General features: G+C 37.4%; 2 protein-coding genes and 1 long non-coding RNA gene across 5 annotated transcripts in view; 2 read left to right on the top strand and 1 right to left on the bottom strand.

Moving 5' to 3' along the window:
- Positions 1-376: 376 nt before the first annotated feature.
- On the top strand, positions 377-41,620 carry LOC100915525 (sodium-coupled monocarboxylate transporter 1). The gene is made up of 15 exons (XM_031940135.1): positions 377-727; positions 5,150-5,215; positions 9,016-9,067; positions 9,511-9,578; positions 10,397-10,551; positions 11,550-11,690; positions 14,730-14,859; positions 15,573-15,661; positions 18,968-19,080; positions 23,981-24,048; positions 28,067-28,153; positions 34,349-34,554; positions 35,247-35,350; positions 39,891-39,970; positions 41,498-41,620. Exons 1-15 carry the CDS (start codon positions 377-379, stop codon positions 41,618-41,620), a joined length of 1,833 nt encoding a protein of 610 aa, XP_031795995.1.
- Positions 41,621-48,821: 7,201 nt separating this feature from the next.
- On the top strand, positions 48,822-58,876 carry LOC116419636. The gene is made up of 4 exons (XR_004229897.1): positions 48,822-49,238; positions 55,785-56,068; positions 57,223-57,280; positions 58,815-58,876. It is a non-coding gene; the product is annotated as an uncharacterized LOC116419636 (long non-coding RNA).
- ANO4 (anoctamin 4) overlaps positions 58,803-72,089 on the bottom strand; it is a 313,523-nt gene continuing 300,236 nt past the window's right edge. For all 3 annotated transcript variants that reach the window (XM_031940726.1, XM_031940727.1, XM_031940728.1), the window contains 4 exons: positions 67,534-67,653; positions 62,939-63,044; positions 60,493-60,687; positions 58,803-58,887 (listed from right to left, as the gene is read on the bottom strand). In XM_031940726.1, the coding sequence (XP_031796586.1) occupies positions 60,496-60,687; positions 62,939-63,044; positions 67,534-67,653 (418 nt within the window). In that variant the 3' untranslated portion in view covers positions 58,803-58,887; positions 60,493-60,495. The remainder of the gene's footprint in view (positions 58,888-60,492; positions 60,688-62,938; positions 63,045-67,533; positions 67,654-72,089) is intronic.

Raw genomic sequence — 72,089 nt, forward strand, 5'->3', positions numbered from 1 at the left:
TGCAGGTCTCCCAAAAGCAGCCACCAGCCCATTACCAGGCATTTAAGCCTCCAGGCTCCCTCAATGTCACTTTCGTCGATTGATGTCCAGAAAATCGGGGAGACCTCTCGATCTCAGTCTCCTTCCATACTCGTCTCTCTAACTCGATCAAGCACCCTCTCAAGTGGACAGCTCCCTGCCTTGATTTGGAAGGAATCATTGCACTCTCGGGACGTTACCCTCTTAGGGCACAGAGGCACCGAGCCCCAGTGCCCCTGCTGACAGAAACCGACAGCAGGCGCTCAGCTCGCCAGCCTCGCCTGGCACGGAGAACCCCACTCTCCGGAGCCAAGCAGCCACCGCGACGTGGCTTCTGCTTATTCTAAGAAAGTTTGCCATGGGCATCCGTCAAGAAACGGGGACTTTTGGCGTGTGGGACTATTTGGTGTTTGCCGGGATGCTGCTCATCTCCGCAGCCATAGGCGTTTACTATGCCTTCTCCAGGGGCGGCCAGCAGACCCCGAAGGACTTCATGATGGGTGGGAGGCAAATGACAGCAATCCCGGTGGCGCTGTCCCTCACAGCCAGCTTCATTTCGGCCATCACCGTCCTGGGGACGCCCTCGGAGGTCTATCGCTTTGGGGCCATTTTCAGCATTTGGGCTTTCAGCCACATCATAGTGGTACTCATCACCGGTGAGATTTTCCTCCCAGTTTTTTACAGGTTGGAAATTACCAGCACCTATGAGGTAAGGCAACATCTCTTCATGTTGCCCTTCTTTTGAGGGCTTAATGAATGTAGAAGAACGCTCATCACACTGTTTTTTTATTTTGTTTTGTTTGTTTGTTTTTTTGTTGTTGTTTTTGTTTTTAGCTGGCAAGGATTTTCAATACACACACTGAGAAAGTTCTAGCCCAAATGTCTGCCCAATGTCACACAAATAGCAAGTGTCTTCTCACTATAAATGGAGAGCTTGTTATGGCCCCTCTCCTACTTTCCCATATAGCAAGTCATCTCCTTTGCTTCTCAACCATTTCTTGGGGAGGTGGGGCTCTAAAGAGATAGATTCTTTTCCCCTCAATCTTGTTGGTTCAGAAAGAAGATTGTTTTGATTGTTTTAAGGAGTTATGCAAACCCTCTGAAATGTGAGCCTTTGCTCCAGAGTCACCATACTCTAATTAGAGTTAGAGTGGACTGTGCAAATAAAATTATTAACCCAAATTAGTAAGAAGGAGGAGAGAATTGGGTTGGGAGCGAAGGGAAGTGGGCTTTGACCTAAATTTCCTCATTTTTGGCTTACACAAGACAATGAAGCACCAGTGCCTATCTCAACACAATCTATATACCCTCCCTGTGAAGCTACATTAAATACCTTCCTTGCTTCTCCTTTCCCCGTCTGTGAAAAGAGGAACAAGATAAACTAGCCTGCTCTTCTATTATCGCAACATAAAGATATTATAGCTCATCGGATAACGAGTCAGGAAGATGGGGATTTAAGCCTTGCTTCTAATCATGAACTCCTTCATTAGACTGTGAGCTACTTGAGAGTAGAGACCATCTTTTTCTTTTCTTTTCTTTTGGTATTAACTGAATTTAGCACAGAAACTGGCTTATTGTAGTACTTAAGGGATTTCTGACTGACTAAAATAATACTGTGCAATTTTGAGTAAGTCACTTAATATGCCCCCAAGTAGCTCTCTAAGATATTAAGTTGCAGAGTTTTGAACTTCATCAATGAAAGGAGTTTCCACAATTCTATCTCCCTTTTAATGAAATCATAGGTCTGGACATATACACCTATATACTCCAAATCTAGAAAGTAGTTTAGAAAAAAAAATGCCAAGTTTTGTAAATTTCCTATTATGATCATTTTTGTCTGTGCTATATTCCTGTCCTGCAAGGATTAGGGCTGTGTTTTCTCTATTTTTAAAAATCTTCTCCAATGCCTAGTAAAGTGCTCTGCACATATTTACCACAGAATTTTTGAGCTGAAAGGTACCTCAGTGATTTAAGAATTAAGCACTTAACAGTTTACTGTGTTCCAGCACACCATTGATGCATAGATACTTGTTTGTTGGATTGAGATAAAACAGAGGAATTGGAGAGAGAAAAAGGAAAAGGACATTTGAAAGTGATTTCAGGAAGTTCAAATTTTCTTAATTATGGGGTAAAACATACTTTGAAGTTTTAGGGAGTGCCATCTATCAATCAAGTATTTATTAAGGGTTTCTTTGGTGCAAGCCATTCTTTATAACCTAAATTCTATTAGCCTATGACACACATAGAAAGCGATGTGTTTCTAGTTCCCATTTCAGAATGGCCAGGGCTTTATTTAGGAAGTGCATGGTTCTTCATAGAGATGGATGGTGGGTTAGGAGTTCTCTGAAATTAATCTTTCCCTTGAGATAGTTACCTTTTCAAAATGGGAAAACTGTTGAGGACAGATAGGAAGCTGTATAGAGCAACCATCAGCACTAGAGACTGATTTACAAGCTTGAGTAGTTGCTTCCCATATCACTTAACACAGCAATTATCTCAAATCTTTTTAGCTCTCTTGAAGCCTCTCATGACTCCTCCTCCTTCCACTCTCTCATCTGAGAACCTTGCCTCACATTATACTGAAAAAATTGAGGTCATTCTCCCTCCCCCTTCATCTCACATCACCCAGACATTTTCTGTCACTATCTTCTCTCTTTCATTCTTATCTCACATGAAGAGGTGATCCTTCTCTTTACCAAGGAAAACCCCTCTACATGAATAAGTGATCCCATTCCATCCCATCATTCCCAATACATTGTACCTTCTGTCATACCTACTTTCTCATTTATCTTCAATCTGTTGCTGTCTATTGGTTGATCACCTCTACCTATAAATATGCCAGTATCTCTTCCATTCTCAAAACTTCTTCATTTGATCCATTCATCTGTGCTAGCTATCATCCTATATCTCTTCTCTTTTAATGGTTAATCTCCTCCTTAAAGTTGTCTACAGTAATGTGTCCTTTTCCTTTCTTTCATTGTCTTATCATTTACAATTTAATCTCCAATCTCATTTAAACAAAATTTCTCCAAAATTACCAACAATCTCATAATTGCCAAATTCAGCAATATTTTCTCAAATTCATCTTTCTTGACTTCTTTGCAAACTTTGACATTATCAATCATTCTCTCCTCTTTGATACTTTTCCTTCTAGGTTTTAATGACACTATTCTCTCGTGGTTCCCCTCTTATCTATCTGACCATTCCTTATTCTCCAGGGTCTTCTTATCTCTTCTCTCTACTATTTTATTTAATGATCTTATCAACCCTCATGAATTCAGTTATCTCTATGATGAAGATTCTTCAAATGTGCTTATCTAGCACTAAGTGCTCTGCTGGTTTCACATCTTCAACTACTTTTGGACATTTGAGACCATTTGGTCTCAACGGGGGTCATTTAATGATCTCATCAACCCTCATGAATTCAGTTATCTCTATGATGAAGATTCTCAAATGTGCTTATCTAGCACTAAGTGCTCTGCTGGTTTCACATCTTCAACTACTTTTGGACATTTGAGACCATTTGGTCTCAACGGGGGTGTTGGTGGGGAGAGATGGAGACAGCATTTGCAAATGCGTAGAGGCAGAGATCAGGCAATGGAGAATAACCCAGGGAATAGTGGGGAAAATACTGTAAAGATATATTGGAGCCACATGGTAGAAAAGCCATGTTTTATTTTGATAGACAATAAGGACAGGAGTTTGTAGAGTAGGGAAGTGATATTATTGAATTTGGCCTTTGGGAAGATTTTTTTGGCAATTATGTAAAAGATTAAATGGAAAGAAATGGGAGAGAGGCTTCAGGACAAAAGGATAAATTAGAAAACCATTACAGGTTAAGATAATAAAGGTAGTGGCAGTAGGAATTGGACTGGAAAGGGGGCATGGGATGTTTGAGCTAGTCTGGAAATAGAAATGAAAGGATTTGGCTAAGGATTAGAGTGAGAAAAGGAGAGGGAAATTGGAGAAGGTTTTGAACTTGAGTAACTGAGTTTGACAAAAATAAGGAAGTAAGGACTTTTTTTTAGCTTAGTGAGCTTCTAGCACTATTGGTCTATGGGTCTGATATTAGGCAAATCTCACCTTTGTTTAGAGCAGGGGTTCGTAATCTGGGATTTATGAATTGATATTGTTTTAAAGAGACATTTGTATACATGTATTTTAATATAATTGGTTTTCTTTTTAAACTCACGCATTTTTTTTTTTTTTTTTTTTTTTTTTTTGCTGCATTTAAGAATTGTATTCTGAGAAAGGGGTCCCTAGATTTCACCAGACTGTTACAGAGGTATCCATGGCACAAAGAAAGGTTAAAAACTCCTGGTCTAGAGTTATTACAGCTTTCAAAACTCTTTCCTATAAAGGATCTCTCATTTGATCCTCACAGCAAATGTGTAAGGAAGGTGAGGCTCATCATCGTTCCTGGAAACTTGCCTAGGGCTAGTAAAGTGACAGAGCCAGATTTTGAACCTTGATCCTCTGGCCCCAAATCCTTTCTCTCTTGATCCAAATCACATGTGTAGTGTGAGTTACAAAAAATGTACTGATTTGAGATTTGAATCCAGGTCCCTAAAATTCTGTATTTTTCCCATAGATATATTCTGACAGAGAATTGTGATATGCACACACACACACACATAGAGGGAGACATAGACAGAGAGAAATAGAAAGAGAGAGACCAAAGGACAGAAGAAGAGACAGAAAGATGGACAGAGAGAGATAGAGACAGAGAGATAGAGACAGACGCAGAGTGAGACAGAAAGACACAGAGACACACACATACACACAGAAAAGAGATACTGAGAGAGACAGAGAGAGATATTGCGAGAGGGAGAGAAAGAAAAAGAGAGAAAGACACACACACAAACAGAGACACACAAACAGAGACAGAAAGACAGAGAGAGACAGAGAGATTGAAAGTCCATGTGCTGATGGAAAGTGGACTTGATGTTTGAAGACCTAGGTTCCAATTCTGCCTTTGCCATTTACTATCAGTTATAACTTTTGAGGTCAGACATAATCTTTGAGGTCCTTTCTAGCTTGAAATGTATGATACTATGATAGTGTGGGACACTGCTATGTGAAACTATTGATTATGCATATTAACGATTTTACCCTTTGAATTTTTTTTAAGTATTTAGAGCTTCGTTTCAATAAACACATTCGTCTCTGTGGAACAATATTCTTCATCTTTCAAACGGTTAGTATTTCTCCAGAATCCTTTTTATTTTTTAATAACACAAAGTATTTGGGGAAACAAAGCACTTTGAGGTTTTTTTGTTTGATGCTTTGTCATTTGGTCATCTGTTTTAAGGAGTTGCTAAGTGGATTTATGGAATGTTTAAATGAAAAATGAAAAGAAAAAAGAATTGGAAATAGGAAACCTCTTAATTCAGAGCACTGACCATTAAGATCCTTAAATAGCTTTTTTCCCTAAACCAAGAGGTTCCAAGAAAAATCTAATTTAAAGGACAAAAAATATTTTCATTGAAATTTCTCTGGAGTTACTAGTAACTCCCAGACCTATGGGACCATAAAGTTTGTAAGGACTTTTCATACAAATTTCTACAGTTATTTGGAGTGGAATATAAAGGATTTATGTGGTAGCTCAGCATGGAGGTGGGAGACTCCCTGTTGTGGAAACCGTTCAGCACTGAATATCCAGTTCCAAAGTTTTCCACAAGAGTTAGGTTTCTGAGAAGCCAAGGCTGTTAATTATCATCTGAAGTGCTTGGGGTTACCTATGTGGCCAAGTGCTATCACAGAGTTTCTCCCTGACTTAGCTGGTTCGGCATTTTTTCCATTATGAATGAAGGTTTTGATGAGGTGTGCTGAAGTCTGACATAGTGAAGAAGGGTCTCTTAACTGTTAACCTTTTTCCTCTTGGCAACTGAAAGCCATATAGAGAGCTCTCATGTTGACTTAAATGGTACCTAGTTCAAATTTGCACCCCAATTCTCCAGAATGTGGGACAAGAATACTTAAAAAGAAGAGGTGGAAAAAAGACCAATCTCGGTACTTGGCCTGAACCACTGAGCCCATGAATGTGTGTATGTTGCTGGTGGTGTCCATGTGCACTGCCAGTTGGGTCATCCCCACATCACTATCAGAAGTATTCAGAGAAGTTATGGGCTACCATTTCCCCCATTGTCTTCCCACCCATGCCTATGGCTTGCTCATGAAGTTTTGTCTTAAAGAATAGTGCCCTGCTAGGTAGCTCAATGGATAGAGCACCAACCATGAAGTCAGGAGGACCTGAGTTCAAATTTGGTCTCAGACACTTGACACTTCCTCGCTGTGTGACCTTGGGAAAGTCCCAATTGCCTCAGCAAAAAAAAAAAGAAAAAAGAATAGTACCCCCTCCATCAAACTAATAAAGAAGCTGTAGGGAAGTAATCCCATTAAAAGAAAATAAAGGACCTGTGATTTACTTTATTCTTTTTTTAAAAAAAAATTAATTTATGGTATAAAGCAAGCATTTCCTTAACATAGTATAATTTTAGAAGATGACTCCATTATGTACAACTTGCGATTTCCCTTAAATATACAACAATTATAATTTAAATGTCTTTTCCCCTCTCTCCCTTCTCCACTCACTAAAGATAGCTACTATTAGTGGAAAATGGCTAAGCAGATTGTGCTATATTAGTGAATATAATATGCTCCCCTAAAGACAAAAATAAAGTCTAGAAATTTGAAGACCTGCTAAATGAAAAAAAAAAATAGCAATAGGAGCCCAGGAGCACAGAATGCCAGAGTGAAAGTGATCTTAGTGATTACTGAGTCCATCCTTTACCTGAGTAGATATCCCTTCTGCACTATTTCTCAATAAGTGGTTATCCAGTCTCCCCACAGAGATCTCCAATGACAGTAATCTCACTATCTTTTTTTGTGATTTATTATTCTGCTGGGCGCAGCTAAGTGGTGCAATAGATAGAACTCTATGCCTGGAGTTAGGAAAACTCATCCTTCTGGGTTCAAATGCAGCCTTACTAGTTGTGTGATCCTACGCAAGTCACTCGACACTGTTTGCCTCAGTTTCCTCATCTATAAAATGAGCTGTAAATGGCAAACTCCTTCAGTATCTCTGCCAAGAAAACCCCAAATAGGGTCATGAAGAGTTGGATAACAAAATTTCCAATTATGGAAGTTTTACCTTTGGTAAAGTCTGGTCTCCTGCCTTCTTCCATACTTTTTTTGGACTCTGCCTTCTGGAATGGGAGCAAAACAAATCAAATTTTTCTTCCATTTCTCAGCCCTTCAGCTACTTGAATTCAGCTATCACTCCTCTCCATTGCCATTACTGGCAATTTTTCTTCTCCAGGCTAAATATCCCTAGTTCTTTTGATCCCCTAATGATATGAAACATGATGCCCTGAAATGGTTACAATTCTTCAGATGTGTTCTGTCTTCAGAAGCTCTTGAAGAAATAATGTTTATTATAAAAAATATGTATTCAGTACCTACAATGTATGGAGCACTGTAGTAAATGCAAAGAAGAACAAGACATGAAGATTACTTTTATGGAACTCCCATGTATAAAAAATTAAAATAATACTTCAAAAGAAAATGTAACATTCAAAATTGGGAGAGTTTTACTGCAACATCATAAAAAGTATCTGTGTAATGACTAGCAGCTATTTTAAACAAATTTAAATATTTACTACAACACATTTGCAAATATGATAGAAAGGAACAGAAAGAAGTTAGAAAAGTGATGCATAAAATCACCATGAAGGGAGGAGGAATGCAGCAGAACCTTACTAAATGGACCTTGGGGTCCAAAATAAGAAAAAATTCTAAACTCTGGGAGATGACTAAAAACCATTACATTGAATTCCCAATCCCTATATTTATGCACACCTGCATTTTTGATTTCCTTCACAAGCTAATTGTACAATAATTCAGAGTCTGATTCTTTTTGTACAGCAAAATAATGTTTTGGTCATGTATACTTATTGTGTATCTAAGTTATATTTTAATATATTTAACATCTACTGGTCATCCTGCCATTTAGGGGAGGGGGTGGGGGGGGTAAGAGGTGAAAAATTGGAACAAGAGGTTTGGCAATTGTTAATGCTGTAAAGTTACCCATGTATATATCCTGTAAATAAAAGGCTATTAAATAAAAAAAAAAAAGAAAAAATTCTAAAGTTCTAAGGGACCCAAATAGGGGTGAGGTGGGGAAAGGCAGTCAGCCAGGAGGAAAATATAAAATGTATTTGTAAAGCACTTTGCAATCCTTAAAGCAGTATGTAAATGTTAGATGTTATTATTATTATTATTAAAATTAGAATTGGATGAAGCTACAGCATATTTTGATGATCAATTTGTCAGTGATGAATGAATGAAAAAAAGCACTTACTATGTTGTGGATATTATACTGACTGCAGGAGATGCAAGCTGGACTAATCAATTGCTGGACAGCTCCAAGTTCTGAAAGTTTCATTTTGGGCAAAGTCTGCCCCTCTGGAACTGATTGCTTTGAGCAGACAAAAAAACTTTCAGGAAATTTACATTCCAATAAGAGAAAACCATCTACCCATTTAAGGGACTAGAAGAGAAAGGGCAGGGGGATGTGGAGGTTGCACTTCAGTTATCATTGTTTGAAAATGGCTGAGGTGATAAGATGAAAGCTTGACAAGGTCCAGGGTGTTGAGTTCTTGTAGGAGAAGGATGTGGTGAGTGTGTGGTTTGGAGATGATTGTATGTATAACTTTATCTTGGGCTTTGATTAAGCATCAAATCAACAAAACATACAAATTAATCAGTGTTTCACATAGTGAAAATGCTTGTTCTAAACAGATGAAACTCAATGACGTATAATAGGGAACTAGGTGTGTTCATGAGAAGCTTTTCCTTCTATCTATACCCCCAAAAAGAAATGCAATTATAGGAAGAGGGAGAAAAATAAATGTGAACACTAAAAAGTCTGTAATATAAATGTCTTTATATATTTAATTTTTTATCCACAATTCATACTCTAGCTTTCTTTTTTAGATTTTGTATACTGGAATTGTTATTTACGCTCCAGCTCTGGCTTTGAATCAAGGTAAAGTTTTGCACAATTTTGGACCTACACATGGTTAATTTTGAATAAATGTCTCTGGAGAGAAGAAAGAGTTCCAGGAGCAGGAGGTATTGAGGAGCTGTGAATTTCAGAGATGAAGTGATGCTGCAGAAAGAAGTGTTTCTACAGACAATGGTGTACTATAGGGGAGCATCCAGGTGTGAAAGGATGACGTGGTACTTCCTCATCAAAGAAGGATCTGGGAGGAGCTTTGACAGATCACACCAAAACTTGCTGCAAAGCCAGGCTATGACATCAGATATGCTTTCTCCAAATCCAACCCTATTTCAACAGTAGATGTATCTGTTTTGTTAACTCTTATGAAAGAAAAAAAATCTTACGGAAATTTTGGGATGTGGTTCTTGAGAATCAGTTGAAATATATATATTTCATGGGGATTACTTTTCTCCCTCTTTTTTCTTCAGTTACAGGATTTGATCTTTGGGGTGCAATCATTGTCACAGGAGTGGTCTGCACTTTCTATTGCACAATGGTATGTCTGCCATTTATTTCTATTGGGACATGTCTTGTGAAAATTCTAGGACTCAGGCTGTCCCTCTTACTGTCAGAAAATGGGTTGTCCATACTTTTTTAATTACACAAGGAAGATGGGAATATTCAGAGGGGAAAAATTTGTATTTCCTCATAGTATTTGATGATTTCTTTGTTACAGTGGTAGTGGTGAGAGTGGGGTGAGAATATTCAGGTTGATGTGGAGGGAGTTAGGGTCTTGATACAGTGCTATGTATTGATCTAATAAGAAGGATAAAATACTTAGGAAGCTTTTATATTTTTGTTGGGAACCCTTGAGAAGCAGAACCAAGATGGTGGAGAAAAGGCAAAGATTCATCTGACTTTTCCCAAATTCTCCTTTAAATATTTTAAAAATAATGTCTTTAAACAAATTCTGGAGCAGTAGAACCCATAAAAGGATAGGTTAAAACAATTTTCCAGCCCAACACAACTTAGAAGCTCAGCAGGAAAGGTCTGTTGCACCTGGGTGAGGATGAAGACAGTCTACTGGAGTAGTAGATTGAGCCAACTGAGCCCAAGCTATCTAGTAGGTCAATTCTTCTTTCTCCTTTGCCCCTGTTGGATATGGAGCCAGAAGACTGGCTGTTATTCCCTGGCTATGACCCATACTGCAGTATTAATAACATACTATGTTAATTTGGAAAAGTTATTTAATCTCTCTGGCCCAAGTCTCATTTGTAAATTTAAGATTTTGGATTAAGTAATTTCAAAGATTCCTTCCATGTCCTCTGAGCCAATGGTCAAAATGGTAATATTTTAAATGTTTCCCCAACAAAGGGTGGTTTCAAAGCTGTCATCTGGACAGATGTTTTCCAAGTTGGAATTATGGTGGCAGGACTTTTGTCTGTGATAATAAAGGCTGCTGAGATTCAAGGTGGGATCGACAATATTCTAAATGATTCTTATCATGGAGGAAGATTAAACTTCTGGGAGTAAGTTTTCTTTTGTCTGTGCCTATGCATATGTATGTATACGTGTGTGTGGTATTTTGATATTTAATTAACTAATTAATTATTATTTAGTTTAATTTACTTAAATAAGTTTTCACTTATTTAGTTTTGTGAATTTTGAAAAATACATTTAAAATTGTAATTTTAACAAGAAAGGGCATCTTCTATTAAGCACTGGGATTATGCCAATTTCTGGGTGACATTTTCTCAGATCAATAGATAAGTAGAGGAGCTCTAGTGATTGGTCACATCAGCTAATCTTAATTTATCTCTATTAGACATTAGTTAATTTAACTCCATTAGCCTTTTCCACATAAAAGATGTTGTGTATGCTTCAGTGCCTTAAGTTTGGGATAATTTTAAGGCTGGGATTACAAATGCAATATTTTCAGTCCCTGAAAGCAGTCAAAGAAAGTTTTACAAAGTTCAAAAATCAACTAGAGTGGTGGCTATATTGAAAAATCAACACAAAACGATGCACAAGATGATAGTTCTATTGAATTTTTACAAGAAATATCAGTATTTTAAAAATTTAAATAATTAACCTTATAAGTTTTTGTTTGTTGGTAGCATTTATGTTCCTGAAGTTATTAAATCTTAGCACTATCTTAGAACTTTTAGGACACCCTATTTATCTTGTTTGATCCTCACTACAAGCCTCCCAGTTGAGGCTTATACAGTTGAGGAAACTTAGGCAGTCAGAGATAAAGCAACTTGCCTTAAATCATAAAGCTAGCAAGTTTCTGAGGCTAGCTTTCGACTCAAACCTTCCTAACTCCAGATTCAGTATTCTGGCTACTGTGCCATCCAACTGCCCAGGAACAGGACCTTGTGTTTCTTTCATTTTTTTAGGGCTTTATATGTCAAACTCCTAAGGGATGACTTTTCACTTCATTTGAATTAAATGTGAAAAGTTTCTACAGGATTACACTCTGTGAAATAGTCTGATATTTTGTCTCCTTTCCCTCCTTTTCATTTAGCTTCAATCCAAATCCTTTACAAAGGTATAGCTTCTGGACAATCACCATCGGGGGGACCTTCACATCAACCAGTATCTATGGCATCAATCAATCCCAGGTTCAGAGGTACATCGCTTGTAAAAGCAGGTTCCAAGCAAAAATGTAAGAGACTTCGGTATAACAGTCTTTAAATATCCTTCAGTTTTTATAAAAATCTGTTTCACTCTTTGCATAATGATAAATAAGGCAACTAAGTGGCAAAGTGGATAGAGTACCAGGTCTGGAGTCAGGAAGATTCATCTTCCTTAGTTCAAATCTGTCCTCAGATACTTACTAGCCATGTGACTCTGAGTAAGGTAATTAACCCAATTTGCCTCAGTTTCCTCATCTTTAAAATGAGCTAGAGAAGGAATGGTAAATGAGGCAGCTAGGTATCAAAGTGGATAGAGTACCAGGTCTGGAGGCAGGGAGACTCCTCTTCCTTAGTTCAAATTTGGCTTCAGACACTTCCTATGTGATTCTGGGCAAGTTAATAAATCTAGTTTGCCTCAGTTTCCTCAGCTGTAAAATGAGCTAGAGAAGGAAATGGAAAACCACTTTAGTATTTTTGCCAAGAAAACCCCAAATGGAGTCACAAAGAGTCAGACACAAGTGGAAAACAATTGAAATAATAAATAATATAACAACATAATAATATAACAATACAGTAACATAATGGTAAGTGATGATGTTGAGGATGATAGACATGATGGTGATAATGGTGATTATGATGATGATGATGGTGGAAGTAGTGATGATGATAGTGGTGATGATAGGAGGCAGTGTGATAAGGTGTATAACATGTTGGTAATGAAGTCATTTCTGAATTTAGAGCTTTACTCTGATACCTACCAATTATGAGATGACAGACAAGTTTCATTTCACTGCTCAAGGCTCTGTTCATTTATATTCATTCAATCAACATTTACAGATAAATTTTTCCTCTGTACCACTGGCTTTTATTCAATGATAAAATCACAGATCTGTACAAAAATGATGATGATAAGTTGATTTTCATAAAGCATTTTAATTTTAGCAAAGTGCTTTACATATTATCTCTCTCTTGAGTTTCAAAACAACATTAGCAAGTACTAGAGGTTTTGCCCATTTTACAGATGAAAGAAATGAGGCTGAGAAAGTTTAAGATTTAAGCTAATAAAGGTTAGAGGTAAAATTTGGATCCAACCCTTTGTGACATCAAGGCTTTATTTATTTTTAAATTTCAATAGTATTTTATTTTTTTTAATTACATGTAAATTACAATTACATTCATTTTGACACCGAAGCTTTAGAGAGACAATGTGATACAACAGTCAGAGCCCAGGGTTTGGATTCGGATCTTACTTCTGTCACTACAGGTGTTGGACAACTTACCTCTCTGGACTTGTTTCCTCATCTGTGATTTGAATAGTTTGAACAGATGACCCTTAGATTGCTTTTAATTGTAAAGGAGGAAGAAGGAAACGACTTCACTATCTTCAGCTAGTTGTCACAGTGAATGGAGTGCCAGATCTGGAGTTAAGAACATCTGAGTTCAAACCTCCCTCAGATACTTAGTGCTTCTTTGCAGGAGCAAACAACTTTCTTTTTGAGGACTTCAGTGAATCATTTGAAAAAGGTAGAATCACTGGACCAAGGATTGACATCTTACCTTGTTTTCGGACATTAATGGCTCGGATAGGGTGAACCATTTTGATCTAAAGAATCCATCTAGGGATTATAGTTGATTACCATAGCAACATCTCAAACTATTTTGTGCAGGTGGCTCTACTTGAATGGCACTGTGGTCAATTATAGTAATCACAATATGACTCTGAATGTGAATGTGACTATGGTAAGTGTAGGTGTGTGGATCTGAATAGAAGAGCACCATAAATACCTGCACTTATTTCCTTATAAAATGGAAGTGAATGCTCTTCTCCATCTTCCACTGTGTCTTCTGAATTCCAAAGTATCCAAGTATCTACTTAACCAAATGAGAAAATTAGAGGAGACTTTTTTTGGAACTATATATGAAAGTACAATCTTTGGAATAACCAAATATTTTATTAAAAACCTGGTTGTTTCATTATTATGTGATGTGACAACGCTCTTTGTAATGTAGAATTATTTTAATTATACTTTTAATTACATGTAATAATAATCTTTAATATTCATTTAAAAATTTAGTTTGTAAAATTCTCAAAAATTCTTCAAAAATTTTCAAACTCTCTCCCTCTCATTCCCTTCCCTCTTTCCTTTTTGAGAAGGCAAGTTGAAATGAATCATACATGTGCCACATGCAAAATATATTTTCATATTAGTCATGTTATGAAAGAAAACACAAACAAAAAAAAAACGCATAAAAACCCAGAGACAAGAAAAGTAAAGAAAAGATTATACTTCAATCTACATTAAGATTCCATCAATTCTTTCTCTGGAGTTGGATATAATTTTTTATTATGAGTCCTTTGGAATTGTCTTGAATAGCTAAGAATAGCTAGTTCATTCATAGTTGAATATTGTATAATGTTGCTGTTACAGTGTACAATGTTCTCCTAGTTCAACTCACTTCACTTTGCATCAGCTGATATGTCTTCCCATGTTTTTCTGGAACCATCCTGATTGTTATTCCTTATAGCACAATAGTATTCTATCACAGTCATATACTGCAACTTGTTCAACCATTCCCCAATTAATGGACATGCCTTCCATTTTTACTTCTTTGTCACCACAAAAAGAGTGGCTATAAATATTTTTGTACAAAAGGTCATTGTTTTCCTTTTCCTTTTTTTTTTTTAAATCTCTTTTGGATGCAGACCTAATGATGGTACAGCTGTATCAAAGGAAATGTATGTACAATTTTACTGGGTATAGTTCCAAATTGCTCTCCAGAATGATTGTATCTAAAGAAAGCAGGTAGTGTAGAATGAAAGAAGAAAGATCTTGAATCTTGGTTCTCAGGCTCCAAGTTTAATGGCCATAATGTGATCTACATTTCTGATGTCATAAAGATTGTTAAATCAGAGTAAAACCCATTTTTTGGGTCCAACTAAATGATAATGTGTATTTACTTTATGTAACTATGGAAACAAAAATGGTAATGCTTTGCTTTTTTTTTTTTTTTTACCCTTATATGATGCTACCTTTTAGGTTCAAATGATTGAATTTTATTTGTTTTAGGTCTCTTTATATAAATCTTGTAGGACAATGGATCATTCTTGCCTGTACTGTTTTCTGTGGGCTTGCCATTTATTCAAGGTACCATAACTGTGATCCTTGGACTTCAAAGAAAATATCAGCACCAGACCAGGTTCAGTAGTGTTGCTCTTTTGTGAATGCGTTTTTCAGATTAATCAAGCATATTATGAAATGACCATGCTTATTCAGAAAAATCCTACACATTAAGCAAAAAACATGGGGAAAAACTAGAAACTCATTGTTAAAAGTTGGTTTTACATATATTGGATTACTTGCCATCTAGGGAAGGGGGTGAGGGGAAAGAGGGGAAAATTTGGAACATAAGGTTTTGCAGGGGTCAATGTTGAAAAATTATCCATGCATATGTTTTGAAAATAAAAAGCTGTAATAAAAAAGAGTTGGTTTTTAAAGATTTAGCAAATTTGCACTTTCAAAGTTATTGCTAAATGAGGAAGGAATCTTGGGTTAAAAATTAAAACATGGAGACGAATTTTAAGAGCATGTGTTAATAATATATTTGACAATAATTAGACTAGATGAATCTCAGTTGTTTTTTAGAAATTAGTTTAATTACAAATACAAAGATTGTTGCAGAGCAATGAGGAAATCATACAGTCATAAAGAAATATTGAAGTTTTTTTAATCAATCAACAAACAGAAATAAAGTTTTGTTATAGAGCCAAACGATTATCTCAAACATTTATTTATGTGAAATAATTCATTCTCTGACAATGCTTAGATAACTGAGAAATTGATCTATCTCCTTCATCAGTTGAAAAAACAAAGAATTCTATTTTCTGATAAGTAAATCTGGGACTTTTTCAGCTCATGCCCTATTTAGTGATGGATATTCTACAAGATCATCCGGGACTCCCTGGACTCTTTGTGGCATGTGTATATGGTGGAACACTGAGGTATGGAGTTTATGCAATTCATGGAGTGTGATTTTTGGAGTGCTTTGCAATGACCTTCATATTTTTACAAATTAAGTTGGATTTAAAATATAAGAACAATAAAAATGCAACTCATATATATATATTCTATTGTATTCTTCAAAGAATTGTGATATCATCAATGTCCATAGGATAAATGAGATAAAAATTTTAAAGTGCTTAACATAGTGCCTGGCACATAGGGAACACTATATAATACTAATTATTATTATCATCATCATTTTTTATCTAACATGTTATCATATTCTCTTTGAAGTTTTAATAATAATGAATAAATGTCATCATTATTCACTTTCAAAAAGTTTCGATATTTATCAAAAATAGGTAGCCTAATAATTTTTCATTCATGTACATATACACATGCACATATATACAGATGTACACATGTATTTTTTCACAAATGACATTTTTATTTCAAGGAATCCCTTTTCCATGTGACAGTACTTCAAAAACTGGACAACAAAATCATATCTGCTGATAAAGCACATCTTCTACCTCTTGAGAAAGAGATAGAAATGTAGAATGAGATATACATGTCCATACTTGGCCAATATGTTGAAATATTTTCCTTGCCTATGAATATTTCTTTTTTTATTAAAGCTTTTTATTTACAAAGCATATGCATGGGTAATTTTTCAGCATTGATCCTTGTAAAACCTTCTGTTCCAACTTTTCCCCTCCTTACCCCCACCCTCTCCCCTAGCTGGCAGGTAGTCCAATACATGTTAAATATGTTGAAATACATGTTAGATCCAATATGTGTATACATATTTATATAGTTGTTTGGTTGTGCAAGAAAAATCAGATCAAGAAGGAAGAAAAAGGAAAAACTGAGAAAGAAAACACAAAGTAAAGAGAGTGAGAATGCTATGTTGTGGTCCACACTCAGTTCCCACAGGCCTCTCTCTGGATGTAGATGGCTCTCTTCATCACTGCACAAGTGGAACTGGTTTGAATCATCTCATTGTTGAAGAGGACCACATCCATCAGAATTGATCCTCATAGAGTCTTGTTATTGGTACACATGTATTTTTGTACATACCTATACATATATGTGCATGTGTGTATGTGTCTCTACATATATACACACATACAGAGGGAGAAAGAAACAAACATACTAGAATTAAGAGAGGTTAGAAAAGGTTTCCTGCAGAAGAGTGGATTTTAGTTGGGTCTTGAAGGAATCCAGGGAAGCTGGGAGGCAGAGAGGAGGAGTGAGAGTTTCCAGGTCTGAGGGACAGTGAGAAAGAGTTTTCAGAGCAGGGAAGTAGAATGGTTTGTTTGTGGAATAAGCATGAGACCAGAGGCATTGGCTCAAAGAGTCCGTGATAGGGAGTAAGGTATAAGTAAGTTCCAGGTAATAAAAGGCTTTGAATGTCAACAGGGGATATTATATTTGATCATGGAAATGATAGAGAACCAGTGGAGTTTATTGAGTAGGGGGACAACATGGTTCAATTCCTGCATTTGAAATATATTAGCAATCCTAGTTTGTGCATATTACTTGGGCTACTTTTCAACAACTTGTGCTCCAAAAGCACTGATTAAATCAAACAGTGCTTACATAATCAATGCTTTTCACAGTATATATGCTAAGAAGCTTTCTCTACTAGTAATATCATAAATTGCCCTTTTCTCCACCTTTACTCTTCAAATAAAATTATAGCATATTTTAAGAAATTGGACTACTAGTTCTTTCATTATAAAGATGAAAAAAACCTCCCAATATTTTTGCCTTCATCATGTTTATTTCTTTTCGGCCAGAAGAGAGAGAATTCAGCATATAGAAAGAGAATTGACTTGAAATCAGAAGATTTAAAAAACCCCAAGTCTGTCTCTTGTTACATGTACTCCTCTCTCTCTCTAAAATGAAAGAGGTGGGGAGCAGGTTTGGACTGGATGATCTCTAAGAGTCCCTGATACTCTATAGTCTTCCAGTAAGACAAGGGTAGCATTAGCAAAGTCACAGTAGAATATAAACTCCCTGAAGGTAAGAACTATTTTCCATTTCTGTTTTTTCTTCATTAATGTCAAGCTGCCTTGCTTGTGGAAGGAACTCAATGAGTGCTTGTGGAATTAGATTGAATTCAATCAGGTACTACAATACTTTAAAAAATAAAACAGCATTGTAATAATAAGGAAGCCTGAGTTTAAATTTTTGTTCTTCAGTTTATTTCCCATAGGACCTCGGTCAAGTTATTTGCTTTTTCTAGAACGTGATTTCCTTATTTGTAAATTAGACAGTATGATCTCTTCCAACTCTATATTGATGATCTCATATGTGGAGTCAAGAGCCTAGGTTTGTCTTTTACTGCTTGGTATTGTTCTTCCTCATTTGTCAAATGAGCTGGAAAAGGAAATGTCAGATCACTTTATCATCTTTGCCAAAAAAAAACCCAAAACAAAACCCAAATGGGGTCACAGATAGTTGAACACACCTGAAAAACGATTGAATAACAACAATTGTAGGTAGATTAGATATTATTATGTTGAAAGATTATGGGGAAATGCTTTACAACGAGAAACATGTCTGTCTGTAGGCAGAAAAATAGAGCACATCTACCCTTTTTGCTATAACCATAGCTCATTAAGGTATGGTTCTTTGCCAGGATATTCTAACTTTTACTTGATCATGGTGCCCCACTAACTAAACTGTGTATATTTCTGTTATTCCCCAATTTTCTATGTCTCCATTGTTGAGTCTATTTTGGACTCCTTTCACTTGATTTTTTATTTCTCCAAAGATGATAAAAATGTTAGGAAGATTTTGCCAATGATACTCTTTCGCAGCTCTATGGCCTAATCATTGCTTTGTGCCCAAAAGACATAAGAAATATTTTGGGCAAAAAAGAAAAATGCAAAGGATTAAAGAAATTCATTAATATATGAACTGAATTACATATAATGATTACTACCAATTTTTGTTTTCCAACTTCTTCTTTATTTCTTTGTTCTTCATAATGTGCAGCTAGATGACACAGTGGAGAGAATACCAGCTTTGGAGTTAGGAAGACCTGAGTTCAAATAAGTCCTTAGCAACTTATTAACTGAGAAACTTACTTACTGAGCAAGTTACTTAACCCTGCTTGCCTTGGTTTCCACATTCCACACTGATAAAATGAGGTGGAGAGAAAATGCAAACCACTCTAGCATCTTTGCCAAGACAACTCTAAAAGGGGTCAAAAAGAGTTTGATATGACTAAATAATAACAACAAAGTCTTCTTAAAATGCTTGAAAGTAATTAGGTTTTTACTTGTTTCCTTCAGCACAGTTTCCTCCAGTATCAATGCTTTAGCTTTAGTAACAACTGAAGACCTCATCAAACCTCACTTTCAGTCACTCTCAGAAAAGACTCTATCTTGGCTTTTGAAAGGAACAAGTAAGTGACCACTGAATTTTTACAATTTTATATATAAAAGCTTTTTATTCATTTATTAAAAATATGGATGAATGTTTGCTATATCAAAAATCTTTATTCTTACATTCAGTCTGGCTGAATTGAGGATGGTCAACTATTTTTGTATTAAGAAGAGATCATAGATTTAGAAATAAAAGTTGCTGTAGATATCAAAGAATTGTAGCTTCTCAGATTAGAAGAGATCTCATTGGACAGAGGGTCCTACTTGTAACTAAATAAGAATACCCTCTGTAGCTTACCTAGTAAGTGGTAAGCCAGTATTTATTTGAAGACTTTAAATGAGGGGGAACCTATTACTTTCTCCCCCAATAACTCTAATTATTAGAGCAGCAAGACTCTGTTTCCATTTTTAAGAATTCCCATTGATCTTTCCTGGTTTTGCCCTCTGTACTTAAAGAAATTCTAATCCTTCTTCCATTTACAAACTCTCAAGTAATTAAGTAGAGTCACCATGAACTCCTTAAATCTTCTCTTCTCTGTGCTAAACATCTCCAGTCATTTGGTCCAACTGCCTCCTCCCTATATTCCCCCTTTTTTTTAACAGATGGGAAAACTAAGGCTCAGAGAGACTAAGGGAATTCAGTCACATTCATTCACACAAATATTACATAGCAAGGCAAAAAGCTGAATTCATATCTTCCAAGCCAACTTTTCCCACTATTCTATGCCAAATTATAGCAATATCACAGAGAACGGGTGACATCTGAGCTAGCTTTAAAGGATGAAAAGTTAGAAATGAGGAGCAAGTGCATTCTAATATGGAGAATAGTCCCTATAAGTGTGCAGAGGCTAGAAGTTGAATTTTTAGCTTAGGAAATAGCCATGTCAGTTTCCTTGAAAGAGTCCTAGCTGTTCCATGAACAAGACACTGCCTTTTGACTCTGGACTTTTTCCTTTGATTGTTTCTCATGCTTAGAATAATTTCCCTTATCAACTCATCTTCTGACTTTCCAAACTCATCTTCTAAAGAAAGCCTTTTCCAGCTCTTATTAACTCTAATACTTTCCTTCTTTTAATTATTTCCCACTTATTCTGTACATAGCTTGTTTGTAGAAGCCTTTTCCAGCCCTATAAATCCAGTGGCTTCCTTCTCTTAATTATTTTCTTATCCTGTACATAGCTCGTTTGTATTTGTTTGCATGTTGTCTCTTCCTTAAGACTGTTATCTTTTTAAGTTCACTCACTGTCTTTTGCCTCTTTTTGTACCCCCATTGTTTAATACAGTATCTGGCCCATAGCAGACAATCAATAAATATTGATTGATTGATTGATTGCTAAGGTTAGACTAGATATTAGACAGAGAGAATGTGAAAATGAGGAATTTGAAATGAAGTTAGAAAGATAGTCAGATCCCACCCACAGTGTCTTTAATACCAGGCTAAGGGTTTTTATTTTATTTTGGAGGTAATAGGGACTCATTGAAAGTTTTTGAATGGCGTAGTACACACAGTGAAGTTAATATCTTTGGATGCTTTTGATGGGGGGGGCAGCTATACAAGGATCTATTATTTAGGGGAGACACTGAAAGTTGAAATCCCAATGTCTTGGGCAGGTACATGTAGGTTCCCAATATGGACAGATTGAATCAGTGAGGCAGATAATTTTATTATTATTATTTGCTAAATATAAATACTAAGAAAGGATATAAAAATAATGTTCAGGAAGAATAGAGATGTATAGTGTTCCAGCTTCCTGCCTATGGGGATCAGTGACAACAATCTGGGTGAGGACAAACCATTCATCTATCAAATGTGGAGAGTTACTGTTCCTCTTGATACTGGTTTATATGTCCCCCCCAAGAGAATTTAGCATATCCCCCTTCTGGGTCTTCATAATTAAGTGTTGTACATGTACTTAAAAGTTATCATACAATCATACTAGTCCCTTAGGAGCTAAGGCCAGTGCAAAACAAATAAACCTCACATCATTCCACTCCTTGGTCTCAATTCTATCACAGCCATATCAGGACTAAAATCACATGCTTAATAGCAAATAACTCAAATATCCATTCTAAATACTAAAAAATAAGATATTCATTACTTTTTACAAAGATGAAAAGAGTAAAATTTCAAACAACAGTCATTGATGTTGCCTAATCACAAATTGCTCAGAAGATCACAATAGAGCCAAAGGCCAATTGATGAGAGAAACCAGACAAATAAAACTGGCTACTATTATCAGAAGCGCTTGAAAGTAATTTCTGTGCCAAAACATCTGCAATAAGTTATATATGGAAATGGAAGCTAAAAGTTTAAAATCTTCTTGCTTGAAACTTATCCTTTGATCCAAGATGATAGGTCCTTCCTCCCCACTCTGTTAAAATTATATATTTTCTAGATCCCTATCTTCTTTCCATCTCAGAGATATCTTCTCTTAGGGAACTGTTCCAATGTATAATAATACCTATAATTTCTCTAGTGGTTCTAGTCTCGATTTTCTCAACTTTTAACCATAAACCATGCATAAGAATTCACTGGACAATATGACTTTCCCATTCTGCAAGGACTCATCAGGGACAGAATTAAACTCAGCAGGGAATTATCGGGGTATGCTAAGTACACAGTAGGTATAATCATCTGTAAACCAAATACCAGAAGAACATTTAATAGTGTCCAAATTCTCATAAGATAGTATCCAGATGGCAAAACCCTAACAGTTGTGGATCACTGGGAATATCACTCTTAAGCAGATGGTCAATGATCTTTTCTTGTTTTTTTTATTATAGCTTTTTATTTACAAGTTATATGCATGGGTAATTTTACAGCATTGACAATTGCCAAACCTTTTGTTCCAATTTTTCCCCTCCTCCCCATCCCTTCCTCCTGATGACAGGTTGACCAATACATGTTAAATATGTTAAAGTATAAATTAAATACAATATAAGTATACATGTCCTAACAGTTATTTTGCTGCACAAAAAGAATCGGACTTTGAAATAATGTACAATTAGCCTGTGAAGGAAATCAAAAATGCAGGCGGACAAAATAGAGGGATTGGGAATTCTATGTAGTGGTTCATAGTCATCTCCCAGAGTTTTTTCCCTGGGTGTAGCTAGTTCAATTCATTATTGTTCTATTGGAACTGATCTAGTTCATCTTATTGCTGAAGAAGGCCACATCCATCAGAATTGATCATCATACAGTATTGTTGTTGAAGTATATAATGATCTGGTTCTGCTCATTTCACTCAGCATCAGTTCATGTAAGTCTCTCCAGGTCTTTCTGAAATCTCCTGCTGGTCATTTTTTATAGAACAATAATATTCCATAATGGTCAATGATCTTTTCATGAAAGATGTTGGTGACTGTGAGCCTACACTTAGCATATTCTAGGATCCTGTATATCTTATTAAAGTCGATGTCTGAGAAATATGCTGAATTGACAGTCCTAAAATAAAATCTCAGAAAAAGAAAAATAACTGTGCAATAATTACAAATAGAATCTCAGAGGGAAAAAAGAATGAATCGGTCACAAAGATGCTAAATAGAAGAATGAAAGAAGAGCCAAAATAAGATTGAATGAAATTATAACATTTGGAAAGAGAATAAATAACATAGAAAAGATGGCAGAAAACCTTACCAATAATGAATTCTCTGAAAAATTAGAGTGGAGCAAAGAATTAATAAATTAAAAAAATTATTAAGGGCTTGCTATGCTAAGCACAGGGGATGCAAACAGAACAGTAAGCCAGTTCCTCCTTTTAGGGAGCTTCAGTTCTAGTAGGGAAGACAACATGTAAAGAAGTTTTCAGCTCCAGTTCAGATGGTTCGATTGTACTTAGAGTACAGCAGCAAAGAAGATAATGCCTTTTCCTCAATTCTCTACCCCTTGATAAATCCATACCAGCTTCTGATAGTGAATCTTTTGACATCCCTTTGGTGGCAAGAATTTTCTATTCTAATCTTCAGTAACTATGGCTATAGTTCATAAGGAGCAGCTCTCAAGTTGCTTCTCCATGATGGTTGCTTCTATGAATGATGGCTGCAGGCATTGAGTTAAAAGCATTGCAATTGCTTCAAGGCTCTTGGGTTCAAGGTCTGATCTGCCTCTATTAGATTAGGAAGAGAGCTAGTGGTTTTGACTTCTCTGGAACACGTTGCATTCAGGGTGTCTTGCTGCTTCAGACAGGTTGATTTGTCTGCTCTGTGTGTGGCAACTGGTTGAAAGTTGAAAGTTGACTCCTTCAGAGGAGTTACTTCCTAGGATGATCACAGTGAGGGTTTAATCTGGAAGCAGGACCAGTGGTCAATACAGGGGTATTGACAATCCAAGGAATCATTAATTCAATGTGACAACAAGAAACATTGGAGCAAAGCAAAAGATCAGAACAGAAGAAAACATAAGCTATCTACTCTAAAAATATTATTAAAATTGATTTAGAAAAGAGGATACATAGAGATTATTAACTTTAAAGTATTTCTATACCAAATTCTTTGAGTGTGTGTTGGAACTATCCAGTTATACAAGGCAGTTCTGAATAGAAGTACTGTGTTAGTGGTAAACTTAAAAAAAGTTATATAAGATTTTCGTTAAGCACAAATGTTTGTGAAGGATTAGCTTAATAATAGCTCACAGGCTTATGATCTCCACAGTTAATTCTAGGGATTCTTTACTTGATGTAGTCTAGTGTTTCAACTAATCCTTAAATACAACACAAGGGTTTTGTTTATCAGCTTTGTACATTGCTTTTGCTTTAAGAAATACATACCCTATTTTTAACCCTTTTGCCTACTTTGATCTCTTTGGCAATCCATGGACTAGATTGATTATCAACTTGTTTAAAAACTGTGATAAAGTTATTGCATTGGGAATATTAATTAGGCACATTGGGATCTGAGACTGCTTTCAATCTATTCCCCCAGGTGTGTTGTATGGAGTTCTGTGCATTGGAATGGCAGCTCTAGCATCTCTCATTGGGGTTTTGTTACAGGTAAGAATAGATCTCTTATAGTCCTATAGTGAAATCAGTGATGAGCAGTCACCATTGCGTTCTTCTTCTTCTTCTTTTTTTTTTTTTTAAGTTTAGTTTTCAATCAAAAAGCATTTATTAGGGGGAGGTATTGTGGTAGGTATTGAGAATACTAACATAAAGCAACACTTTCTTTTTTTCAAAGGAACTGAGATTTTCATCAATAAGCAAGTACAAATATTAGTGTATATAGAACAAATCATAAAGTAAATGATCATAAAGCCGTTTAGCATAAAGTAGTTTAGAAGAGAAGGCACAGGGAATTGAGAAGGTTGGGAAAAACTTTGCAGAGAAAGCAACGATAGAACGCTTCTTGAAGGAAGAGGAACTCATTTATAAGGTAGAGGGTAGGAGGATGTCCACTTCAGGAAAATGCAAAATGTAAAAAGATGGGAGTTAAAGAGATGATCTTGGCTGGATTATAGAAGCAATATCTAATGAGGTTAGAAAAACAGATTGGGGTTAAGGACTTTAAATGTTAAACAGAAGAGTGTCCAATGTATCCCAGAGGCTATAGGGAGCTGTTAGAGTTTGTTTTAAAAAGTGATATAGTTACGTCTGTATTTATGGAAAATTACTCTTACTGAGTTATATATAGGTGAATTAGCCAGAGATTTGGGACAAGTAGACCAATTACAAGGCTTTTGTAATAATTTAGGTGAGAGATGAAGAGAGCCTATGTAAGTGGAGAGAAGGAAGTTAATGTAAGAAATGTTGTGGAAATAAAGATAGTATGATTTTTCAATTGAATAGACATGTAGAATAAGGAAAAAATGAGAAATTGAGTATAATGCTTGGGTTACAAAATTGGGAAACTAGAAGAATTTTGGTGCCTTCAGCAGAAATAGGGAATTTTAAAAGAGAATAGGTTTGGGAAGAAAGATAGAGTTTTGGCCCTATTAAGTTGAGACCTACCATGTTGAATTTGAAGTACTTCTGGGACAAATTATACCTTATATACTCTATTTTTGGTTCACTCAGGGCTGTTGAAATGCATTTTTATAACTGGAAAGCCAGTCCTGATCATTGATTAAAATTGGGGCCTTGATGCTAACATGAATCTTGGGATGGTCTCAGAAATTGCAGGTTTTTGTTGGCCATCTCATCATCTGTTTATTCTTCAGTTATTACCTCATTTGGGGTTTTCTTGAAAAAAATACTGGAGTGTTATTCTTAGTAGCATAACTTTGTGTCCATATTTATGACTAGTACTTGCCACTATTTGTCAGATATGGTCATTGTTAATTTTTTTTTTTTACCCTTTCTGACACAGCATCCTTTGCCGCTTTCTTCATCAACAGGCTATCTAAGCATAGTGATACCATAACTCTTGATTAGTCAATCATCACTCTCTGATTTTAACTTTAAATATTAGATATACTGCCTTCCTTTCTATTATTCTCTATAAGAGAATCTAAGATGCAAGATCATTCCAGTCCAACCCATATAGCTATAACCCAGTGGATACAATCATCATTGAACTTATTTTCTGCTTGAAGACCTGGAGTGAAAGCAACCTTACTACAATTCCATTTTTTTTGACACTTTTAATAATTAGGAGAAGCAGCAGGGGATAGATTTCTGGCTTTGGTGTTAGGGAGACCTGAGTTTAGTTTTGCATAACTTCACATATGCTTTCTTAGTGGGAGCTGGGTGTAGGGATAAGGAGGAGAACATAGAACTCAAAGTTTTAAAAACAAATATAAAAATTATTTTAAATGTAACTGGGGAAAAATAAAAAAGATAAAAAATTTTAAAATATTAAACAAATAAATTAAGCAGGAAGACCTGAGTTCAAATCAAGCTTCAGAAACTTCTTTGCTTGCCTTAGGCAAATCATTTAACTTGATTGCCAGTGGAAAAGGAAATAACTATTCCAGGACTGTTGCCAAGAAAACCCCAAGGACAGAGGTCTGTGGGATCACAAAGCATTGAGCACAACTGAAATGATGAACAACAATGATTAGGAAGCTTTTCCTCACATTGAATGGAATTGAATTTATAATTCAAAGCTTCTATTCTCCTCCTAATTCTGTTCTTGGAAATGATACTCAAGGTATATAGCATCAAAATCTCAGAGATTTAGAACTGAAAAGAATCTTGAAGTACAATTTCTTTATTTTTCAGATGAAGCATACATTATTCTCATATTAAATTGAGGGTCAGAGAAATTAAGTGACTGAGAACCACATAGCAAAATGAGTCTGTTAGTCAATGAACAAGAATTTCTTATATTAAATGCTGGAGGTATAAAAAAAAAAAAAAAAGAAGAAAACACTTCTTCTGTCCTTAAGGAGCTCACATTCTAATGGGGGAGATAACCTGTACATACAAGATGTAAAGAGCAGATGGATGGCAATCTTAGAAGAAAAACATTAGCTTGGAGGTTAGTGGGGCACCAGGAAAAAATCTTTTTAAATAAAATGGGATTTCTTCTGAGTTTTGAAGGAAGCAGTGAGAGCATTCCTAGTACAAAGACCCAATGTCATGAGATTAATAACATATAGTGAAGACTAGTTTAAAAATTGAGTTGGTTTGGTGCGGGAAGGGAAGGAACCAGTTAAGACTCTGTTGCATGAACACTGACTCCATCTTGTTCTGCCCCATGTATTATCCTGCAGGTTGTTTTTTTCTGCAAATCATTCATGAGAAACTAGATGGTATACAAGTCATCTATTGTTTCATAAATGCAGGTGAATGCAATTAATCATCATGTCTTAATTCTAGGAAAAGAAAGATCCGGAAACCTAATTACCAAGTTCCTCCTCCCAAGTTGACCGAAACTCACTCTTTCGCCCTCCCAACTTGCAAAGCCCCTAATCTTCCTGCAATTAGAAATCGGATCATTTAATTTTGTATTCTAGCTTGTATTCTGTTGATTGTTTTCTTTTAATTAATTGGTCTTATTTGATTGTTTTTAATAGATAAAAATCTGTCTCATTCTGTATTCAGGGTCTTTGGACTGATTGGGAAGTCCATTGATTTGTTTATTTTTCCTGTTTGCTAATAAGTTGCATTTCTCATATTACTTTCTCAGTTATTATTAGTTATCCACCACAATATGGTATTTTATATACAAGGAATAGCAAGTAATTGTAATCCTTTGGCTATTCCACTACACCATGTTGCCCAGAGCACACCATTTGTCAAATTTTCTGAGGCTTCATCATATCCAGATTTATTCTCATTGATTCTAGTGCCACTTGTTAGTTAGAAGCATTTATTAAGCCCCACTTTGTGCCGGGCACTGTGAACTTATGTGTCAGGATCAACATTTTTAGGGTATTCTATCATCATAAATGAGTTCTCACTCATAATATTAACTTCCCTGGCCATATTTCACCTTGGTCTCTTTTTTCCAAATTACCCCTAATATTTCTTCACCTGTTCCTAGACTTGGTATTTACTTTATTCATTGCCATAAGTGCACTGAAACCAACTCAAATGGAGAGATCTGATTGTTAAAGTTTTAGTGTGAATATTTATACCTCAGAAATCAGCACTTGATTTATTATTTTGTTGATGTCGAGATTTAAAGAAGCAATGAAGAAAATGTTAATAATGCAGTATAAACCTAAAAATATGTTTTGCATGCAGATATATAACATTTATAATCTCAATTTACATAAAGCATATATAATATAAATTGTTAAAATAATTATTTATGAAAAAATTTGTATGCAAATAAATTCCTATATAGTATAAATATATAGTGTGGTAATATAACATAAATATATACTATGGCAATTAAAAAGGTTTGAAAGACATAGTTTCTGGGTAATTTAATCATTTTATTAATACGGCCAATTGTTTATTGGATGTTTATCAATGAAAAAGAGTCATTTCCCCCCTCCCTTTTTTCCATTTTAGGAATGCCAAACTGTTAGTATATCTCTCCCCTTGTTTCCTCTCCATTATTGGAGACCTAGATTTTAATGAGTCTTCACAACTAATTTGTGACTTCTTATTTTGTTCTTAGGCGGCCATCAGTGTCTTTGGTATCATCGGTGGGCCCCTTTTGGGTTTGTTTTCTCTGGGCATCTTAGCTCCCTTTGTGAACTCAATGGTAAGTTATAAAGGATAAAAGTGAATATAATGTCTTTCCTTAAAGTGTGGTGGAAATTAGCAGTTTTCCTCACTGGTAAAAATGTAGTTCATGACAGCTCAAGTGAGTAGCTTTTATTTAAGAAATTTTTTTTTTAATCTTTGCTCATTCATTCATTATTTATTTTTCATTTTAATAGTATTTTATTTTCCCAAATACATGCAATGATAGTTTTCATCATTCACCTTTGCAAAACCTTGTGTTCCAAATTTTTCTTCCTCTATCTCTTCCTCTTCCCTCCCCAAGACAGCAATTAATCTGATATAGGTTAAATATGTGCAGTTCTTCTACCCATATTTCCATAGTTGTGATGTTGCAAAAGGGGGAAAAAACACAAGAAAGGAAAAACAAACAAACAAACAACAACAACAAAAAGGTGAAAATGTCATGATTTGATCCATTGTTCTCTTTCTCTCTGGATGCGGATGTCAATTTTCATTGTAAGTCTATTGGAATTGCCTTGAATCACCTCATTGTTGAAAAGACCCAAGTCCATCACAGTTGATCATCACATAATCTTGTTGTTCCTGTGTACAATGCTCTCTTGTTTCTGCTCAGTTCCCTCAGCATCAGTTTAAGCAAGTCTTTCCAGACTTTTCTGAAACCAGCCTGCTCACCATTTTTTATAGAGCAATAATATTCTATTACATTCATATACCATCACTTATTCAGCCATTCCCCAAATGATGGTATCAATTTAATTTCCAGTTCCTTGAAGTCAATGGCTTTTCTTGTAATTTAAAAATGTTTTTATTGACTCAATTGGGATAATAGAATAGCAAGTTTAGAGTCAGAAGAGACCTTGGATATCATATTAACTATAGGTGTCAAATATTCGGCTTCTTTCCCATATGCAACATATTTAACAAAATTAATAAAAATACAATATAATAAAATAATATCACATTTTAAAATTCAGTCAATCTGTATCCCACAGAGATCCTTTGTTTGTATTTGAGTTTTTTACCAATGATCTAGAACCTCATGTGGTTCATAACCCCATATGAGGTCTTATACCTGAAGGTGGGGATTGTGAAATTATGATTTATTATTAATAAATGTTTTGTTTAAATGCATATTTTATATGTCTATATACCAAGCATCATATACAAATTACTCAGGTAAAAAGGGGTCATGAGTGGAAAAAGTATAAGAAGCCATGCTATAAATTAGCGCTCTCATATCACAGATGAAAGGACTGAAGCTTCAGGAGCTTAATCAGTCTCCCCAAGCTTCCATATATAGCAAGTGACTGAGTGTGGATTGTAATTCATGTTCTATGTCTCTAGGTCAGCATACCTTCCCCTCCATTTCTCCCTTATTCTAATATCCTACAGGCACAAAACTAGCAGAAATCTTATTTATCACCTCAAAACATTAATAGTCCCGGTTGTGTTGTACGGAAAAAGTACCATTTTTTCCCTATATTTCAAGTATTGGTAGGTATTCGTTCAGTTCAGTCATTTTTCTATTGTGTCTGACTCTTTGTGACTTCATCTGAGGTTTTCTTGACAAATACATTTGAATGGCTTGTGATATCCTTCTCCAGCTCATTTTACAGATGAGAAAACTGAAGCAAACTAGATTAATTGACTTGCCCAGGGTCACACAGATAGTGTCTGAAACTGTATTTCAATTCAGATTTTTCTAATTTCAGGCCTGATCCTTTATCCACTGTGTCACCTACCTGTCCAGCTGCTCATAGGATGATAATAATGGTAGTGATTTAAATAAAAAAGAATTTAAATAATTCTTTGAGATTTGCAAAACACTTTACAAACATTATTTTGTTCTCAAAACATATTGATAAGGTAGATACTATTAATGATACCCATTTTATAGATGAGGAAACAGGTTAAGTGACTTGTCCAGGGTCACTCAACTAATTAGTTCCTGAGGTTGGATTTGAATGGAAGTTTTCCCAAGTCTAGTATCACTATTTAACAATAGATTTGATCTCTCCCAAACAGTTGGTGTTTGTTTTTAAATTCTGAGATGTGATGTCGTACTTTGTAAAAAAAGAACTATGAAATCTTGTTAAGATCGTATATTTTAAGATCAGCACGAGACAGGAATTCAGGTTAGGGGAAAATCGTCAGTCTTTATTCTCAGTGAAGAAGGATCGGAGGTGGAAGAGAATCAGCGATAGCAATGTGTGCAGCTGAGTCAAGAAGCTAGCTCGACCAGCAGCCACACAACCAGCAGCTCGGAGTCTCGAACTCAGCCCAATCTCTCCCAGCTTGTCTTCTTCCCTCTCTGCCTCCACCCACCAAAATCGTCATTTCCTATACAACACATCAGGACTTGCAAGGAGAGTGGGCAGGGACCATTCTTAATCCAATCATGTATATTAATAGAGTATAGCCCAATTACTATCTAGCCTCATGTACTTGGGACCTCAGTGCATCAGCTCAAACCTCAGCCCATTACATTTCCGCCTTCTTTTATTTTAGAACACCGTGGTCATGCCATCCCTGACTCCTCAGGGAGGTCAGAGCCCGAAGGGAGGTGATCACAGCCTCCTGACTTCTCAGGAAAGGCGGTGAAAGCACTAAAAAGGAGATGATCACGCCCTCCCTGACATCTCAGGAAGGGAGATGAAAAGCACCAAAGGGAAATGGAGGTTGCTAGCGGGTTTCTGGGCTGAAGGGTCTTATTATGCACAAACCCATCAGCATGGGAGGTATTACACAAGCACATAGCAATAACGCAGAGGCTATTAGGGATGACCCTCCCCTCAGTCAGTGCAGGCTCGATGTGGTGTAACAAACATGAATTGTACACACAAGTAGCAGAATAGCAAACAATATAAATCAACATGGTGTTGGAAAAGATCACCAGAAGTCCTAGAAGGTGGGTATGTAAACAACAGTCACACATACACCTTCTTCAGCAGCCAAGAGATAGTCTAAAACCAATCTATTGTCCATTGTTTCACATGTCAGGAAATCCAATGATCCCCCTGAGTTTTTGAAGTCCTGAAAAAGTCTTTTTATGTGTTAGGGAATCCAATGATTCCAGCAGATTTTGAAGTGTTGTAACAGTCTTATCATTTCTCAGAGAATCCAATGATTCCTGAGGGTTTTCAAGTCCTATGGCTCAGAGAATCCAATGATTCCTGAGGGTTTTGAAGTCCGACAATCTTTGATGTCCATGAGTTAAACGCCATAACTGCCACGCTCTTTCAATGGTGAGCACAATCAGCAACAGCACCACCCGATATTTCTTGGGTCTTCTCCTTTGTTTCAAAGGTCTGCTCCGTCTCTCTGCGATGGACAAGGCGAATATGGCTCGTTGGCACCCATCTGATTCCTTCTCCACTTGTAGAGATACAAGCAAACCCTCTCCCCAAAGCAGTTAGCCTATCTGGTCCTTTTCCATTCACCACTTTCTGGGTCTCTCCACATCACCTGGCAATTATCTAAAGATAGTGGAGCTGCTGACTTGGACACTGACCTTCCGTGGGTTATAAAACCTGTCAGCCGGAGCCAGTGCATCTTTGTCAAAAATCAAGAAGTTAATAGTATAAAGAGCTAGATTTAGAAGTTCTCTAGGGTTACCTGTGGCTCCCTTTCTTTTGTTTTTGGAGTAGTGTCTTAATATCTCTGTTTCTCCTCTCCACTATTGCCTGTCCTTGAGGATTAAAAGGTATGCCGTGGTGTGTAAAATCTTATACTGTGCACAAAAGTGTGCAAAATGTTTCAAGTATAAGCAGGACCATTGTCTGTTTTATTGCTTGTGGCTACACCCATAATGTAAATGCTTGTATGAGGAATTCAGTGACCACTCGGCTGTCTCTTTTTGCTGTGGCATTGCAAAAGTGAATCCTGAAAAGGTGTCTACCACAACATGGATGAAAGACAGACGACCAAAAGATTTATAATGGGTCACATCCATTTGCCAGATTTCATTGGGTCTCAAACCACCAGGGTTCTTCCCTGGGGGCAGTGTAGCAGCGTGGAAAGGAAGGCAAGCCGTACAGGCTTTTACTATGCTCCTAGCTTCCTCTTTTGTTATTCCAAATTGTAAACGTAAAGCTCGAGCAGCCTGATGATATTTAGAATGAGATGCCTGAGCTTCTTGGAACAAAGGGGTATTGACCAACATAGTTAGAAGGCTATCTGCCTTTGAATTGCCATCAAATATGGGACCTGAAAGTCCGCTATGAGAATGGACATGTAATATACAGATCTTACCTGGATGCTTTCTCACTTGCTCTTGAAGTTTCTTAAAGAGCTGATATATATTAGAGGCTGCAAATTTTATTTGGGCTGTGGCAATTCTTTGTACCACACCTACTGAATAGGCTGAATCAGATATTATATTTATGTCTCCTGGATAATAAGTAAGAGCTAGAATGATCGCGTACAATTCATTCTGCTGAGTGGACTGAAAAGGAGTTCTGACTACTCTCTTTATAGTTAGATCATGAGAGTACACAGCACAAATAATTATGTTTGGATGCATCCGTGAAGATTGTTGGTCCTTGAAGAGGAACTTTAGAAACTTTTTCTTCAAGAGTCCATCGCCAATTATGTAATAGTCTAGTTATCTTTAATGGAGACCCATGTAAAAAATTTGGAGCCATGGCTAATATGAGTCTTTAGCTAGCCTTTGTCCCATTTTAGCCAAAAAAAAAAAATTACTGGTTTAGTTTTTAAGAAAATAAGTTCCTTATTTGTCTATTAACAATACTCACCCAAGTTCCTGGTCACCGGAGACTTCTTCAGTCCTTGGTTCCCACCATTGGGGCCAAATGTTAAGATCAGTATATTTTAAGATCAGCACGAGACAGGAATTCAGGTTAGGGAAAATCGTCAGTCTTTATTCTCAGTGAAGAAGGATCGGAGGTGGAAGAGAATCAGCGATAGCAATGTGTGCAGCTGAGTCAAGAAGCTAGCTCGACCAGCAGCCACACAACCAGCAGCTCGGATTCTCGAACTCAGCCCAATCTCTCCCAGCTTGTCTTCTTCCCTCTCTGCCTCCACCCACCAAAATCGTCATTTCCTATACAACACGTCAGGACTTGCAAGGAGAGTGGGCAGGGACCATTCTTAATCCAATCATGTATATTAATAGAGTATAGCCCAATTACTATCTAGCCTCATGTACTTGGGACCTCAGTGCATCAGCTCAAACCTCAGCCCATTACAAAATCTGATCTTGAATCAAGTTAGTATTTCAACCAATCTATGATAAAATTTTCTAGCTCTGTCCTGGAATAAGATGAAGTCAGGAGAGATATCAGGTCATGGAAAGAATTTTCACTCAGTTCATTGGGTCAAGGATTTAGAGCTGGTGGGAGACCTTAGGGCTCATCCAGTCCAGCTCCCTCTTTTTGACAATTAGGGCATCTGAAGATGCTGAGAGAAGTACCCCATGGCCCAGCTGAGTTTGGATAATTGATCAAATATTGTCATTGACAGAGATAATGAACTTGAAAGAAGCGTCTGATTAGTGAGGGAAGATGAGTTTGCTTTTGGCTATGGTGAGTTTAACTATCGGCTGAGTTTTCATAGTAAAAATACTATGAAAAATACTTTTGGTCACAGGATTTCCAAGTTGGAAGAGACATCAGAGATTGTCTTGTCCAATCAATGTCAACCAATAGTTTCCTACCCAAGGAATGATGATCCAGTCTTTGTTTGCAGATCTCTAGTGAGAGGAACCCTCCCTCCCAAGGAGACCATTCATTTTTGGAACAGCTATTTTGTGAGGAAGTTTGCTTTTTTGTGAGTAATATTTCACTCATTTTCTTTCCAGTCCAAAGATAACTTTTTTTCTGAGGCAATTGGGGTTAAGTAACTTGCCCAGGATCACATAGCCAGGAAGTATTAAGTGTCAGGGGGCAGATTTGAACTCGAGTTCTCCTCAGTTCAGAGCTGGTGCTTTATCCACTGCACCATCTAGCTGCTCCCAAAGATAACTTTCTTGGTGTGAGATGCTGAAGTTCAGAGACATCTCTATTCTAAATGTTCATATGAACTATTAGTGTCTGACCTATGGTACAGCCTTCTGAGCTCATCTTGGTCTAATCATCCATAGTTAGACACACTATACTTTGACTCCAGTGTAGTGATGCATTTTAATCCTCTTCAGAAATGAAGGCCAGCAGCCAACCAATTTTCTGACTCTCAAAGCACTTCTATTTTTCAGGGCGGATTTGTAGGGCTCATGGCTGGATTTATCATTTCCTTTTGGATTGGAATTGGAGCTCAACTCTATCCCCCACTTCCAGAGAGGACTTTACCCTTGAGTCTCATTACTGATGGCTGTAACATAACTGGCTTCCACCATCAAGGGAACTGGAACACAACCACAGAAAGGTCATTTTCTACTAGTACTTTTCATAGTTCTGAAAGGTATTGAAATAAGTTTTATAATGTTTCTTTAAAAAAAAACCTACATGAGAGACAGGAAGAAGAAAGAAGACTTCTAGAAAGTTTACTGGATTTTGAATTAAAAGTCCTAGGTTTAAATTTCTGCTCTGCCATTTACTAGCTATGTAATGATGGTCACTTAAGTCCTATAGGCTTCACTTATGAGAGGATTGGACTCAATAATGTTTATGGATCCTGTCTAGAAATAAATTTATAATTCAAGGATATTTGCTTTTGACTGATGATGCTTAAATGCTTCAATAGATCTGGCATCCTATCTATATTGAAATACTCTAGAACAATACAGATCCCAGACTGTTCCTGCCCCTTCATCCTATTAACTTTTTATTTATTTGTTTTTTGCTGAGGCAATTGGGGTTAAGTGACTTGCTGAGGGTCCCACAGCTAGAAAGTATTAAATGTTTGAGATCAGATTTGAACTCAGGTCCTCCTGACTTCAGGGCTGATGCTCTATTCACCATATCAATTAGTTGCTCCCATCCTATTAATTCTTGTCTTTGTTGCCTCCACAGGAATATCCAACTAAAAGGAACCTTCCTCTCTTTTATGATTATGGGCATTTCAAGGAAATACTTGGGCTGTTCATTGCTTTGCCCAACTTTGCCTTGAGTCTTGGTCAAATAAATAACAAACATCCTTTTTTTGCCTCCTAGAACTCCCCTAATGGATAATTGGTACTCCTTATCATATATGCACTTCAGTACCGTTGGAACCTTGGTCACTATATTTGTGGGAATCATTGTCAGTCTCCTAACAGGTATCTATTTCTTGTTCCTATCCATCTGAGGTAACATTTATATGACAATTTATAGTCACTTCTATTTATTTTTACTACACAGTTTTGTTAGTAGAACATAGGAATTATTTCCTCCAGAGAGATAAGTATTTATTTAGAGCATACTTTATATCCTATAGTCTGTCAAGAAATAGTTATACAAATACAAGCAAGCGACATAGTCCCTACCCTAAAATATAAGAAGCTTACATTTTAATGACATGAACTGAATTAATTAATAAAACTAGGAGAAATTTTAAACAGTAAAATATAATAAAAATCCTAGCTAATTTGATTTTTGCAAAATGGGAAAGCCAAATTACTAGTATCAAAAATGAAGAAAAGAAAAGAAACTAAGGTCATTCTGAGAAACTATTTTGCCAACTGTACACACCCTCAAAAGTCACACAAGTTAAATTAAAGGAATGACTACTTAAAAAATGTAAAATACTCAGAATAATAGAACAAGAAATAGAGAATTTAGGAAATTCACTATTGGGAAAACAAATTGAATAAGCCATAAATGAATTTCTAAAGGAAGGGAAAAAATATGGGACCAGATGGATTTATAAATAAATGCTACTCAACATTAAAAGAACAACTAATTTCAATATTGTACAAACTTTTTGTAAAAATTGGAAAATATATCTATTAAATTCCTTCTAAAATACAACTATGATACTGCTACCCAAACCAGAGAGTCAAAACAGAGAAAGACAAAGACCAATATTTTTATTGAATGTTGAAGCACTTTAAAAATTAGTTATTTATTTAAATTTATTTTTAATACACATTGCTTTATGATTCATGTTGGGAGAGAAAAATCAAGAGTAAAAGGGAAAAATCATGGGAGAGAAAAAAAACACAGAAAAAGAAATGAACATAGCAGGTGTTGATTTACATTCTATCTCCATAGTTCTTTTTTTTGGATGCAGATGGCATTTTCTGTTCAAAGTTTATTGGGATTGCTTTGGATCACTGAACTCCTGAGAAGAACCAAGATTCTCATAGCTGATTATTACACATTCTTGCTGTTATTGTATATTTTGTATTCCTGGTTCTGCTTGTTTCACTCAGCATCAGTTCATGTAGATCTTTCTAGGCCTTTCTAAAATTAGTTTGTTCCTCAATTTTTAGAGAATAATAATATTCCATTATCTTCATATACCTCAACTTTTTCAGCTATTTCCCCAATTGATGAGCCTATCTTCATTTTCCAATTCTTTGCTACTGCAAAAAGAGCTGCTACAAATATTTTTGATGCAAATTTTTAAATAAAAGTATTAACAAAGAAGCTACAATGACTTGTCACAGAAATCATACATTATGACCAGATTGGGTTTCTATCCAGAATTTAGATGACAGTCTCCTACTACAAACTTAATTGACAAAATTCTAATGGTATGAGACAACACAGAAAGAAGAAATGGAAAGGGGGATAGGAAAGAGTAGGATATCCAAAAGGGAACAAGACTTCTGTGGAAGAATAGGAAAAAAAGTTCACAGAGTGGAATTAGGAGTGAGATGGAACATTTCTGGGTCCCCTCTTGAACTAGGGTCTGAAGAGTCAGTCTTCAATCAGGACAGTGCATCTGAGGGTGGATGTCTCTCCAGGATAGCAAGGGGGCTGCTGAGGAGCAGGAAAAGAAATCCAAACATGGGGTTGAGAGATTTATAAATGGAGAACTTGGGAAAAAACAATTTAAAGCAAACATTTATTTAGCACCTACCATGGATGAAGCATTATGATTGTTACTGGAAAGATTTAGATAAAACTGAAAACAGTCTTGCCCTCAAGAAGCATATGTCCACTTGGGCAAAAAAGATATATATACAAAAGAAACACAAGGTAATTTTGAGAGTGCTAACAATTGGGAGGCTATTGTAAAGGCTTCTTTTCAACTCATTAACCATTTTTAAAAGAGCCTACTATGTGATAGGGGATATTAAGGAGACAGTCCTAGATCAAATAAGCTGAATCATTTGAGCCAATCTTGGAAGTGAGCTAAGGGTTCTAAAAGGCAGAAAAATATGTCTTATCAAAACAACATTCTCTGATCACTTCAAATTTTTTTTGTTGGCTTGTTAAATGGCATGGTTTACTATATGCCATAATATAATTGGATGATAAAGAAAAATTTAAATAAATATCCAAAATTTTTTATATTAGGTTTTTTCTTTATACACATGACTTTGTTTTTTGTGGGTCCTGGGCCTGGGGTTTTTTCAGTGTTAGGTCCTTTCTATTCGTAAACTCAGTAATTCAAATAGTTTCAGAGAATTACTTTGTAACTTGTGTATGATATCACAGTTCATATTGTACAAAGGCAGGAATCAAACCCAGGCCTCCTGGGTTTGTGAATGATTTCCTTAAGAGAAGAAACTGTCTTCTTATTCTATTCATATTTTTAATAGATGGAAGAGCACTTCTCCTTTAAATGTTTCCCACCTCTTTGAAATAATTATAGAGTTATATGACTTGCATACAGTAAATGTCTTTGGTTGGATTTGAATTCATTTCCTCCTGACTTCAGGGCTGGTGCTCAATCCATTGGGCCACGTATCTGCCCCATAAATGTTTTTTCATTCAGTTATTTTTTATTCTATTCACTCCTCTATATTGCCATTCAGACAAGCATTCTAGTCATTTATTTCCTGCTAGACATTTATAGGATAAAAACTGGGCATTCCAATGAGATTTGATGTTTGCTACTAGCTGTGGAAGAATACAATGCTCCCTTTGATTCATTTCCAGAATGTCACCAAATGTAAAAAATATAAATTAGCATTCATGGTATTGGAATTTGTGTTTCTGTTGGCTGATTGCCTGTAATGCCCTTTTGTAATAGTCTATGTAATTTTCCTTCTCTTCTCAGTTTTATAACAGCACAAAACCCATTTTATAACATTTAATCTGAGTATAATCTCCATAACAATATTTATGGAATTCCCTTTTCATAACTTGATATAGGAAACGGGCTTTAAAAAAAATAGGCTTCAGATTTATGAATGTGAAAATTTTCTTTTCCCTGACTTTAAAAATTCCAGTTGAAGGGTGGAATCCTGAAGCATTGCTTATTCGTAATACCCGTGGAATTAATCAGATTGTTAAACAAACCACCAAAATCTAAGATTTCATTTTTTATTATTTGGGCTTCCAGATTCTCAATGTGTTATTTTAGAATGAATGGAGAAGCCTTAGCTCACATTTTCATTGAGTAGGTAACTCCAGGACCTATCCTGAGAAGATGGAAGGGGCTATCTTGGGTTGTCCAACGGAAAAGGAATCAGCTTTGTCTGCTTGGTCCCAGAGGGAAGAAAATGGGGAAGGAGAACTTGGCCTTCTTCTAAGTAAAAACCTTCTGAAAAGTAAAATCACTCAAAAGATGGATGTCTTATGAGAATCTCTGAAATGGAAGATATTCAAATCTAGGTTTGATGAGCATTTCATTGCAAGTTAAGGACTACCAGAACATAAGGGTGTACAGAAGGTAAATCTAACAGCCCAAATATCAAGAAACAAATTATACACACACACGCAATACATACATATATGTATAAATATACACAATGTACATATTTATTTATTATGTTTTATATTTTATTTTATTTATTCTATTATATATTTAAATATTATATATATTTATTATATTATATATACACACATATAAACATATATATACAAATATTTATAGCCTATATATAGCCAAAATGACTCATGTATACAAATAAATGTAATAAAATTTAGACTATGGTAATATAATTGAGAAGTTGAAATTTATTAGAAGACATCAGAAGAAGAAGATTTGATTTGCTGGGAATATTATGTAAAAGTTGCATTAGGTGTCTTTTGATATCTTTTTCAATTCTGTGATTCTGTGATGCTAGTCTTGTCTATTTTACCAATTTAGATTTTTTCTTATTCTGTCCCAAACTTTCCGACTATCTCTGAGACCCCTGTTTAAAAAACAAAACAAAACAAAAAAAACAACCAGAAGTATTAAAGTAACACCATGTTAGATTTTGTTGATTTCTTTAAAGGACTTTAAAGCAGTAAACCAATAAAAACAGGATTTGTGAAAATTTTTTTTTTTTTTTTTTTAAAAGGCTCAATTACAAAGTATTCCTGCTAGGCAAATTATTTTTAGTGATGTGATATTTCTAACTTCTACCAAAAAAATAATTTGGAAGTGTGCACTTGAGACAAAACATTCACAAAGACTTCAAAAGATTCCAACTATCCCATAAGTTTAGGGAAATAAAATAATTAAGTAATCCTAGAACTTCAGACAATACCCGGTATTGTGAAGTATCTGTACTTTCTCTAGTATGTGGAAAAACATCCCATGTGTCCTAGCATCCACATAAAATCTATAAAAACACTAAATAAGCTACAAATTTAATTTTGGAGTAGAAATTCAAAATTGGCTTTGTTTCATAGACTGCAATTAGGTTTTCTAAAAATGCAAACTTGTCTTTAAATGGAAAATAACGTCTAAAAATGCAAAACGATGTTTTTCAGGAGGAAGAAAACAGGATTTAGATGACAGTCTCCTACTAACTAAAGAAGATTTTTTATCTAACTTTGACTTTTTAAAGAGGGTATGTTGTCTTTCATTTTTGTTAAGAAACTCCTGCATTTTAAAATAATAATGTCATGATTTTTTCTCCCTTGGAAATATGGGGAAAAAAGATCTTTTGACATCTCCACCAAAGTCTCATTCTGGTGAAATGAAGGTAACCCTTGGAGATTAAAGACAATGCCAACAAGATGGCAACTTGGGAAGATTTTATTGATAATGGAAAGCTTGGTGCTTAGAGTCTGAAAACCAGTTTATCTAAGTTTATTTTATCATTAAGATGACATTTTTTTCCAGTCAACTTATGAAGTCATATATTAAGCAATTTGTGAAATCATATATTAAGTGCTTGGAAATATATGGCATATTATAGTGGAGAGAACCATCTTTGGGGACAGGAAAAGATGGACTCATGATGTATCCTGGAAGTGTGACCCTAGGAAAGTTTTAGCCTCTCAGTAACCCAGGCAAGTCTCTAAAACTATTAAGTTGCAAAGCAAATGGAGATCGGAATTGGTAAAGAGAGTTTCTTCAATATGATTCCCTTACACCAAAAGAATCGCAGTTTGGACCTCTCTCTCCAATAAATTAAGGGGAAGCTGAATTACAAATAGGAGAAATATCTCTTCATAAATAACTTGTGATGTTTAATGGTACATGACTGTTCTGCATTATTCCCTTAATAGAATAGGAAATTCTAGAAATAGGAAATTAGAATAGGGATTTATGGAACTTTTAAAAGAAGTTGAGCATCATCATAATAACAGGATGATAATAGGAGATAATTCCCCTCTTCTCCCTTCTATCCTTCCCTTAAAATTCATCCTCAGTATCTTTTCATGGTAGGGAGGGAATATGGAATTCTCAAACAATGGTATGTAAATTCTGTCCACTTAAGACTCTTAATTATTAGCTAACTAAAATGAGTTTATTTGAGAATTTAATTATTTTGAAAAAATGTCAATTTTTTTCTGAATTCGTCAAAGTTGAATAGTTGTTTAGTTTATACTCCACTCTCCTCCCAACTAACTATCTGATTTCACATTTTAAATTGTCCCTTGGAATGGTTTCGAGTATGAATTTGCTGTCAGATTTTTTTTCCCGTCATCCAAGTTCAATCTTGCTAAATTCAAAGAAATTCTTCATTAGAAGGATGGAGGTGATTTTTTTTTTGTGGTCCCAGCAGTTCACAAAGACCATTTATTAAGGCACATTAAAGGCTGAGATATGCTGGAAACAGTTCCTTCTAGCTTAAATTTTCAGTGGAAGAATTTATATCCTGGAAATGGATAGACTCTATAAACTGAGTTTTATTTATTGTTGACTGTCTTAAGGAAGTGGTGCAGAAAATGTTATTAATATTGATTAAACTTAAAAACCTGCAGTGGTACTTTTTTGGGTGGTGGAGGGAAGGAGCAGATTGTTAAACATTTACTAAGCACATCATTCCAGATAGAAGTTGCAACCTGCACTAGTGGAAAGAATACCTACACAGAGGAAAACCAACATTGCTTGAAGTATTGATGTAATCATTTAATTTTTCTTTTAGGAGAAACTAATTTTGAACCCTCAGCCTTACACAAAGGAAGACGGTGGAATGGATAACCCTACCTTCAGCTACATTGAAATGTACTCCACAGATGAGAGTAGAAAAATCAGTAGGCCATATTGATGTAGAATGAACTTGAATGCTGTGTTTTTTAAAAATATACTTTTCTAAAATTATTGAATTGAATTTAGATTTTGCCTTAAAATACATCTAGAGTTTGTATGTGCTTTTGCTTTTGATTTGTGTGCCTGTTTTTTTTTTTCTATTGCTTGTTCTGATTTTTAATTGAATTGTGTTTTTGAGATTTTGATCAAGTCTTGCTCTGTCTTCGCTTCTATTGTTTTATTGGTCCTTTCAGACCAACCTCCCTTGGACCAAATGCTGACCAACCTCCCTCTCCCCACCAATTCTCTCATGACAATGAAGAGGTTATGTCCCTAGTAGTTTGGGATTTGCTAAACCTAGATCATACCTATCATCCAAAATGGATCACCTTCTGGAGATGAGATCATTCTATTGCATCTAATTAGACTGAAGTTCCCCATGATCTGACTTGTAGTCATTTACATTTGGAAAGTTTTTTAATGCTCTAAACCAAAGGCCTCAAGTTCAAATTTAAATTAAAATAAAAAAGGGATCCTCCGTAAGGTTCTCTGCTGACTATATTTTGACTTAGTTTTGAATGTATTATTGAATTAATTGAATGTATTTGAATGTACATTGAATGTAGTATTTGAATGTAATATCAAAATGTATTTGAATGTATTATCGATGTTTTATTTGCTTGAAATCATCTTAAGGTATTTATTAAGCTATAGTAAAATAGTTCCCAGAAACATTTTAATCTGGTTCTCTGAGAGTGTTGTGGGATCCATGTAGCCCATTGACTGAGTGTTGGTCACCTCTCCTCTAAACAATCTGAAAAGATTTTTTCCAACTTTTTCTTATTGAAAAATTACTCATTTAGTTTAAAAATTAATTAATCTGAAAGAATATCAACATTTTTTTTCTGAAAAGTGTCACAGTTAAATAGTTACACATTTAGCATATTTTCTCCAAGAGTAAGAATCTCATTGCGAGATTCTATTGCAAAATAATAGCTATGTGATGCCCATGGTCACATAGCTAATAAGCATCTTAGTCCAGATTTAAATTCAGATCCTTTTCGCTATAAGGCTGCTTCTCAATCCATTGTGTCACCTACCTACTTCCAACTTGGTAATTCTTAAAACCTTTATACAAGAATACTGGTACTATCTCTCTTGCATTCTTATTTCATTCATATATTTCATGCTTATTATGATAAGAAGTAAAGTTCTGTAGCCTGCTGTCCCTATAATGTCTAATTTTTGGTGTAGTTATTTAATTGCTAATGAAGAAATATTTAACACTTGACTATCTTTCAAGATGAATGTGGGTACAAATCAAAGAACACATGACATTTTATCTCTTTGGTGATAGAATGTTATATAAAATTATATGCAATTTTCCCACAAATACAAACGTCAGAGTACAATTTTAAGTTCTCATAGTACTGAGAAACTGTATTTTAAATGACCAATATAATTAAGAAAATAAATTCAACTCGGGGTAAGTTCTTTTGCTGATCAGCTCTGATTTATCCTATATATAGTTTGTTTGTACTTAACTATTTTCAGGTTTTATACTTAACTGTTTTCAATGTAAGTATACATTTGGTATTCCAAACCATTGGACTTGTGCTCTCTGCAGTAGAGTTTGTTTCCTTGGCAGTTTAGCTTAAGAAAGGACCTCAGTGTCTGTTACCTTATTCTGCCAGATCATCTTCAGAATCTTCCTAAGATGAATCAAATGGAAGTGATTTAGTTTCCTGGCATGGTGCTGGTAAACTGTCCATTTTCTACAAAGTTGTCAAAGTGATCTTGAAGCAAAGGTCTGAACATGTCAGCCTCTTACTCAATAAATTCTAATGGCTTCTTATTGCCTCCAGGATCAAATGTAAAATGTCCTATTAAATATTCAAAGTCCTTCATAATCTGGTCCCTTTCTACCTGTCCAGTCTTGTTCTATCTTACTTCCCCCCTGCTCATATTTGCAATCCAGCAACATTAATGAGAGTGAGAAATGCATTCTTGCTATTCCTAAACCAAGACACTCCACTCCTGACTGAGCATTTACTTTGGCTTTCCTCCATACCTGCAATTATTTCCTATCTCATTGCTCCTTCTTGACTTCCCTGACTTCCTTCAGGTCCCAGTTAAATCCCACCCTCTGCAAAAAAGTCTTTTCTCTAATTTATTCTGTATGTAACTTGATTGTACATAGTTGTTTGTATATCATCTCCTCCATTAGAATGTGAGTGCCCCAGGAACATCACTGGTTTCTACTTCCCTAGTGCTTTGTACAGTGTCTGGCACAGTCTGTGTACAGTGCTTGCTTAATAAATGCTTGCATACTGACTGATTCATGCTTTTTGTGTGTCAAAGAAAAAATATGAAAATTGTATTCTGTTCATTCCCAAATGGGATCACATGTTAGATATGACTGAAATGGCTCAACAACAGAAAATTTATCATTAAGCTAATATCTTTGCATTTTTAGCTGACAGATATCCAACTGAAACTTGCTTTAAACTAAGCAATGAAACTTGATGTGGGAGATGAAACCACTTGGGAATATAAATTTTGATTTGATCTCAGTTTTTATCCAGTTAGGAGAGTCTATGTTGTTGAATTAAGAAATTCCCATGCAAGGAAAACTGTTAAGAGCTGCCTATTAGGCAGCTGTTGGAGTACTTCATTCCCATTTGCAGACTGATACTAAGAGAAGGAGATGTAAAAGGCACAACTCCAAAGACAGTGACTGTGGGAAGCATTTTACATTGCCATGGCTCATTGAACTCACTTACAAGTGGGAATGAAGTACTCCCAATGGATTTGTGATTCCACTAATATGGTTAATTCTATGTTTTCATCACAGTTCATCCATGTGTGTTTTGTTTAAATCCTTCTATGAATTCTCTGGTCCATCCATATATGTGGGAGGAGTACTTTTTTCTTTTCTCTTTCCTACATCCCTCCCTCCCTTCCTTTCCTTTCCTTCCTTCCTTCTTTCCTTCTTCCTTCCTTCCATCTTTCCTTCCTTCCTTCCTTTGATCTTTCCTTCCCTTCTTATCCTTCCTTCCTTCTCTCCTTCCCTCCTTCCCTTCCTTGTCTCCTTCCCTCCTTCCCTTCCTCCCTCCCTTCCTCTCTCTCTTTCTCTCTTCTTTCTTTCTTTCCCTTCCTTCCTTCCTCCATTCCTCCCTCCCTCTCTCCTTCCCTCCTTCCCTTCTTCCATTCCTCCCTCCCTCCCTTCCTTCCTCCCTTCCTTCCTCCCTTTCTTCTTTCCTTCCTTCTTTCTTTCCTTCCTTTTTTCCTTCCTTCCTTCCCCTTCCTTCCTTCCTTCCCTTCCCTCCCTCTCCCTCCCTTCCTCCCTTCCTTCCTTCTTTCCTTTCTCCCTCCCTCCCCTCCCTTCCCCTTCCTTCCTTCCTTCCTTCCTTCCTTTTCCCCTTCCTTCCTTCCTTCCTTCCTTCCTTCCTTCCTTCCTTCCTTCCCTTTCTCCCTCCCCCTCCCCCTCCTTCCTTCCTTCCTTCCTTCCTTCCTTCCTTCCTTCCCCTTTTCCTTCCTTCCTTCCTTCCTTCCTTCCTTCCTTCCTTCCTTCCTTCCTTCCCCTCCCTCCCTTCCTTTTTCTTTCTTTCTTGAAGATACCAAGGAACATTCAAAGTCCATTAGAAGAGTAATTAGCAGGCCTTTTTGGTCACACATCCTTATTGTTTAAAAATATTTATGCATATAGTTTTAGAGTGGAAAAATAATTATTTTTTAACATTTTCAGTTGAAAGAGGTTATGAATATTCTTCTAAATAAATATTATGTTTATAAACTTGCTGGTATTAATGTTCTATGTATGTTTATTTGTATATATGTATGTTTATTTAAACATAATATAATGTATTTTTATACTCATAAACATTATACAAATACACAAAATTGATAACTTAAAACGGAGAAGTCTAGAATAAATATTTTAAAAATTTTTATTTAAGAGTAAAAACTTTCACTCTTAGTATTCAACATAATCATTAATATTTTGAATAATAATGTGAATGAATATTTATCATTATTTCCTTCCCTGATTTCCAATCATGATTTAACAGAGATGTGAAAGTCTTAATCTACATGTAGTTTATCTTGATACTTGATTTTAATAGTTGCTAGAACACTTCACAAATATATAATAATCAAGTGGGAAAAATATGTCATTTTCTGTGCTGACTGAAGCAAGGGAATAATTATTCAATTTCACCCATCCACTGTGCAAAAGTTTTTGATGAATTTCTGTCTTCTCTTAGGACAGTTGTTCTTGCAAATAAAATGGAAAGTGTTTCTTTTTTAATTGAAACTCTTCTTTTGGGAGATTTGTAGACTAGTAGGAAAAATATTTCTAAGTCAGTATAAAAGTTTTTCAGGTGATATTGTTTTCCTTTTTCTTTTTTTTTTTTGAGGGAGAAGAAATGGAGAGAAATGGACAGAGATAGAGAGGAATGGGGAGGGGAGGAAAAAAAAAAAAAAGAGGCAGAAAGAAAGGAAGAAGGGGAGAGAGAAGAAGAAAAAGGAGGAAAAGAGGGAGGAAAAGGAAGAGAAGAAGATGTTGATGATGATGATGACATACTTTGTAATGTGACTAATGAAGGGCAGTCCTTGGAGAAGTGAGACAAATATAACTTCTGTCATTTTCTTGGACTCTTGCTATGGGTATGATCTTTAATTAATGATTTTTTTTACAGGAATCTTTTCAGACCATTTGTCCTGTTGGTGAAGGTTAGCTTACTTGTAATCTGTATATCCATTTGACTGAACCCTCATAAACTGTAATACATAGTAGTATGCTAAAAGCAAACAATTGAACGAGGAGTACTGATCAATAGCCTCCATGTTGTGGAACAAAAGTTACTGTTGGCTTGTGGAACATCACTCACTATCTGACACATCGCAGTGAGAAAAGAATTCGTGGCTTAGATCTAAAATCATCCTTATTACTTTATTGTTTTCATGGCCTAGATGCTGACCATAGGCTAACAATACAGAAAAAATGCCTTTGTATATTAGAAACATTTGATTTGTTATATGATGAAAATAAAGAAATGTATTGATAGATGCAGACTTGCAAAACTGGTTGCAAAATATCCAAGGCCACTGTCTTTTCCTTGGCCCACTAACACACCACTAACACACCAAGAAATTGTCTATCATTCAGACAAATATCTCTCTCACCTGTTCCCAGCAAATGCATATGCATTTATTTATTTTATTTCGCCAGCTGCATTGAATAATTTTGTACCAAACGTGTCTCCTCAGTTTTGCATTTGAGTGCCTGAAGTTTCTTCAGAGATCCCTGTCCTTGTCATTACCAAAATCCACTTGTTTCTTATTCCCGATATAGCTCTCTTATACCTGTAACTATATAAATTTATCATTACATTAACCAACACTTTGGAATTCATTACTTTGAAAATATAGTGAATCCCCCTCTAGCTGTGAGAAATAAACTACTTGCCTGCTAATCAGAATATGGTCATTCACCCTAAAGAGAGAAAAATCTGAGTTCAAATGTGGTCTTGTTACTTACTAGTTATATGATTCTAAACAAGAACTCATTTTCCTCAACTATAAAATAAGGATAATAATAGCACTTACCCCACAGGTTTGTTGTGAGGGTCAAATGAGATAATTTTTGTTAAATGTTTAGCACAGAACTTGGCACACAGTAAGTGGTTAATAAATGCTTATCCCCTATCATCACCTCTTCTTTTCTTCCTGTTTGTGCCAGGACAATACAAATCAAGTATGAGCACCAACACTGCTGGATTTATTAACAATTAATAAAGCTTATTTTCCTTCCTAAAAATATTTTAACAATATTTTATTTTTCCAAATACATGCAAATATTGTTTTCAACATTCACCTTTGCAAAACTTTATGTTCCAAATCTTTCTTCCTCTGCTCTCTTCTCCCTGCCTCCCCAAGACAGCAAGTAATCCCATAAAGGTTAAACATATGCAATTCTTCTAAACATTTTCATATTTGTCATGCTGCACAAGAAAAATCAGATCAAAAAGGGAAAAAAAATGAGAAAGAAAAAAAGCTGAAGTAAATAAACAACAACAAAAGGTGAAAAATACTATGCTTTGATCCAAATTCAGTCTCCATAGTTCTCTCTCTGGTTGAAGATGGAACTTTCCATTACAACTCTACTGGAATTGCCTTGAATCACCTTCTTGATGAAAAGAAAGTTTATTTTCTTATAAAGAAGGAAAAATATATTATAGTGATTTCTCTTCTATACTACTTAATAAACCACTATATTAGAGTACTAATACATCTCTCACAGGGTTCTTTTAAGAACTAGTTAACAGATGTAATTTGATAGCACTCAAAACATCAAGAATTATAAAATTCTAAGTGATGGGAAAAACTAAGATCGTAGGATCATCACATCATGAAAATGTTAGCTTCTAGAGATAAGGGATTGTTTTATTCTTTGTAATTGTATCCTCAGGTCATTCACTGTGCCTTGTAGAAACTATGAACAAATGTTTATTGATTAGAATGTTTGTTTTCTCAAAAGCTGCAACCTATTAGGTTGAAAAAAAAAAAAAAAAGCACGAGATACTACTAGTAAGGAAGCACTGACAGAAATTGCTGTTATATCTGGAAAACTCCATCGTAATGAATGAATTGCCTTTTTAGGATATAGATTATATAGTGGAGGAACTCTTGGAGTTGTTTATGATGGTTTGAAGAATTTCTGCTGCCACAGAACTATTAACAACATGAAATACTATTAAAGCTCCTAGTTTTATTTGTTAGCTCAGTAGTTTTCTTTCAATTTTATTAACCTCATCTTTGATTTTCAGGATTTCCAATTTGGTGCGAAATTGGGGATTTTTATTTTTTAGTTGCATGACCAATTCATTGTTCTACTCTTTTTCCATTTTATTGATCTAAGAATTTAGAGAAACTGCAACCAGTTTTGCAAGTCTGCATCTATCAATACATTTCTTTATTTTCATCATATAACAAATCAAACTAAATTATTAACTGTATCTTTAAATGTGTTGAGATCTAGCCAATCATCTAACATGAAGAAAACATGTGGATGTTTTGTGTTATCCTGTCAATTATTGCCTTGTTTCTGCTTATTCAATTCCCTCTGTTTAAATTTTCTTGAATCCTCTGCAGCTGTCAATTTCTTTAATTTGCAAATGCCAACTGAATGGCGTCTCTATCACTACCTCTCACCTAGAGAAGCTTAGGTTGAACCCCTTAGGTATAAATCAGATAATTTAATAATTTAGTTTGATAATGACACACACGCTCCCAGACTCGAAGGCTTTATAAGTTCAAGGACGTTTTCTCCATCTACCCTTTGGGTGGTAGGGAAGTTCAAGATCCCTCTCTAATGTCCATCCCCGTTAGGGGTGGGATACCATAGTTAAGTGTTTTTAGGTCACAGAGCCAATAAATGCCTGAGGTAGGGTTTGAACTCTTGTCTTTGACATCTTCCAGCACAGAATTATCTATAACGTTGAATTAGGGTAAGTACAGCGCCTGGCCCAAAGAACTAATGCTTGGACAAGATTTGAATTTCCCAGCCTACAAAGCTTCTAAAGAGCAAGGTCAGGAGCCGCCCACCTTTCTGGCTTCACGCCCATCTTACCCAGGTGAGCAGCGCAGGTGAGGCAGAGGGGGCCGGGTGGGGCGCTCTGAGTGTGCACCTCCCAGCACGTGGGGAGTCCAACGACTTCGGGCGTTCGAGGCGCAGATGGGCTTTAGCCGCGTGAGAATCAGTCACCCTGTCGGTTTCCCACAAAACCCCAGGCCTAAGAGCGCATGAGCCGCCGCCGTGTGAGATGTTGTGGGGGGTGCTGCTCATCTCGGCCTCCTCGAGGATATACCACGCGCTGGGGGGAGGCGGCCAGAGCTCGGAGGCCGACTTGTGGAGCTGGGGCTGGCGACTGCGCCCTTGTTTCTGTCACTCACGGCGCTAGGCTCCCTAGCCGAGGTGTACGGCTTTGGGGTTTTCTTCCTGCTCTTCGGCTTCACCTATGCTCTGGTGGTCTTCATCACCTCCAAGAGCTATATGCCCATCTGCAGCACTAGCACCTACTAGGTGGGCGTCCCGCCTGCAGGCCTACTGTGTGCGGGGCACGTGGGAGGCGAGACAGGGAAGGAAAGGACATCCTAGGCTAGGGTGCTTACTATCTGCAAGGCACATGTATGGGGGGGTAGTAGAGAGAAAGAAAGGTGTCATCTAGCTTGGAAGGTTTTGTTCGGTGGTGTACAAGATATGACAAAAGGCCCAAAATAAGGCATCTACTATTGAAGTACATATATATAATCGTGTATGTACATATATATGTATATTATATATATACACATACATATACACATGTATACTAGGCACTGAGCTAAAGGGAAGGGGGGAAGAAATACAAAATGCAAAGTTAAGGACTCCCCCCCCAAAAAAAAGCCTTCTTTTAAGGTTTAACTAATATAACACCTTTTACAGAAAGCCTTTCTTCATCTGCTTTAATTTAAACTGGGCTTTAAAGAAAATTATTTCCTCTCTAATTATATGTCAAAATTAATTTTTTAATTTTTTTTTTTGAGTTTTGGGTTCCAAATTTTATCCTCTCTCCTTTCCCTCTCCCCTCCTGAGATGGTAAGCAATTTGATATGTTATACATATGGAAAACTTTTTCATATTAGTTATTTTGTGCAAGAAGATTTGAACAACAAAAAAACAGAAAAATGATATGCTTCAGTCTGTATTAAGACAGTTTTTTTTCCCTGGAGGCAGATAGCATTTTTTATCATGAGTCCTTTGGGATTGTTATGGTTATATTATATGGTTTTATATATATATATGTATATATATATAATATGGTTATATTGCAGAGAAATAGCCAAGTCATTATGATATGATACTGCTGTTGGTATGTGAAATTTTCTTCTGTTTCTACTCATTTCACTTTGTATTTGTTCATTTACATCTTACCTAGTTTTTCTGAAAGCACCCCCCCACCCCACTTGTCATTTCTTATAAGACAATAGTATTCTATCACAGTCCAAATAATTTATATCAATTGGAATTAATTGTTGTTTAAATATTTGGTAGAATTTACTTGTGAAGTCAAATGGCCCTGGGGATTATTTCTTAGGGAGTTCATTGATGGCCTTTTCAATTTCTTTTTCTAAGATGGAGTTACTTAAGTATTCTGTTGTTTTGGGCAATTTATATTTCATAATATTCATTCTTTTCACTTAGATTTTTAGATTTATTGGCATATAATTGGACAAAACTATTTCTTAATGCTTTACTTTTTTACTGATAAAAATTTATAATTTTCATTTTTGATACTGGAAATTTTTTTTTTTCTTTTTAAATCAAATTAATGAATGACTTATCCGGTGTATTTTCCCTCATAAAATCAGCTCCTAGTTTTATTTGTTAGCTCAGTAGTTTTCTTTCAATTTTATTAACCTCATCTTTGATTTTCAGGATTTCCAATTTGGTGCGAAATTGGGGATTTTTATTTTTTAGTTGCATGACCAATTCATTGTTCTACTCTTTTTCCATTTTATTGATCTAAGAATTTAGAGAAACAAATGTAATTATACTACTTTGACTGCATCTTTCAATTTTTGGTATGTTGTCTCATTGTTGTCATTCTTTTTAATGAAATTAATTGTTTCTGATTTGTTCTTTGACCCACTTATTCTTTATGATTAGATTATTTAGTTTCAAATTAATATTTAATCTATCGTTCTACTGACCTTTATTGAATGTAATTTTTGTGCTTTATGATCAGAAAAGAATGCATTTAATTCTTTTGTTTTTCTGCATTTGTGAGATTTTAAGGCCTTGATCCACGATCAGTTTTTGTGTAGTGCTAGGTGCCACCAAGAAAAGCAACATTCTTTTCTGTCTTTATTCTGTTTTCTCCAGAGGTCTGTCATATCAAACTTCTAAAATTCTATTTACCTCCTTTACTTCTTGTGTGTGTGTGTGTGTGGTTTTGTTTTTTTTGTTTTTGTTGTTGTTGTTGTTGTTAGCATTACCTAGTTTTGAGAGGGAAAAATTGAGTATAGTTTTACTGTCTATTTTCTCTGGTAACTAATGCACCATCTTTAAGAATTTGGATGCTATAAAAACTTTGGGATGTAAGTTTTCTTTCGTGATCTCACTGAAAATATTCTTGAGAACAATTCTAGTAGCAGATAGAGTTATGGATGATGATATATGCTTCATGTTGTTTTCACATACCTTTGATTTATGTCTATATTTTGAGAACTTTTAAGTTCTATGAAGATTAGAGATTATATTCATTAGTGACATTTATTAAAATGTTTAACTTAAATTTTTATGTTTCATAATGTTATATCTGGAAGATAGTAGACAATTTTTTCAGTGATAATGTCTTGTTTCATTACAGTTTATTGTTTCAATTCTCAAGTTTGTTTATGAAAGACAATGAACTTTCAATATATGAATCCAGCTACCAGGTAATAGCTTGCAATTAAAAAAAACATAACTAAATGCATTGTTTCTACCATTTTTGGGTAAAATTTATGTTGGTTAGTAGAAATTACAACTCTTCACTTTTCTTCATCCCATTTTTTTAAGTTAAATTTTATTTTTTCATTTGACAACATTTATGTTATTTTAATTCTTTTCCCTATAAAAAGACAAAGAAAACCCTTGTGACAAATATACAAATTCAAACAAAACAATTTATGATGTTGGCCATGTTGAATAATATCTGTTTCTGTATTTATACCTTCTCCGAGTTTTGTTCTGGACCTTCTTTCCTTCTCACTTTATAACGCCACCTCTCCCCTAACCCCATCTTTCTTCCTCCCACTTATTCCCTGATGCAGTCCCATGTTGGCAGTGGCTTATCGGATATTTCAGCCAGGATGTTGCAGAGATCTCTTTACCTTGCCAGGTCTTAGATTGGCTGCCTTCTCTTTCCCCATAAATCCTTTCTTCTTTCAAACTCTTTTCTTTTTGTGAAGGGCACTGCCCCCATTCCAGTGTCTTCAGTTCATCATCTCTATAGCATCTTTTTATATTTATAGTCCCCTCACCCATCCTGTTCTTTGTCAGATCTTGCTTTTTCTACCTTCACAACATCTCTCCCATCTGACCTTTCCCCCTTGCTCACATAGCTGCTAGTTCAGACCCTGTGAATGTGATGATTTCTCTCCTGGGTGAGAGGAGGGAAGGTTTCCCTCCTCTAGGGTCTCCCCATTAGTTCATCCAACTGATTGCTTCTAAAGTGATTTTCCTTATGTACTGATTTGATCATGTTTCCCCTCTACTCAATAAACTCTGTGGCTCCCTAATGACTCTAGAATAAAACATGAGCTCCTCTGTTTAGCTTTTAATGCCTTTCATAATCTGGCTTCATTGAACATTACTCCCTCTATTCTCATTCACAGTACTTTACATCCTGCCTTCATGTTTTTGCATCAGCCCTAAAATGCGCGCTGATCTACAGTTCTTGAAACTCTAGGGGAGGTTTTGAGTCTTGACTGTGCCATTTAGACTTGTGTAACTTTGGGCAAATCATATATCCTTTTAGAACCTCAGTTTCTTTTCTGTAAAATTGGGATCACAATACCTTTAGTATCTACTCTAAAAGGTTTTCCTGTTCAAGGCTCTTTGCAAACCTTTAAACTTTGGGAAAAAGTAAATTTGCCAGTGTATGTCCTTAATCTAGGCCAGATAATCCATAAAATTAAAGCTTGATGCTAATAAGGCCAAAGTCATAGGTTAATTTTATTTTCATTGAGTGGATAATTTACTAGATCTTAAGAATGTGATAATGTGGTGCAAAGCACTCAGTGGGAATAAACATAATCCCACCTTTTAAAAATCTTAAAATGTAATGGGGGTAGGAATGAAATAATTGACACAGATGTATACCTATACAAAAATAGGTATATAGAGAGGTAAATGTTATAGAGATATTCACAATGATTTTGGAAAGGACATATCAATGAGATATGGTGAGAGTGAGTGAGTTTCATGAGTGAAGTGTCATACAAGAATAAAACTTGATTAATTAGACATAATTTTGAATATTATTTATTGATCTGTGCTGTAACGTAGTGACTCTCAGAAACTATTTGAGGAAGTCTCTTATCCTATGTCAAAGAGCTTCCAAACTTCTGTGATTTTATAATTCTTTGATCGTCTTCTTTTTTGACTCATATCACTGTTTTCAGTGTATCTTTTTCTTAATAGCCTATCTCTCCTAACATATTGTAGTTTGGAAAATTTGTTACAATGGGGGGTATAATATGGTTTACTTTGGTGTTTGAATTTTGTGACAATTATAACAAATCCCCAAAGGCTAAATTTCTAGTTTATACAGGTTCTCAAGATGGTTGTAGTTGTTAGAGTTCCATCTCCAACATTAGTGGGATGTTACTGTAGTTGACTGTGTCAGTGTGCATTTTTTGTTACTATGTTAACTTTATTTTCCTTTTAGATAAACCAAGTAGAAGTTCTAGCACCACAAAATTGGAGGAAGTTGATAAACCATCTTGAGAAGTTTCATTAATGAAATATTTTATTTTCCCCCAATTCTGATTCAAACTGGACTGTGGGTGAATTAGAAGTCTGGTGGTGAAAGGCCCAGCTTGCTTAAAATCACGGGCTCTGGGAATTTTTAACTCCATGACTTCAAATGACTTTGTCATGGTCAGAGATCTTTTGAAAATAGCTTTGTGTGAATGTTTTGTAATGTCTAGTTTTTGCATATTTTATTTTTAAATACTAAGTAAGCCAACCCAGTACTGTGCTTTCTTGTATCCACCGTTTTGTCACACTGTCCTATTTTATATTATTTTATGTTAAGCCTTACTTAGCTGTCATAGTCTTACGCTGTGGGCTGGTAGCTTGGGGGCCCCATGGGAGTGACACATCAGAGAGCTCAGACAGCCCCCCGTGGCCCAAGGAGGCTGTGTGTGATCACACCTGTCCATCATGTGCCGATTGAGAGGTCTGTACGCTGTATGTGAGGGAGTGCGTGATAGTCACGCAGAGTTGGGAGGGTCTGGGTCCTCGTCCTGCCTTGTCCAGCGCCGACGCCGAGACCCCGGGCGGATCCTCCCATCTCTGGGGGCTGATTTCTAAGAGCATAAGTTGCAGAGAACACGCCAGTGTGCCTTGTTAGGTTTCTTCCCCTGGCTTCTCTCTACCCCGAGGTAAGCGCAGGATGAACCCGTACAGAGAGACCGCTGTGTGGGAGTGTTTGTGTTGTGTGATAGGACTAGGATAGGGTGGATCTCCCAGGCAGAGTCACTGAAGAGTTCTCTCAGTCCCTAAGAAATGAATGACTTGCCTGGGGTCGCCTCCTCCCCTCTGATCCCCATATAAAGTAGAATTTGAACCTGGGCCTTCCTGTGGGGACCCTTGTTCTCTGGCACAGTGCCTCTGATAGATGTGTGTATGTGTAGAGCATGTAACTAAGGAACATGTCATGTTACACGTGTATGTGTAGATGTGTGCACGCATTGGTTTATTTTCCTGTGTGTACATACACATATGTGTGCATATTTGGTTGGGGGGAGGCGACGGGATCCATGAGTTTATTAGTATGAGGAACTCCCAGTGAGGAAACACCCTCAAACAATAGAGCCTTGCCCAGGGTCCCACGGAGGCTGACCTGCGCTTGAGACTTCCTATGTGTATGTAATCCTGTCTGTATATTTATTCTGAAATTGTGATTTCACATATGTAAAACTCCACCAAGACCAGGGTGCTGTCCTTTCTTAGCCGAGAAAAGGCATTTGAGATTTTTGCCAGTTACTGAAAAGGAAGCTGTTTAGTGTTTGTGCCTAATCTTGGATCCCCCGGGGTCCTGACGAAGGCCCCGAGAGCTATGTGGAAGCCATGCTTAGAAGCAGCCTAGAGGACCCTTGGAATACCACTGTGTGAGACCCCCAAATGATCTCGGCTCTGCCTCTGGCCCTTTGTTAGTTTTAGATCCAGCCAGTTTTCCCCGGATCTGCACTTCTCACTTGCCCTGTCTCCTGTCGGCTTCTTTGCCGCAGTCAGACTTGAGCAGGCGTGAATCCTGTAACTCCACAAAACCCTCACAGTTTAGGATTAGCCCTGTAGGTTTTCATGATCCATCTTTGAGCATGACAACCACCTCCTCTGTCGATAAATTGCTGGTTTTTTTTTTTTCCAGAGAAGAAAGGATTGATTATAGGCCATTAAAAGATGTGAAGATCTTTCATCAGCTTTGTCTCCTGTGAAAAGTGGAGTCTGTGAACAACCACAGGAAATATATGGATTTTAAGAACAATAACATGTCAATAAAACACCTGCAAATTTATGGAGTACTTGGCACATTTTTGCCTTTGACTCTTTGATGGTCCCTGAGGGTGCCACGATCCCCTTTTGCCAATGCAGGAACAGCCTCAGAGAAATGCACAGTACTAAGTGTGACACATGTAGTCACTCATGTTAGAGGTAAGCTTTGAACATAAGGTTTCTCAATTCCAAGTCTTTATGCTACTCAGGCCACAATGTCCCAAATTAAAAATCAATAGTTTTTTTCACTACAAAGTATAACTGATGTCAGAAATGTCAGGATGTAAATGGTTTGAGTAAACTTTATAGATTTTTCTCATTTCTTTTGGCTGATAATCCCTCTTTCCCTGTTCCAGTATACTTAGATTCTTCCAGTTAGAAACAATTAATTAATTTATTTATTTGGAGCACTTAGTTTAAAAGAACAAAACAGAAGTTTTTCAGTAGACACCTATTGGTCCCAAAGATGTAGATAAAACCCTAGTCCTATATGGGTCCCTCTGTGAGGGATCTTTTGATAAGAGGACTCTGGGTAGAAGCTCTTCCTCCTATGTATTTGATCATGGTAGAAACAGAATTAAGAGTTCATGCTAATTCAAAGAAAAGAAAGAAGGCAGATTTGGAATCAGAGAACTGGGTTTGAATTCTGTCGTTGCTCTTGTTGTGGCCTTGGACAAGTCCTGTAAACCCTCCCAGGGTTAATTTCCTCATCTGTAAATAAAGGACTTAGATCTTTAAAATCTCTTCCAGCCCCTGTTCTATGATTCCAGGATACTCTTACATAGGGAAGAGGGGGGCTTTCTCCACCTCTGTTTTTTGTGACTTTTCCTTGCTCCAGTATCCAACATACCTCTTGTGACAAGTCAAAGAAGAGTGTCAGAGTTTCTTTTGTTTTCCAATGCCATCTAAAGACAAAAACTCAAATATTCTGCTGTGAATCTCACTTGAACCTGAGACTTCTTATGGTGTATAGTTGGTCTAGACCTGTGATTCCAGGAATGTCAAAATTCCTACAAACCCAAGGTGTCATGCTCAGTTATTCATAGCTGTTTGTGCTATTTCTCCTGCAATTTCCTTTACTAGTCCTGCCTATTCCTGTGGGTTCCTTAGGAGGATATTTTTCTCTCTGGATACTCATATGGAAAAGGGAGATTCTATTATATAACACAAACATGATTGTGCTGACCCTATAGTCTCAGAGTAAACCAGAATTTCAGAGATAGAGGAAATGAACAAACATTTATGAACAGTCACTATTGGGTAGGCAATTGTGAAAGAACACCGTTGGTGACCTGGTCTTACAATTTTTGCAGACATTCTGTTGGTGGTGTTTTGTCTTCATCACCATGGCTACAAGGTCACAGGGAATAGGTAAGAGAGAGAATTAATTGCTTGGGGGAGAATTGAAGCCTAAGTCTGTCATCCCCGCTTTCTAGCTTATCAGGCTCAATAATGGCCCCCTTTTGGGAAACAGCAGCCCTCTGGTTGGCCCAGAGACAAAACTAGGAATGATGATAAGGGGAATATCCTTTATCTCTGGGTTCTGAAGAGCATGGGAGGGAAAAAAAAAAACAAAAAAACTTGAATTGTAAGCTGCACTTGCATCTCTTAAACAGCAGGGAAGACAGAGTTAGTTGTTGCCTAGAAACAGCCATTTCTTGGATGGATGGAACTTTTCTCAGAACAGAGCCCCCCAGTGTTTACTGGTATTTAGACCAGGAGTGATTCAGAAGCATTATAATTTCATTAGTTATTTGGGGACTTTCCCAAGAAAACTGTCCTCGTAGTGTTTTTAAAGTTTTTCTGAGTGATAACTAATACATCTGAACTCTAGGATACTCATGGCAGGCCTCTAGAGCTTAGAGAGAGAAGAAAGAGTGGGGAAAGGCAGAAAATACTTTGAATTCTGTGCCGAGCAAATGTTCACCAACATTCAAAGATTTATACTTAGAAAAGTCCAATCTTTTCATTCTTCTGGTGAAGACTTATTAAGATGTATTTAAATGTAAGTAACTTGGGAAGATTACCCAAGTAGGGTCAGAAGTGACACTTGAACTTAGCTTCTTTGACTCCAAATCCAGGACTTGTTCCTTTCTGCCACCAAAGAAAACTCCAGTTTTCTTTGATTCTTAGCAGATGGAAAAAAAAAAGATTTGAAAATTAAAGTTGAGTGAATTTCCAAAGACTTGAACAGGAAACACTTTTTAGTGCATAATTTCATTTAAATTTTATTGCATCACATTATTGAAGCATTAAACATGGCTTTATGTGGATGACTATTTAAATGTGAAAATTCAACATTCTTTGTACCTTTTTGGCTATTTACAAATAAGGAATTTCTCTCTATGTACTTTATATATATTTATAATATATAACTGTAATTGTATGTACATATGTAGGGATTGGTGACTATACATATGTACATACACACATCTGTGGCCATACATTGATGGCTATGGAGATGTCATATGTAATAACTTCAGAAAGAGCTGAAATTTTTAGAAAAAAAAACAAGATTAAATTTGTAAACAGGGTCTCAGTTTTGTTTGGTGACAGATGTAGGACAGTGTTAGGTAGGAATGTTATGCCTAAATATCCAGATTTTAATATATATGTATTTTTTGTTAGTGTCTGTAAAATTCATGTGGGACATATTGCAAAAAAAGGTAGGAAACAGGCTGAAAAACAGTCCCGGTATACAGTTTTCCCTTGATTTTCTTTTTAAATTCACATATTTAACTGCCCGTGAAGTACATGCTTGCTTTGTCAAGAAAATGGTCTATGGATAGCAGTCATATGCTGGATCACAAAATGATTTCACAGTAAATCCTCTGCAATGACCAACTTGCTATTGAAAATGTCTGTGACATGCACTGAAGTTGCACTTTTTTTCATTTTCTTAAAGGTAGAGCTCTTCCACAGTTGAAATAAGTAAACAGAAGACGGATCCTTTGCATTCAAATGAACAGTCGGTGAACCTGGTTGAAGAGGGGAAAAACAGGAAATTAAAATCACACGTGCAGACTGTACATCAAACACGGTAGTTTGTAGTGACTTTTCATCTGTGACACTTAAGACTCTCTAAATATTCAATCATGCCTGTTTTGCAGAGGGATCAACTGAGGCAGACGGGAGTTTGAAGACCACAACGCAAGGCAAACAGAAGCCACAGGACGCTGTCTGGCTCAGCACCCACCAGAGTGGCATGTTCATTGTTTGTCTCACGGGCATAGTTCTGGGGGCATCGGCACATGGGGCTGGCTGGGGAGTGACAAGTTTGGGAAAGCTGGGAATGCTGCACGAAAAAATGGTGTGTGACAGGAGGAGGAAGGATGGAGAAAGGTCCTTGAGGGACAGAGCAGGTGGGGGCCAAGAGAGGAGTGAGAGTGGAAAACCAGGTCATGGTACTGACAACAAGAAGGGAGAAGAAGGGAACTTGTAACAAAGAGGTGAGAGAAATGAGCCCTGAGGGGTCAGGATGGGAGACTGGGGAGAGATGATGGGCTCCCTGCAGGGCTCCCTCCTGGGCCCAGGTCAAGGCAGCACTTCATGCAGCCATGCATCTGGGGAACAGGTGTTGGAGCAGGTCCCCTTCCCAGCCCCAGAAACAGCCCACAATGAGAGAAGGAGAGAGACTCTGGCGGGGTTATGGAAGGACACAGGGCAGTAATGGAAGAGAGGGAAGAACTAGGATGCCCTGCCAGCACCTCAGCTTCAACGTGGCCAACGTGAGCTCCTTCCCCAAGTTCCTGCTGCTCATCCTCACTTCCCCTTTCTGCAGGATCACCCCACAAGTTTTGCATTTTTACAACTTTGGGCTCTTCTTCTCTTCCCTTTTTTCTCACCCCTCATTGTGTGCCTCAGTGTCTTCATGAGGGGCATGGATTTGATGTTCCTGTGTAGTGTCAAGCCAAGGGGAAAGAAAGTACCAGGAGAGGGAGCATGAGGACTTGAAAGAGAAGAACAATTAACTGATGATTAGAAAGTGTACTTTCTGGGGACAGTCTCGTGTACAAGGAAGGGATTAAGAAGCAGTGGGTGGTTGTAGAGAGGAAGGACCATAGAAGGTTAGATAAAGTTTGGGGTCACTGAGCATTTTGTGTTTAGATGGGAAAGAGCCATTGCTGGAACAAGGCACTGAAGGAGAAGAGAAGCTCGGATCTTTGGTGGACAGAAATCAGTTCTCATATGGGTTTTTCTGTCGCCTTGTTCCAGAACTGTAGGAAAGCCCAGTGCAACCATAGGAAGGTGGGTGTTCTGCTGGTGCCCTGTCAGGCTCTCCCTTCCAGCCAGGCCCTGCCCTGCAATCTCTGGAAGCCAGAAAATGGCAGTGGGCCTTCTTGGCACTCCCAGCTTCTTCTCAGAGAGGAGCTTAGCTTAACAATAAGAAAAAATAAGTGTTCATGGGTCTGAGGCTGCAGGTGGCCTTTACCTGCCTCAGGATGTGGGGCAGCTCCTAAAAACCACAGGTTGTGGTACCCAGTCTTCCACTTTGCCCTTTCCTCCAGCTTTAGGTCAATGCATCTTAGCCATGGCCTGAGGAGAGACCTCAGGGGCAGGGGCAGCTGTGGCTTTTCACTTACCAGTTAAGGCCACTCATTATGGTGAGCTTTCCCATTTTTCTTCCTCTCCTTGCGTTCCTTCTGGAGGCGTTCCAGTTCAGCCTCATACATCATCTCCTGAATTAGGTATTTCTCTCTTCTCATTCGATCCCTTAAATCTTTTGGAAGATCTGGGATCAGGTAGGAAATCAGATGCTTTATGCAAAATACAAGATGCTAAAAAACAGAGAAGACAAAAAAAAAGACTCAATTCTGGGTTATACATCCTTGCATTTGTTTCCAGAGGGACACTGAGAAGGTATTCTGGCTTGGACCATCCCAGCCATTCTGATTCAGTCTGGACTGACCTGAAGCAGCAGCGGGGATACATTGGCTCTGGCCTCAGAGGACCTGGGTTCAAATTCTGCCCGGCACTTTCCTGTTGGCCTCTGGAGTGTGCACAAAATCTATCGTTGTGTGATTCTAGTCAGCCACTTGGGGTTCTCTGCAAAGCCCCCCTCTGATCAGAAGTTACTCTAGTATTGGCTTCTTTTGGGCTGTTTACAGATGAGGATACTTTGGCCAGAAGTCAGTCACTGAAGGAGTAAGGGGCCCAGCCCAGGTCTGAAACCAGATTTTTTGGTTCCCAGTCTAGGAGTATTTCCTATGGAATGTAAATGATGCCTCACTGCCTCTCCTGCATCTTCTATTTAGGTTAAAAATGATACCTTAAAGCACAGAATCATTGGGAGGTCGTTTTCCCCGTTCACATGAGAGCAGGGACTTGTGTATGGGGCTGAGCAAGAGGTTGGGAGCCTAAGTGCTTAAGAAACGCCTCTGGACCCACCAAGGGGGCTGTTCTCACAGGAAGAGCGAGGGTGGCCTCCGCTTGTTCGGTCTGAGTCAGGTCCGACGGACTGTCCAAGTGAGGAAAGGGAGGCTGCTGATTTCGGGCACGGCGTGGGAGCCAGCGAGGGGCCCCTGTTAGAGACAACTCCGTGGAGTCGAGAGCTTCCCTTGTGCAAGGTGCCACAAGATGGCGTCCCTGCTTTACCAAAAAACCCTTTTCTTGTAGGTGTTTCCTTTTCTCGGGCAGGGATGCTTCTTTTTCCATCTTTCACAGAGTTACTGGGAGCTTGGATGAGTATCTTAAGATGTCTTGCACACGTACAAAAGTACTTGTGCATGCGAGTGTCAATCATTACTTTTATGTTTCTGTCTTTCTCAAATGCACATACATATAAGTATGTCCCCAAATCTTAATGTTCTTGTAAGTTAGAGTAAACATATACATAGGGACTATTGTCTCTACTGGGAAGGGTCAGAAGGCTAAGTCATAGAATAGCTTATAATCTTATTTCCCTCATAATTATTTTTCTTTTATAACCTTGAATTCTCAAACCCTTCTCCTCCCCGCCTCAGTTATTGACCCTTAAACTGCAAAAGAGCAGCAGCTAGGAGACCCAGTAGAGTGCTGAACCTGGAGCTGGGGAGATGAGTCTTCCTGTATCCGAAATTGGCTTCAGACACTAACCAGCTTTAGGATCCTGGACAAGTCACTTCACTCAGACTCAAGCTTCCTCATCTGTAAAAGGAAATGGCAAACCACTCCAATTTCTTTGCCAAGCAAACCAACTGGGGTTATGGAAAGTCAGTGACCTGCCTGGGGTCACCCAGCTTGTTGAGTCTGAGGCCAGATTGGAACAGAGGTTTTTGTGACTTCAGGCCCAGCCTCTTGTCCACTATATAAGTATCTACTCCCTCAAAACCCAAATTTAGTCAATCTAGTCATGATTGACTCTGAACCTTTTTGAACCAGACATGAACTCAGGAAAATCCTAATTCCAGGCCTTGTACTTCATTCACTGTGTCACCCAACAGCCTTGTAATATAGAATGTATGAATGCAAAATTATGGCAGTATACAGATTCTATACAACTTTTTCATTGCCATAAACTTCTCTGTCCCTTCTATACGGAGGATTTGTGTCACACACTGTTGGCAATCAACTTCAAGTTGCTTTTTATAAAAGCATTCTCTGGAGAGTCATCTTTTTGAACTCCCCCTATGAGCCAGAGGCCATTAGCTTGTTCTCATGCATGAAATAGTAGGTTTGAATAGTGACCAGATTTATTCTATTTCAGGGAAAGGACAATTAGTAACTTGGATTTTCTTCTCAACTTTAATTGTATAGATAAGTGTTTTTCTCAGCAGCTCAAAGGATATTTAACTGTGAATTCATATAGGCATAAAGCCTCAAATTTAGAAATCCCAGACACAACTGCTACATGTTTCCATTATATCAAATAATGATCTGATTTACTGCATAACGATGAAGGAGGAAGAAAAATCCTTCGAATGACTAATTAGACAATTGACCAGTAAAAGTCATGCTCCCATGCTCCCATTTGTTCTTGCATTGATTCAGAACCCATCTAGGTGAGTTAAAACTTGAAAGAAAACAAGGGAATAAGTTACAGAAACTGACCTCAAATACAATAATAAAAGCCAGACGTGCGGCCAGGACGTGCCAGAATTGCAGTGTGTAGCCATAGGGGACCAGCGAGTGAGGAGGGTCTCTATAATCTCGGTATCTACAAAAAAAAAAAAAAATCAATCCACATTATTTTTCAGAGAAAGATTGATACTAGAGTTGGTCCAGTCTTTCTCTCATTCTTTGAGGCACCAAACCACTCCCCCCACCCCCATTTACTGATTAGAAAATGAGACCTCGAGAGGAGTAACGTCACACTCAAGGTCACATGGATAGGATTTGAAGCAAATCCCTCAAAACCATTTTTCCCACTGTGGCACAAATCCATTAGGGGCATCTTAGAATTCTTCATGTATTTGCATCAAGACTCCTGGGACGTGCTGTATAATTCTTCCTCTAGTCTCATACAGCGACTATTCCTGTAGTGCTTTCAAATCTGCAAAACACTTTACATAGATGATCTCATTTGATCCTCATTATACAGTTGGGGAAATTGACACTGAAAAAGGTCACTTCTGAACTTAAATGAAAATGCTTTTCAAGTCCCAAAAACTGACTTAAAAAGAATCACAACTAGAAGGTCGTATTTTTATAAAAAGTTGTTACATTTTTTGAGAAGTTATAGATTTAGAGTTGGAAGGAACTCTAGAGGCCATTTATACCATATCCTCATCTTTTAAATGAGGAAATTGAGTCTCAGGCTAAATGATTAGGTCCTAACAGGTATCAGATGTGGTTTGAACGCAGATCTTCTAACTCCAGAGCCAGCACTCTGGTACTGGCACAGGTAACATTAATGTGGCCTAGTAACATTTTTATAGACTTGTTATAATTCTGCATTTTGCCTACGTGTGCATTTTAAAATCGCATGATAAAAGCAAGTTAAAGCTAGGATGGACCTGAGAGATCATGAAGTTGAATTCCCTGGTTTTAAAGATGAAACTGAGGCTTAAAGAAGTAACTTGTACAAGGTCACATACATAGTTCATTGGAAGCAGACCAAGCACTAGTTAAGTTCTTTGCATGCAATGTTTCTCTCTTCCTTCTCCCCCCCCCCCCCCCCGGTGTAGAATATTATTAAACTTAAGCCATTTAATAATGATGAACTTAGACCAAATGGTAATTAAATAATTTAAAAGATAGCAGCCATAGATACATAATTCAATTGAAAAGAGACCAAATAAATTGCAATTATTTCCATTTCAAGGGCTAGGAGTGAAAATTCAAGTCATTCTTATGACCCTCTAATCCAACCTTGTTTTACAGATGAGGAAACAATTCTAGGGAAGCTGGATGACTTGCCCAAGCTCAGACAGGTGATAGCCTCCCCATTGGGAAGATCTAGGTTCCAACCCTACCTGTGACACAGGATCATAAATTTAGAGCCCAAAGTCCTAGAGGTCATCCAGCCCAACACTTTAATTTTACAGCTTCCTGTAGGGCAGAGAAGCCCAGTGATGCCTATGTAATGTTCTTTCCCCTTCACTAGTTATGAGTAGTAACATTTAAATGGAAAGAAATACTTTATAATGTGTATACTCACATGGGGTTTTTAAGTTTTCAAATCATCAAACCATTTTCCACTGAAAAGAACCAAACCTTTTCCACTGATAGACAGCAGATCGGATAGATCGTAGCACCTGAGACCCAGGGTGACATATATATATATATATATATATATATATATATAATATACATTGTTAAACTAAAATTAAGAAATCACAGAATTCCAGCATCTGGAATTACACCCTCTCTTCTCCAGTTCATTTCAAGATCAGTTCACTAGCAAAACAAAACAGGGTAGTGTTATGTATGGAGAATTGTCCTTGCAATCAGGAAGACCTGGGTTCAAGTTCTGCTTCTGACACTGCCTGGCAGCAAGTGCCTTCACCTCTGGGGGTGAGGCACTGTCAGGCATCTCTCAGCTGGTACTGGGAGTTGCGGCACCTGGAAGTTTGTGTCCGTTATAGGTCTGGTAGTCTTCCTTTTCTGTATGTGTGTTGTATCTCCAGGGCCTGGAAAATGGGAGCTGTTTAATCAGCGTTTGTTAGATTTGAATAGAATTGAATTGACTAAATGGAAAGTCTGTTTTATCTGATATCCCTTTTTAACCGATCTTGTCCCCAGAATGTCATGAGATGCATGTTGACACAGAGCACGGCGAGACATTGGGGACGAAGGTTCTTGGACTAGTCAGGGCTGACTTTGTTATCCTCAGGCTACCCCATTGACTTTACAGGGGAGAGCCTCAGTTGCTCCCTTCTTTTGACTAATGATGCATAAAATACTGATTCTTTGCGTGTTGTTTTCCCCTGCAGGAATGTGAGAGAATAAGGGCCATGCATGTGCCCGGCCCTCCATAAGCACTTTAACGAACACTTGTTGATTGACACCAGGAATCCAACCCAGACAGCAATGAATGAGTTCAGCCGTGGGCACGAGGGCCCTTCCAGGCTGGATTCTGTGCTCTGGGACTGCTGCTGAATGAGCCCCGCGTCTGGGGGAATGGGCACTCTCACTAAACCTTGCACTCCTCTCTTCTCCAACATCCTGTTGCCCTTTTTGATAAGGGCACATGTTAAGGAAGCCAGAGGTAGCATTTAAGAAGGTTTCATCATCTGTGATTGGGCTAATGTGGACCATCAGTAGTCTGATTCCATCAATTCCTCAAAGGGTCATGATTAGAAGCTGGTAGGGACCATCGGGGCCATCTAATCCAACTCCCTTATTTAACAGATGAAGAAACCCAAACTCAGTGACTTGTCATGTTACACAGATGGCCGAGTCAGGATCCAATTCCCCCTCTAGTTCTTTCTTCAGTGTCCCATGCTGCAAGGGACTCCTTGACCAACACAGGTCAACTTCTTTATGTCTTAGTAGGTGTTCTGTGGCAAAAAAAGGATCTCCCCCCCAACCTAGTGATAAGCTGGTACTTAGACAGCAGAACTTGATGCTCTTAGTATTTGCAGAATATAGCTGCTGACTTTCTGGCAGAAACACCCATGGAGAATTTGGAATTCTTACTATATGCTATCCTGGGCCACTGGGGAAACTGCCATCAAACTCATGTTACAGAATGGGAATTAAGAAGGAATAAATCTAGATTTCCATCAAATCTCAAAAATTTATAATTTGATTTTTACCTTAATTTTAGCATGTGAAAAAATCCAGTACATTTGTGTTTGTTATTTAATAGGTATGCCTTTCTTTTTTCAGAACTGCACGTTTGTCCTTGAGAAGGCGCTTTTAAGCTTGAATGATGAGCGGCTGGCATTTTTGCTGGTTTCAGGTATAACCCAGTCAATTCCTACATTCCATGACAGTAGAGAAATCTTTCAAGAAAACCCTTGAATATATGTTTTTTTTGGGAACCCTTCTCTTTTTAGTAAATAAAATGTTAGGCTTCTTTATCCCAAATATGAACGTGTATCTTATTTTGAATAGTTTTACATGAGCAGCTAACTTTGAACTTGGGAAACAAATCAATTAATGCAAATCCTATGCAATTATGTCCAAATCAAATGCATGTAGGAGGCAGCAAGATGGTACAGTGCATAGAATATTGGACTTTTCTACCTCATTTATTTATTTAGCTGTGTGATCCTGGGTAAATCATGTAACCTCTGTCTGCTTCAGGTTCCTCATCTGTAAAATGTGGATAATAGCACTTACCTCAAAGGGTTGTTGTGGAGATCAAATGAGATGACATATGTAAAGTGCCCTGTAAACTTCAGAGTGCTGCATAAATATTAGCTGTTAATTTTAATATTCATATACACTCCAACCTTTCCAAGTGCCCAACTCCACTTTCACTTAGATTGCTGGATTCCCGCTCGTTTGGCTTGATACCCCCTCCAACTTAAGTGGATGTTTAAAAGTCCACTTTGCGTTAATCAGGCTAGAGTAAAACACTGAATCTAGGTTAGAAGGATCCACATAGGAGAATTTTTATATATTGCTACTTTCTTTGAACAGCTACAACAGCTCTCACTAAGAGGCCTGGGTGCATTTTTCCTCCTTAATAAAGAAAAAAGGAAGGACATATCGACATCCCAGGTTATATACAGATATGGTTATTACAAGTGGGGCTGGGCAGTCCATTAAGTTCCTCGGCAAAAATGGGGGGATTAAACTGGACCACCCCAGAGTTCCTTTCTTCCCCGGCTCTGACCCTTCCCTCTGGCAGTTCACAGGTGGGTAACTTGAGGCATGTGTCTTAAAATAAGGGGGGACCAAACTCGATGACCAGTGACATCTCTTCCAACTGCAGGCCCCTGGGGTCTAGGACTAGGTGGACTGTCACCTGATGATGCAGGTCCCACAGCAGGGGAGGGGAAGAGCTGGTGCCCATGGGGCAGAGGGGCCAGATGGCACCCAATTCCCCTCCTTCCACCTCCCTGGCTCTTGGGATCTGATCTGTCTCCTCCCCCCCAAGCCCCTTACTCAGTTTCTTCACGATGGTTCTGAGTGAATTCTAAAATGCATCCTTACATTTATTTTCCAAAATTTGTCAACACAAGCTCCTGGGAGGAGCTATACCATCCCGCAAGAAAAGGACCAGGCTGAGGAAGAGCAGGGTTTGTCCTCACCTGCAGTATTTTAGGGGTGTTCCCGAGAATTCGCTTCCGTCCGACGCGGGCTCAGATCGATTTTCAAAGTCAGAAATGAGAAACACAGACAGGCTGGCGTTAACATACCCAACCATGCACCTGCAAGAAAAACACAAATCTCTCATTAAAAATTTACAGAAACAAACTCCTGGGGCAGCTGGGCGGCGCAGTGGATAGAGAGCACCAGCCCTGAAGTCAGGAGGACCCAAGTTCAAAGCTGGCCTCAGACACAACACTTCTGGCTGTGTGACCCTGGGCAAGTCACTTAACCCCATTTGCCTCAGCAAAAAATAATAAATCCTGATATGAGGTAAAACTTTTATTAGGGAGGTCAGCAGGTGAGACCAAGGATGCTATAATAAGATTTATGTAGTGTTTTTTAAGATTGCAAACATTTGAGTTTAGTGACATCCTGTGGAGGTAAATGCTGAGGATATTGGGGATATCCAGACCAAGAGAAGTTGATGGATTGCCCGATGCTCTTCAGTTAATAAACAACAACACGCATAATAATGATAGATGTATATAACACTTACCATGTGCCAGGCACTGTGCTAAACACTTTACAATGATTTTGTTATTTGATCTTCCCAACAGTGTAGTTATTATCTTCATTTTACAAATAAGAAGCCTGAGGCACACACAGATTGAGGGATCTGGCGCTACAATGTGTAGGAGGTAGGATCTGAATTCAAGACTTCCTGCTCAGTTCACTTCATCTCCTCAAATCACTTAGCTAGAGAGTGCCAGGGGTAAGATTTGAACCCATGTCACCCTCCTTCCAAGTCTGGGCACTGAAAGTTACCTTTTGTCAGGATCATTTTTCATTTAACCATTGCCACCTTCCCTCCAGTTACACTTTAATGTTGTGTTTGTTGGATTTTACATTTCAGCCTTGAAATGCAATCTCCTTCCCTCCCCCAGAAGTCTATGATTTGTGGGTGTCAGAAGCTCCTTCTATCATTGCAGGCTGCTACCTTCTCTGAAACTTAGAGCAGGTAAGTGAAGTGAGCAGAACCAGGAGATCATTGTACATGGCAACAGCAAGATTGTACGATGATCAGTCATACGGACATGGCTCTTTCCATGGGAGGGAAAAATATTTGGAAAACAAGATTTTGCCAGGGTGAATGTTAAATTATCTAAGCGTGTATTTTTGACGTGTGTGTGTGTGTGAGAGAGAGAGAGAGAGAGAGAGAGGGAAACTGTGTCCCCTTTAATTCCTGGTCTCCTAGACTCCAGAGAGTCTAAAAGAAGGCATATTTTCTAGGCTGGGCTTTTCTAAGGCAAATCAACTCCCTCCTTTTCCCCCACCCCACCATTGATAATGGAGTCCTCATTGAGGAAGCCTTCAAAGTGATTTTCATTCACTTGTAGATCTGGGCCTAATATTGATAAGGCCTGGAAGTTCAACTGGAAGTTTTAGTCTCAGACTTCCATAAAGGACAGTTCCAAATGCCATATTTTTGCAGAAATCCAGAGTGGGGCTTAGCTGCCTACCAGGGCTCTTGCCCGCTTGAAGACATTCTCTCTCAGTACTAACAGGACTTTACCACTCTGAAGTCTGCCTTCCTAGCAAAGCTGGCTTCTCAGTGCCAATAAACTTCCCTTCTTACCATTCAAACTTTTGGGTTTGTGAATTCTTTTCACGTTGGACCTGTATCTCCGATCGAAAGGGGATTCCCACAACTCTCTGCACTGCCACTAGAACAGCATCATTTTGAAAATAAAAACTTTTATTTAAAAAAAAAAAACTTAGAGCAGGGCTTGTCCTGGACTCCCCTCTCTCCCCCCCTCCCCTCCAGGATTTATGGACCTATCTCAGAATGTTTTTAAATGCAAAAATAAAATTGAGTATATAACTAATGGAAATAGAATCATACATATATTATTTCTATATAGTATATAATACATGGATGATATATAAATATAACATATCTATATACATATCATATGCACACATACATATTTATCTATCCCAAGTGACCAATCTCCAGATGAAGAATTCCTCTGATAAAACTTCCTAAAGCATTATAATGTTATGGGATTTAGAATTTTAACGGTCAGTGTGAGCTATTAAATTTGTTTATAAATAATAGTGTATTTTTAAAAAGTATTCATTTTTTAAAAAAATTTTTGAGTATGATAGATACCGTAAGGTTTAATTTCATTTGGTATTAAAAATTATGAGAGGCATAATGAATAGAGATAACCTTGAAGTGAATCTAGGTTCAGGCCCTGTCTCTGATGCCTATGAGCCATGTACTGTTAGGCAAGGCATTTATCCTTTTGGTGGCTCAAGAGAGAATTACCAGTTATTCTTTTTATTTTTTTCCCCTGAGGCAATTGGGGTTAAATGACTTGCCCAGGGTCACACAACTAGGAAGTGTTAAGTGTCTCAGAGCAGATTTCCAATTAGTTATTCTTAAAAAATTGTTATTTGTTAAAAAAAATTATCCATCTGCACTCATCTAGGAGCAAGGCAGTGGATGTCAGATTTCTTCCTTTATTTTTTTTTTTAAATAGTATTTTGTTGTTCCCAAAACACGCAGGTTCCAGATTTTCCTCCCTCCTCCCCCAGGATAGCAAGCAATCTGATACAGGTTAAATGTGCTATTCTTCTAAACAGATTTCCATATTTATCATGTTGCACAAGAAAAATCAGATTAAAAGAGGAAAAAATCATGAGACAAAACTACAAGCAAACAACAAGGAAGGTGAAAATACTGTGCTCCCATCCACATTCAATCTGCATTGTTCCCTTTCTCTGGATGCAGATGGCTCTCTCCATCCCAAGCCTATTGGAATTGCCTTGAATCCTGGTTCTGTCACTGTTGATGGAGGACATCAGATTTCATTCTAGATGGAGTCCTATCCCTCCATGGCTCCTCTATGATCATAGAAGCCCACATTGGCTCCAGGTCCTATGTGACAGTAAAGTCACTAATAACATTTAAATAGTGTTTGAAAGTTTTCAGAGCACCTCCCTTCCTTTGATTCCCATACCAGTCCTTCAGGGCAGGTGCTTGTCCCCATTTGACCTTTAAGGAAAGGAAGCCCAGAATGCTGGTTTGGGGTCAGGAAGACTCATCTTCCTGGGTTCTAATCTGGCCATGGACACTTGCTGGCTGTGTGACTGTGGCAAGTCACTTAACCCTGTTTGCCTCAGTTTCCTTCTCTGTAAAATGAGCTGGAGGAGGAAAGGCAAGCTGCTCTAGTATCTTTGCAAATAAAACCCCAAATGGGCCATGAAGAGTCAGATATAACTGATTCAACAGCTCCCACATGGGAAACCACTGAGTCACCGTGGGTTGGGGAATGGGGTGACTCTTGACAATCCTGGTCACTAAGCCAGCCATAGAACCCTGGAGTTTAAGGCAAATGGGACTTAGGAAAAGCCCTCTCCACGTTCCTTGGCTGCTTGGCCTCCATAACAGCTGGTAATCTCTGGTAGGATCCAGCCTCCAAGGAGGCTCCTTGATAGTGAGGCTGGATCTGAGTCTATGCTGTGGAGCAAGTGTTTATTAACAGCTAATTACAGGTAAGGCGTTTGAGGCCCAGCAGTGCATTTGCCTTTCACAACATTTGAGTCAGTTCATCATCGGCTCCTGCTCAGTTCCCTCTCCTGACTCGCTCCTTGAATGATCAGAATTGGGCACAGGAGAGACCACCGCCTTCCTGGTTGTCAGGGCCCTGACTGAGCCCAGCCAGAATTCCCATCGGCTAACCTCACAGGGGATTGTTTCCCTGGTGTAGGAAATGGCTAATGCAGACATGGGGCGGGCCTTGTTCTCCAAAAGTGAATGCAAATAGGTACAAGGGAGAATGTGATAAGGACAAGAGAGACACAGAGTCAGGGAGAAAAAATCATTAACTGTTTCATGAAATCCTTACACAGAAACAGCCTCCTTCTACATATCCCTGGAGCAAGAGAGGCAGTGCGAGGAGCTGGCGAGAGGAACTGGACAGATGCTGATTCAAGCCTTGCCTCTCACTCTAGCCAGTGGCCATTCTGATCCTCTGAAATCTCATAAATGGCCCTAGAGATGGCTTTAGTGTTTGACCCTCCGCACCCTCTTGGTGCTTGGCCCCTCACGCAAGAGAACGGAGCTATAAACTCCTCCCCATACACAGGAACGTTCCAGGGAACCTTTCACTCTCCCTTAGGGCTCCCATCTCCCAGAACATCAGGCTCCCTTGCTGGGGATGCCCATAGGTCCCTCGCTCTACTGGGCCTCCAGTTCTAGTTTCCTTTTGTGTATCCTATTTCCCCCATCAGAACCAGGCATGCAAGCCCTGTGCTTAACACAAGAGAGAATGGGATAAGAACGATAGGATTTCAATTTTGCGAGTCCATTGTCTGGATGATTTTGCAAGATCCTGCAGACACAGAGAGGGAAAGTGGGATGGCCTGGGGCTCTTGGTGGGAAAGACTGGCTATTATTTTCTATCAGGGGGATGCAAAGGGCCCAGGAGATAAGCTGAAGGCCCATTATGCTGGCTTTACAGCTGCCTCCAGCCAGCCTAGAAATGCC

The sequence above is a fragment of the Sarcophilus harrisii genome, chromosome 5, assembly GCF_902635505.1.
Source record: "Sarcophilus harrisii chromosome 5, mSarHar1.11, whole genome shotgun sequence".
NCBI lineage: Eukaryota > Metazoa > Chordata > Mammalia > Dasyuromorphia > Dasyuridae > Sarcophilus > Sarcophilus harrisii.

What these genes read in the sequence shown, in the direction of transcription:
- LOC100915525 (XM_031940135.1), top strand. Translation starts at nt 377, where the DNA reads ATGGGCATCCGTCAAGAAACGGGGACTTTTGGCGTGTGGGACTATTTG. An exon ending in AGCTCTGGCTTTGAATCAAG is followed by an intron (nt 9,068 to 9,510) that starts GTAAAGTTTTGC and finishes TTTTTTCTTCAG; the next exon opens with TTACAGGATTTGATCTTTGG. An exon ending in TCATTGGGGTTTTGTTACAG is followed by an intron (nt 24,049 to 28,066) that starts GTAAGAATAGAT and finishes TTTTGTTCTTAG; the next exon opens with GCGGCCATCAGTGTCTTTGG.